At 41.0% G+C, this 62,468-nt stretch overlaps 3 protein-coding genes and 1 pseudogene across 6 annotated transcripts in view; 3 read left to right on the top strand and 1 right to left on the bottom strand.

Moving 5' to 3' along the window:
* The first annotated feature begins 20,686 nt into the window (after window positions 1–20,686).
* On the top strand, window positions 20,687–21,490 carry LOC308620032 (RNA polymerase II subunit A C-terminal domain phosphatase SSU72 like protein 3-like). The gene has a single exon (XM_081239383.1). It carries the CDS (start codon window positions 20,771–20,773, stop codon window positions 21,353–21,355), a length of 585 nt encoding a protein of 194 aa, XP_081095509.1. The 5' UTR covers window positions 20,687–20,770; the 3' UTR covers window positions 21,356–21,490.
* Window positions 21,491–22,508: 1,018 nt separating this feature from the next.
* LOC308620790 (olfactory receptor 52B4-like) lies at window positions 22,509–27,484 on the top strand (the record flags this gene model as incomplete). Its single annotated transcript, XM_081240691.1, is given in 6 exon segments — window positions 22,509–22,594; window positions 24,716–24,738; window positions 26,518–27,012; window positions 27,015–27,049; window positions 27,053–27,121; window positions 27,125–27,484. Coding segments are annotated over 6 exon segments (1,068 nt in total).
* Window positions 27,485–53,481: 25,997 nt separating this feature from the next.
* On the top strand, window positions 53,482–54,642 carry LOC308620280 (olfactory receptor 52B4-like; annotated as a pseudogene). The gene is made up of 2 exons: window positions 53,482–53,572; window positions 53,803–54,642. The product of its transcript is annotated as an olfactory receptor 52B4-like (transcript).
* Window positions 54,643–57,998: 3,356 nt separating this feature from the next.
* TRIM21 (tripartite motif containing 21) overlaps window positions 57,999–62,468 on the bottom strand; it is a 9,393-nt gene continuing 4,923 nt past the window's right edge. For all 3 annotated transcript variants that reach the window (XM_081239240.1, XM_081239242.1, XM_081239241.1), the window contains exons 5-7: window positions 60,705–60,727; window positions 59,927–60,027; window positions 57,999–59,630 (exon numbers count right to left, since the gene is read on the bottom strand). In XM_081239240.1, the coding sequence (XP_081095366.1) occupies window positions 59,080–59,630; window positions 59,927–60,027; window positions 60,705–60,727 (675 nt within the window). In that variant the 3' untranslated portion in view covers window positions 57,999–59,079. The remainder of the gene's footprint in view (window positions 59,631–59,926; window positions 60,028–60,704; window positions 60,728–62,468) is intronic.

The raw sequence follows: 62,468 nt of genomic DNA, 5'->3' as shown, positions 1-62,468 counted from the left end.
GTTCCTCCTTTGCCGGGGCTTAGTTTTCCCATCCCTCACTTCTTGTCTGGCACCAAACTTGGCTGTTTGTCACAAGGCTCACATTAAATTGTGACCGTGAAAAGTGTAAAGTGGGGTAGAAATACAAGGACGGGGCCCTGCTCTGTCACGAGCAAGGCTAGGATGTCTTTAATATTTGGGATCTGGGCAAGCGGGTTGCAGGGGTGGGTGGATGGCTCGTGCTCCAGTCCTCTGCCCTGGGAGCTCCCCACATGGGAGATGGATAATAGGGTGTCAGGAAGAGCTCAAAATGGGGAAGGGCAGGCTGGATAGTCAGCCTCTATGCCAAGTATGGCAGTACCAGTTACTACAATTTTGAAACACTAGATACTATCTTTTTTTTTCTTTTCAATCTCAGTATTATATATATATATATATATATATATATATATATATTTTATTTTTTTTATTTTTTTATTTTTTTTATTTTGCGGTACGCGGGTCTCTCACTGTTGTGGCCTCTCCTGTTGGGGAGCACAGGCTCCCGACGTGCAGGCCCAGTGACCATGGCTCACGGGCCCAGCCGCTCCGTGGCATGTGGGATCTTCCTGGACCGGGACACGAACCCTTGTCCCCTGCATCGGCAGGCGGACTCTCAACCACTGCGCCACCAGGGAAGCCCTATGTATTTATTTTTTAACATCTTTTTTGGAGTATAATTGCTTTACAATGGTATGTTAGTTTCTGCTTTATAACAAAGTGAATCAGTTATACATATACATATGTCCCCATATCTCTTCCCTCTTGCATCTCCCTCCCTCCCACCATCCCTATCCTACCCCTCTAGGTGGTCACAAAACACCAAGCTGATCTCCCTGTGCTATGCAGCTGCTTTCCACTAGCTATCTATTTTACATTTGGTAGTGCATATATGTCCATGTCACTGTCTCACTTTATCACAGTTTACCCTTCCCCCTCCCCATATCCTCAAGTCCATTCTCTAGTAGGTCTGTGTCTTTATTCCTCTCTTGCCCCTAGGTTCTTCTGACCATTTTTTTTCTTGTTTTCTTTTTTTAGATTCCATGTATATGTGTTAGCATACGGTATTTGTTTTTCTCTTTCTGACTTACTTCACTCTGTATGACAGTCTCTAGGTCCATCCAGCTCACAACAAATAACTCAGTTTCATTCCTTTTTACGGCTGAGTAATATTCCATCGTATATATGTGCCACATCTTCTTTATGCATTCATCTGTTGATGGACACTTAGGTTGCTTCCCTGTCCTGGCTATTGTAAATAGAGCTGCAATGAACATTTTGGTACATGACTCTTTCTGAATTATGGTTTTCTCAGGGTATATGCTCAGTAGTGGGATTGCTGGGTCATATGGTACCTCTATTTTTAGTTTTTTAAGGAACCTCCATACTGAAACACTAGATACTATTTGGAAATGGCTGGGGCCCCAAGCTCCCTGAGAACCCCCAGCCACCTTGGCCCCCCGAAACCCTGTGTGGACCCCATCAGGGGTTGACCTGGTGCTCATTGGCTCACACACCATCAGTGCTGCTGTCCTCGGTCTGACCCCTGTGTCTGTGTGTCCACCGACCAGGGTGCGCACCTGGCCCCTGTTGGGAAGACCACTTCCCCAGAGATGGTGCTGGAGTTCCCAGATGCACACGTGGGCCCCTGAGGCTGTGGCTGTGGGATGGTGCCTGAGTCACTCTTGCTTGGTAGCTTGTGGGACTCCTGCCTCCACTGTGAGGTGTACCTGTTGTTAAATTTGTGTGTGTGTGTGTGTGTGTGTTTGTAAAAGCTGCTACTCTGCACACATCTTACCCTTGGAGAATTCCTACTCATTCTTTCTTTTTTCTTTTTAATTTTTATTGGAGCATAGTTAACTTACAATGCTGTGTTAGTGTCAGGTGTACAGCAAAGTGAATCAGTCATACATATACACTTAGCCAGTCTTTTTTTTTTTTGCGGTACACGGGCCTCTCACTGTTGTGGCCTCTCCCGTTGCGGAGCACAGGCTCCGGACGCACAGGCTCAGTGGCCACGGCTCACGGGCCTAGCCGCTCCGCGGCATGTGGGATCTTCCCGGACCAGGGCATGAACCCTTGTACCCTGCATCAGCAGACAGACTCTCAACCACTGCGCCACCAGGGAAGCCCTGCAGCCACTCTTTTTTAGGTTCTTTTCCCATATAGGCCATTACAGAGTACTGAGTAGAGTTCCCTGTGCTATACAGCAGGTCCTTATTTGTTATCTATTTTATATATAGGAGTGTGTGTATGCCAGTCCCAATCTCCCAATTTATCCCTCCCCCCTTTAACCCCTGGTAACCATAAGTTTGTTTTCTACATCTGTGACTCTATTTTTGTTTTGTAGATACGTTCATTTGTACTCTTTTTTTAGATTCTACATATAAGTGATAACATATGATATTTGTCTTTCTCTGTCTGACTTACTTCACTTAGTATGATAATCTCCAGGTCCATCCATGTTGCTGCAAATGGCATTATTTTGTTCGTTTAATTTTTTCCCGATTTTTTGGCTGAACTGCACAGCATGCGGGATCTTAGTTCCCTGATCAGGGATCAACCCGTGCCCCCTGCTGTGGAAGCGTGGCATCCCAACCACTGGGCTGCCAGGGAAGTCCCTATTTCATTCCTTTTTATGACTGAGTAATATTCCATTGTATATATGTACCACATCTTCTTCATCCATTGCTCTGTTCATGGACATTTAGGTTGCTTCCATGTCCTGGCTATTGTAAATAGTGCTGCAATGAAAAATGGTGTGCATGCATCCTTTTGCATTATGGTATTCTCTGGATATATGCCCAGTAGTGGGATTTCTGAGTCATATGGTAGTTTATTTTTAGTTTTTTAAGGAACCTCCATACTGTCCTCCATAGTAGCTGTACCAATTTACATTCCCAACGACAGTGCAAGAGGTTCCCTTTTCTCCACACCCTCTGCATTTATTGTTTGTAGATTTTTTGATGATGGCCATTCTGACCAGTGTGAGGTGCTATTTCACTGTAGTTTTGATTTTCATTTCTCTAATGATTAGAGATGTTGAGCATCTTTTCATGCACTGTTAAGTATTTTGACAATCACTGCTGGATAGGGGTGGGGACCGCAGGGTGAGGAATTCTATTCTGGTACCTGATCTCTCCACTGTGGGGACAGTAGCAAGACCTGGCGGGTTTGTGGTCTTCCTCAGCTGTGGTGAAGAGGGTTGAGGGTGCCCAATGCAGCCCATCGGGGTTCCCACAGACCCTGGCCTCTCCCCTCAACAGTCAGGGCCATCCGTTTGGTGCAGCCCACCCCCAGTTACTTGCCCTTCCTGCTAGCCATCCTTGGCACGAGCCCCTGCTGTGCTCCCGGGAGCTGAGTCCTGCTGAGAGCTGGTGCCTGCCGAAGGCTGGGGGCCATTTCTTCCTCTACTCTCTGCGGGTAGAGCAGTTGAAGGGCCGAGTCCCTGCTTCCCTTGGCCAGTCCCTTCCACAGCTAATCTCCTCCGTGTGGCCCGTTCCTGGCAATGAGCCCTCTCTGGCAGAGCAGGCTGCACGTGGGGTGTCTTTCCCAGGCAAGCCTGTCTCCGTTGCTGGCACTGGCCCCGTTTTCCTGGAATCTTTCCTGGGTCGCACCATTCCCTGTAGAATTCTCCTGGGAGCCTCCAGAGTGCCTCTCTTGCTAGTCCAGCACACAATCACTTTCCTGGATATTCCCCCTTAAAGTCTCCTGGTGTTTGCAGGGTGTTTTAATGGTGCACAAAGCACATTCGTATTTAATCTCATCAAATGCTCAGAAGCCCCTCCAAGAGGAAGTGGTGCCCTGAGGCTGAGGGCCCAGGACGAGGCAGATTTCCTGACCGATTTGCTCCAACTCTGCCTTTGGGCCCTCGGCCAGGGCTTCATGGGAGACTGTGTCCTGAGGGTCTGGATGGGGCATGTGTGTGGCTATCTCGTGGGGGCGGCCATGTGGCCTCTTCTTCTGGGGGAGGCATCAGAGGGGCCAGGAGAGTCTGGAGCTGCTGTGGTGACCAGATCTGAAACCAAGAGGGGAGCTGTCTTACAAGAGCAACTGCTTTGGGATTGATCTGTAGGGGCAGTGAGAAAGGGTGTGTGGGCTGGTCTCCTGCGTTCTCAGGCCTCATGGAGACTTTCTGCGCTTGGAATGGGCTCAGGAAGCTACCTGATGAGGGGCACTCACGAGGGACAGATGTGGGTATGGGGGTGGAGCTGGGAAGGACTAACTGGTCCATCATTTGGGTCTGCACAATATCTTGAGTGCCAAAATTTGGGAAAACAGCGTTTCCCCAAACTGGACGAGGCAACCTGAAGTTTGCAAGAGCTGGTGAACTTGCTAATCCTTCTTGGTGGTTTGTAGCAGGCTGCCGCCAAGGCCCTTTCCACCAGACGATTCAGGGATGGCTCCCTGACCTTGCCCTGCCCGTCCTTCCGTGGGTCTGCCTGGCCCCAGGGCTGAGGAGGGCTTTGCGGGGTGGGAGTCCTTCCCCTGCAGCCTGGTGTGCCCTGTGGCTTCAGACCCTCCCCTTCCACCGGGCCTCCCCCTACGATGGGACTGGGTTCCGGTGGAGTAATCTGTGGACTCCGGGGCTCCATTTGTTTGTCTTCCAACAGTGGGAAAGTGAGATGGGGAAAGACAATTGTTTTTTCAAAATGTCACAGTTGATTAGTCATGGTCTGTGGCCCCTTCTAAGGGGTTCCTGGGGGCCACCTCCCTCTCCATCTGCCCACTTCTTACCCCTGAGTCTGAGGGCCCCTCCAGGCTGACTCCTGTGTCCTTTTGTCATGTCCCCATCCTTCTCTAAGCACTTCCTTATTTTGTGGCACAGCAAGATATTCCAGGCTCATCTTGTATTTTCTCTGCCCAAGCTCTGTAATGAGGTTTTTCTAAGAAACACTGTTTCTTTTTAGTAGAAAATGGTGTTTACAAACAAACCAAGACCTGGAATAGGTGTGTTCATTGCTGGGGTGTCGTTGTTGCCAGGCTCTGTCAGGGGACTGAGCTAGGATACATATGTATGCTTTATTATTATTATTATTATTATTTTATTTTATTTTTATTTATTTATTTATTTTTGGGTACGCAGGCCTCTCACCGTTGTGGCCTCTCCCGCTGTGGAGCACAGGCTCCGGACGCGCAGGCTTAGCGGCCATGGCTCACGGGCCCAGCCGCTCCGCGGCATGTGGGATCTTCCTGGACTGGGGCACGAACCTGTGTCCCCTGAATCGGCAGGTGGACTCTCAACCGCTGCGCCACCAGGGAAGCCCTGTGTATGCTTTAAACACACACATATGTGTGTATACATACATGTGTGTATATGTGATCTATCAATATCAATATCTATATCTATCCACAAATATATAGTTAAATATACACACACAAACACAATCACCCACATTGATCTATCATCTTCTTATCTCTTTCCCTATGTATCTCCTATCTATCCATCTTAACAACCAGGAGTTCGTACTGATATGGGTTGGCCAGAAGGTTCATTTGGTTTTTCCGTAAGATGGCTCTAGTAGTGCTTAGTTGTCTTTAACTTCCTTTGAAACAATTCTGTTAGATTGGATTGGGACAGCTGTCATATCAGCATGCATTAAAAAAAAGACATCAAAATTGGTGAATTTTTGTGTAGCCATTTTAATATTGAAGATGGAAGAAAAAAGCGACGTTTTCAGCATATTATGCTTTATTATTTCAAGAAAGGTAAAAATGCAACGGAAATGCCAAAAAATATTTGTGCAGTGTATGGAGAAGGTGCTGTGACTGATCAAAAGTGGTTTGCGAAGTTTAGTGCTGGAGATTTCTCGCTGGATGATGCTCCACCGTCAGGTAGACCAGTTGAAGTTGATAACAATCAAAATGAGTCATTAATTGAGAACAATCAGTGTTATACCACGCGGGAGATAGCCAACATACTCAAAATATCCAAATCAAGAGTTGAAAATCTTTGCTTGGTTATGTTAATCGCTTTGATGTTTGGGTTCCACATTAAGTTAATCAAAAAAACCTTCTTGACTCTATTTCTGCACGTGATTCTCTACTGAAACGTAATGAAAACGTTCCGTTTTTAAAACAAATTGTGACGGGTGATGAAAAGTGGATACTGTACAACAATGTGGAACGGAAGAGATCGTGGGGGAAGTGAAATAAACCACCAGCAGCCACACCAAAGGCCGGTCTTCATCCAGTGAAGGGGATGTTGTGTATGTGGTGGGATTGGAAGGGAGTCCTCTATTATGAGCACCTCCTGGAAAACAAAACGATTAATTCCAACAAGCACTGCTCCCAGTTAGACCAAATGAAAGCTGCACTCGGTGAAAAGCCTCCAAAATTAGTCAACAGAAAATGCATAATCTTCCATCAGGATAACGAAAGACCGCATGTTTCTTTGACGACCAGGCAAAAACTGTTACAGATTGGCTGGGAAGTTCTGATTCATCCACCGTACTCATCAGACATTGCACCTTCCAATGTCCATTTATTTCAGTCTTTACAAAATTCTTCTAATGGAAAAAATTTCAATTCCCTGGAAGACTATAAAAGACACCTGGAACAGTTCTTTGTTCAAAAAGATAAAAAGTTTTGGGAAGATGGAATAATGAAGTTGCCTGAAAAATGGAAGAAGGTAGTGGAACAAAACAGTGAATACGTTGCTCAATAAAGTTCTTGGTGAAAATGAAAAATGTGTCTTTTATTTGTACTTACAAACCGAAGGCACTTTTTGGCCCACCCAATACCTCCAGGTCCAATCAAACAGCTAAGATTCATTTGAACTTCCTCTCTTTCCATATATGTCAGTCCTCTAACGGTGAAGTACCAGGCTTCCATTATCTACAATATATTTACATGTTTGCTTAATCCTAGAATACATAGAATGTAGTTTCAAAATTGCTAACTCATTCTGTGGTGGAAACCCATCAAATCTAGTACATGGAGTCCAGTATTTGTTAGAACCTGAAGGTTTAGAGCCTAAATACTGGTTCAAAACTTACTTTTTCACCCCTTCAGTGTGTTATGTCATTCACTGGAAATACAGTTAGGTTCACTTGCTTTCATTTGTATTCTATGTTAGGGTTTCTCTCTTTTATCCTTGATTTTTATTCATTAAAAAATTGGATATGTGAAACATTAGCACAAACTCTAAAAACATAAAACCATAAACTCTACTAAGTGTCTCTCCCCCATCTTTCCTACTCCATTGCCACCATCTTATTCTTTTCACCCCATTTCCACCCACTCCCTGGATGTAATCAGTCTCATTAGTTTCTGGGTTACCTTCCTAAGTTTTTTTTTTTTTTCTACACTTGTGCAGATCACATATAAATTTTCTTATTTCTACCTTTCTTCCTTTCATAAAAGGTGGCATACTGTAAATATTCTTTCTCACATTTTGCTTTTTTAAAAATTAATTTTTATTGGAGTAGAGTTGCTTTACAATGTTGTGTTAGTTTCTACTGTACAGCAAAATGAATCAGCCATACATATACAAATATCCCTATCCCTTTAGGACTTCCTTCACACTTTGCTTTTTTAATTTAACAATATATTTTGGATTTTAATATATTTTTCTACTTCTGTATGATCTGATTTTTCAAAAAATAGCATACTTTCACATATTACTTTTATAGTGATCAGTCAGTATACAACATGAAATATAAAAGAACTAGGAAGCCTGCTACCTAGTAGTTATTCAAGAAATTTAACTTTATGAATGGGTAAATCAATACCCATGAGTATTGAATCAGAAATCTTTTTTTTAAAATGTAAACTTATTTATTTATTTATTTTTAGCTGCATTGGGTCTTTGTTGCTGTGCGCGGGCTTTTTCTAGTTGCAGCAAGCGGGAGCAACTCTGTTGTGGGGCACGGGCTTCTCATTGCAGTGGGTTCTCTTGTTGCGGAGCATGGGCTCTAGGCACGTGGGCTTCAGTAGTTGTGGCACACGGGCTTCAGTAGTTACGGCTTGCGGGCTCCCTGTAGAGCGCAGGCTCAGTAGTTGTGGCGTACGGGCTTAGTTGCTCTGAGGCATGTGGGATCTTCCCAGACCAGGGCTCGAACCCATGTCCCCTGCATTGGCGGGCAGATTCCTAACCGCTGTGCCACCAGGGAAGTCCCCTGAACCAGAAATCTTTTATACACCACTTCAGATCCTCTTGGCCTCGTCCATCTCTTTTCCAGTTGCTGCTGTGGCCAACATCTCTGTCCAGCTTCGTGCAGCCTGACAGCACCTCTTCTCCAGCCTGTGCTGTGAGCCTCTGGGCTCCCACCTTGGGGCCTCCCCACTGAGGCTGTTGTTGGACTGCCCTTGGTGTTTGTACATAAGCAACCTGTGGTGCAAGGGATTCATGCCCCATGGAGTAAACCTTTGACCAATGGGGGATGGAGCCAGTGGGTGCACTCTTCACTGTTTTACCCATGGATGGTCTGGAGATGCAATTTAGAAGGATTATGTAACACTCACCCTTGCTTACTCTCACAGCTATACCTACTTCCCTGCTGGTTTTTGAATGATACAGGGGTGATCCTTCCCCAAGATAGTTGCTATAACTGGTCTTTCTTTCTGAAGCTCTATTCCCCAGGACAAGCTTGGCTGGCTCCCTCCTTTCCCTGTAGTCTTATCTTACATCTTATATTCTCAGGATACTGATCCTGACCCTTATTTAATATCACAGCCTGTCACCCCCAATCCTCTTACCCTCTACATTTTCCTGTTTCCATAACTCTTATTGTCTTCTAGCACATGGCACAATTTAATTATTTATTGCATATGTGGTTTATTGTCTCTCTCCCCTCTCCACACTGTAAGCATCACAAAGGCAGAATCTTTGTTCAAAATGTCCCATTTTCACTGATGCCTCCCAAATGCCTAGAGCAGTGTTTGGATCATACTATGGGCTGAATTAATTTTTGTTGAATGAATTACCTTTAAAAGTGATTAGAAGAGTTGCTGGTAGAAATCAAATTGTTTCCTAAACAAATACAATGTATAATGTAAGAAAACTGTCCTTTTGGCCTCTAAGTTCAGGCTCTTGAGCCCTCTGCAGGTGTGCCTAGCTCCTCAAGATCAGATACACTAGGAGAGTAGCAGTGTACATTTTTTCTCCCTGTAACTTTACTTATAGACCCACATGGCAAATCTCTCTTAGAATGAATTATATGGTAAAGTTCTTTCTCCCGAGGAACAAAACTACTAGATTCATTTTATATTCCTACCGTTGTCATGGTAGCTCAGAGTTCCACGTTGTGCAAGCCAGGGCAGACAACTCTTCTAAGTTAACGAACAATCATTTCCTCTATTCCTGCCTTCCTATATGTGGTGCCAGACCTATATGTTACTTTTTTGTTCTATACCTTCCTTTTGGGGGCTGTCCCCACAAATACCTTTCAGAAGTAGGAGAAGTATGAATTATAACAAAAAATTTACATTTCTCACCCAAGAGGTGACCTACCCCTGGGCACACTGAACCTTTTCCTGCTGGAGGAGATGAAGTACTCAAGAGGTGGCAGTATGACCCAGATATCAGGTTTCAGCACAGACATTTTAAGTATGGAAACCTGGCTGGGTCCCATATGAGCCAGTTTAGGCAGTTTAGCTCACCATTTTAAGCCTCAGTCTCCTGTTCTGTAAAATGGGGATAATAGAACTAATATACCATTGCAATGTTGAGAAAATTACATGAGAACAATGTAAGCCACTGTTTTATTTTTATTTTTTTAAAGATTTTTTTGATGTGAATGTTACAATATTGCTTCTGTTTTTTGCTTTGGTTTTTTGGCTGTGAGGCATGTGGGATCTTAGCTCCCTGACCAGGGATCAAACTCACACCCCCTGCATTGGAAGGCAAAGTCTTAACCACTGGACCACCAGGGAAGTCCCTGTAAGCCACTGTTTCAAAGGCCCAATAAATATCACTTAGAAACTGTATCCATCTTATGTGGTGAAAGGACCTCTTATTCATTCTTTGAAAGATCATCTAGGTGGCACAAATTTCAGTTCAGGGCTGTTTCTACATTGCAATGTTTCCTCTGAACTGACTGCGAAGATCAGTTCAGATTTAGAGATGAATGGACTTTGGGCTGTGAAGAGAGCATGTACAGCAAGAGACTAATGCAGGCCATCGCCACCTAAGGGCTCTTTTCATCTTTCCCTTAGTGCCCTCTCTTTGATCACTTTTGCAGCCCCTGTGATGCCCCCCATGGAAAGACCTATCTCCAAGAAGTCCTCTAGCCCCAGAAGGGAGGTGGTTGTGGGGTGTGATCTTCAAAGGAACGTTTATGAGAACACCCTGAAGCAGGGGAAGAATTGGAAAGAATAGGCCGTCCATGGAGAACCCCATTGCTGGGCACTGGATCCCAGTGCCGTGGCTGTGACAGTCAATGCCTCACCAAAGCATAGGCCCTGCTGCATGTAGAGCCTTTCCCATTGTCTGGAAGGCTCACATTCACTTCAGGGGCTGCAGAGGGAGATCAACACACACCAGTTCCCATTTTCATTCCTTTTAAGCTTCTCCCTTTCAAGGCACCAGCTGGATGCTGGAAAACTTATAAGCCCCAAGCACTTTAATACATCCTTGGTCAAAAATTCAATTGAAGATGGAGAATACAAAATAAAATAACATTTCATGAGAAGCCTAAAAAGGAGAGGTAGTAGACATAAGCAGTTCTGAAATGTAATCCTCTGGGCAAAGATTATCCTTTGATGTGACAATTAGAGAGTTACAGATTATTTAAAAAGTCGTAAGAACAACTACAACATTATTGAGGTGGGACAAAGGTCCTATTTATATTAGATACATGCATATTCTCTATTTTGTTATCATAAAATTGACTCCCAGATTAATTATTTTGCAAGAAATTTTCCTGTAATTTTTTTTTTTTTTGCGGTACACGGGCCTCTCACCATTGTGGCCTCTCCCGCTGCGGAGCACAGGCTCCGGATGCGCAGGCTCAGCAGCCATGGCTCACGGGCCCAGCCGCTCCGTGGCATGTGGGATCTTCCTGGACCGGGGCACGAACCCGCGTCCCCTGCATCAGCAGGCAGACTCTCAACCACTGCGCCACCAGGGAAGCCCTCCTGTAATATTTTTATTAAACTAAAAAAACTCATCTGTTGTGAAATGTAACACTTCATATCAGGATTCAAAGCTCATATGGATATTTGTAGTAGGAAACTACATTTATGAAAAAAACATGTTAGAGAAAATAAACTAGAGAAAGGAACTTGTTCAGTTATACATTTTTTTGCACTGAGTATGATGACCCTAAGCTTGTTAAAATCAATCTGGCTAGCTATAAGTCGTGCATGTTGTATTTTTTGTGAAAAAAATTTTCTTTTTTAAATTTAGATTTTTTTCCTTGCAAGGGTTTTGCAAATAAAACATCAACTTGATCATAGAGAAGAATCTAATACTGCATCCCAGCCAGGACTCTCTCTGGTGGATGAGAATTATTGGTGCATCAGGCCAGGAACCTCAGCTTCCTGGAATAATAAAACGGTTTCCTTTGTGGGTGTTTCATCTTCTCCATTTAAAAATATCCCTGGGAAGATTTAAAGCTCAGTGGAGAGATAATTAAGTAAATCAAACTCACTGTATTTATATTTTTGGGTTAGCATGGGAATAATCCTGTATGTTTGTTACTTAATGTCTTGTAATATGTAAGAGATTTGGCATACTAGAGTACTGACCGACATAGTACTTAATAGATTCCAACTTTTAAGTGTCTATATGAATAACTGCTATAGCATAATTTTAAATTTAAATGTATAATAAAATTCCAGTAAACTTACTTAAAAAAATAAACTTATTTATTTATGGCTGTGTTGGGTCTTCGTTGCTGCATGTAGGCTTTTCTCTAGTTGAGGCTAGAGGGGGCTACCCTTCGTTGCGGTGCACAGGCTTCTCAATGTGTTGGTTTCTCTTGCTGCAGAACACGGGCTCTACGTGCATGGGCTTCAGTAGTTGTGGCTCTCGGACTCTAGAGTGCAGGCTTGGTAGTTGTGGAGCACTGGCTTAGTTGCTCTGCGGCATGTGGGATCTTCCTGGACCAGGGCTCGAACTGTGTCCCCTGCACTGACAGGCAGATTCTTAACCACTGTGCCACCAGGGAAGTCCAGTAAACTTATTTTTAAGAGAACCTCACATCTACCGTAGTTCTAAATTTACTTTATTAGATTGTAATTGTTTATTAGGAACTCGGTAAGACACTCAGATTGAAAAGCAATTTATGTACTTAAAAGGGGAAATCAAAACTTGGAAGTTTATAAACATAGTTTAAAATTTTTAGAGAAATTTAATTAAATAAGTTGTATTGGTCCCTTAAAAATGATTACTAACATTATCTAGACTTGTAAATAGAAGGAAAAATTCTGTAAATTGAACTTAAAAATATCAGAAATAATGAGGTTTCTTAGTATGTAAAGAATTACACACTGAAAACTTACCAAAAAAATGAAAGAAAGGGTTAAGTAACACACATAAGTGGAAAAACACCTTGTGTTCATGGACTGGAAGAATTAATATTGTTAAAATGTCCATACTACTCAAAGAAACCTGCAGATTCAATGCAACCCCTATTAAAATCCCAAAGCCATTAAATTTTTAAAAATTGAAATATAATTGATTTACAATGTTGTGTTAGTTTCAGGTATACAGTAAAGTGATTCAGTTATACATATATATACATATAAATATATATATCCTTTTTTTTACATTCTCTTCCATTATAGGTTATTACAAGATATTGAGTATAATTCCCTGTGCTATACTGTAAGTCCTTGTTGTTTATCTATTTTATATATAGTAGTGTGTATACTTTAATCCCAAACTCCTAATTTATCCCTCTCCCCCCTTTAGTAATCATAAGTTTGTTTTCTATGTCTGTGAGTCTATTTCTGTTTTGTAAATAAGTTCATTTGCCTCCTTTTTTTAGATTCCACATATAAGCAATATCATATGATATTTGTCTTTGTCTGACTTACTTAGTATGATAATTTCTAGGTCCATCCATTTGCTCCAAATGGCATTATTTTGTTCTTTTTTATGGCTGGGTAATATTCCATTGTACATATGTACCACATCTTCTTTATCTATCCCTCTGTCGATGGACACTTAGGTTGCTTCCATGTCTTGGCTATTGTAAGTAGTGCTGCTATGAACATTGGGGTGCATGTATCTTTTTGAATTATATTTTTCTCCAGATATGTGCCCAGGTAGCTCTATTTTTGGTTGGTTTCTTAAGGAACCTCTATACTGTTCTCCATAGTGGCTGTATCAATTTACATAACCACACAACAGTGTAGGAGGGTTCCCTTTTCTCCACACCCTCTCCAGCATTTATTGTTTGTAAACTTTTTGATGACGGCCATTCTGACCAATGTAAGGTGATACCTCATTGTAGTTCTGATTTGCATTTCTCTAATAATTAACGATGTTGAGCATCTTTTCACGTGCTTTTGGCCATCTGTATGTCTTCTTTGGAGAAATGTCTATTTAGATCTTCTGCCCACTTTTTGATTGGGTTGTTTTCTTTTCTTGATATTGAGCTGCATGAGCTGCTTGTATATTTTGGAGATTAATCCCTTGTGGGGCGCATCGTTTGCAAATATATTCTCCCATTCTGTGGGTTGTCTTTTCATTTTGTTTATGGTTTCCTTTGCTGTGCAGAAGATTTTAAGCTTAATTAGGTCCCAATTGTTTATTTTTGTTTTCATTTTGATTATTCTAGGAGGTGGATCCAAAAACATATTGCTGCGATTCATGTCAAAGAGTGTTCTGCTTATGTTTTTTCCTGGGATAAATCCCACTTGACCATGGTATATGATCCTTTTAATATATTGTTGGATTTGATTTACTAGTATTTTGTTGAGGATTTTTGCATCTATGTTCATCAGTGATATTGACCTGTAATTTTCTTTTTTTTTGTGGTATCTTTGTCTGGTTTTGGTATCAGGGTGATGGTGGCCTCATAGAATGAGTTTGGAAGTGTTCCTTCCTCTGCAATTTTTTGGAACAGTTTCAGAAGGACAGGTGTTAACTCTTCTTTAAGTGTTTGATAGAATTTGCCTGTGAAGCCATCTGGTCCTTGACTTTTGTTTGTTGGGAGTTTTTAAACTACAGATTCAACTTCAGTACTTGTAATTGGTCTGTTCATATTTTCTATTTCTTCCTGGTTCAGTCTTGGGAGATTGTACCTTTCTAAGAATTTGTCCATTTCTTCTAGGTTGTCCATTTTATTGGCATATCGTTGCTTATAGTAGTCTCTTATGCTTCTTTGTATTTCTGTGGTGTCGGTTGTAACTTCTCCTTTTTCGTTTCTAATTTTATTGATTTGGGCCCTCTCCCTTTTTCTCTTGATGGGTCTGGCTAAAGGTTTCTCAGTTTTGTTTATCTTCTCAAAGAACCAACTTTTAGTTTCATCGATCTTTTCTATTGTTTATTTTTAATCTCTTTCATTTATTTCTTCTCCTAAACTTTATGATTTCTTTCCTTCTACTAACTTTGGGTTTTGTTTGTTCTTCTTTCTCTAGTTGCTTTAGGTGTATTGTTAGGTTGTTTGAGTTCTTTCCAAGCCATTTTTAATAGAAATAGAAAAAAATAATCCTAAAGTTCATATGAAACCTGAAAAGACCCTGAATAGCCAAAGCAATTTTGAATGAAAAGAACAAAGTTAGAGACATAGCACTTCCTGATTTCAAAATATATTACAAAGCTACAGTATGGAACTGGCAGGTACCGTTAACTCATCTTTAACAAGTGTGCCAAGAACACACAATGGGGAAAGGATAGTCTCTCTTCAATAACTAGTTTTGGAAAAACTGGATATCAACATCCAAAAAAATAAAATTAGACCCTTATCTTGAGTTTACTATTGATTTTAAAAAGTCAGACAATTGCACTGCAAAGCTTTCTGTAAGAAGCTCAAAGAATTCACATGAACAAATGTAGTTTTAAAAATTTTCAGTTCACTGATATCCTAAAGTACATGAAACATAAATTGTTGCCTGGATTCTTGAAGTAATTTGGAAATAAACAAACTGTGTTCAGCCACAGAAATACAACTGAGTGTCCACTGATTTCACATAAAAAAGTGTCTGGAGAATATGGACTTTCTCATAGAGGTAATTACAAAAAGACATAAGAACTTTGAGGGCAAGGTATTTTTTTCCAGAATAGACTTTAAAAAATGGAAATAAAGTAGTAATAATAAAAAAGACATTTAAAACATTCAAAAAATACTGACGATAGGAAAAAATATCTCTTAAAAAATTGAAGTATGGTTGATTTACAATATTGTGTTAGTTTTTAGGTGTACAGCAAAGTAATGCAATTATATATATGTATATATATATATTATATATATTTCCAGATTATTTTCCATTATGGGTTATTATAAGATATTGAATATAGTTCCCTGTGCTATACCATAAATCCTTGTTGCTTATCTATTTTATGTACAGTAGTTGTATACGTTAATCTCAGACTCCTAATTTATCCCTCCCTCCCTTTCTCCTTTGAGGAATGTAGCTTCAGGCAGGGGAAACCCAAGCCTCTTCATGCCCAAGGATGTTATTTTCTCAGTTAGGTGGTCACTTATCATTCAGGTCTGAGGGACCATGAACAGTAACATACAGTGGCTACTGTTCCTCATTCTTCTACTCCAAGACTGTCTTCCAGCCAGGTCCGGACTTATTTCTGAGGTTGAAATATGAACCATGGACTAGAACCCACTTGAGTGTCTCATGGGCCTTCCCAGGGATAAGAGCAGCTGGAGCTCAGGAAGCTGGGGAGGAAGCAGAGAGAAAAAAATAATTCTGAATAGTCACTGTAAATTTAGATTTATTCCTTGTACAAAATGAGAGTACTTAATATAGAAGGCAAAACTGTAAATTTAATTTAGAAAAAAAATAATATATAGGTACGCTGGTGCATCCATTGGTACATCCATAGCTTGTTTCACAAATTTTTCATTTTGAGCCTCAAACAAGTAGGGAAATATTTTTATTGCGTAAAAACATTGATTTTCTTGTACTTCTACTCACTGCAGTATTCCAACTATATACTGGTGACATCTTAACATGAGAGCTTCTCCTTCAACTCTCTGGCTGTCCTTCAACTTAGGAGGTTGAACAAGAAATTATTGTTGAGTTTGAAAACTTGGATGGTGCCTTTCAAAGCTTTCAAGCAGATTTTTCAGACCTCCAAAGGAAGAGATATATCATCTATTCCTGTATATTCTCTCAAGGAGTAAAAATTGGCTGCAAAACAACCTGACATTGAAGTGGATGAAACTACAGCAATTTTCATAGTCACCATCTTTCTGAAACACATTTGTATTTATATCCAAGAAATGAGATAAAACAGACACATCTAGTCCATACATCTGAAAGTCAACTTTATCAAATAGGATTTTCTGTACTTAGACTCCCTTAGTAGCCGGATAGCACAAGTACTCAAATATTAGATCTCTGTTCACCTAAGCTGAGTAAATTGGAGAGATAATGCACAAAGGAGGTGATTGTGATTTGAGCAGTGGCTGTGCATTCCTGCTGTAAACAAGCAGGACACTATGGGCCTTCTGGGGACTGACCCAGCCTCTCTCCACCTGTCCTTTGCCTATCTCTTGTTTGTAGAAAAACTTTATCCTCCTAGGCCTTCTCTGAGTTCCAAAGAATAAATTTAATCAGAGAAGTGAGAAAACTCAGAAACAAAAGGAAGCAGTTAATAAGACAAAATAATAGTTTTGTCATTAAACAAAGTCAAGGACCTTAAGTTCCTTCTCAAGGGCTGTAAGGTGATATGCTGAGCCATATCCTTTGAGTGATTTTGCAGATGCTACAACCCCCACCAGGTGGAAGAAGTTAACTGCATGCTAATCACAAGCACATAGACTCCAGACCAGTTGGAACTTGAAGGTTGATGATGCTGACTCTCCATTACCTCACCACCAACCAATCAGAAGAAAGTCTATGAGGTGATAACTCACCCTGCAACCCTCTACTGCACACTGTCTTTAATAACCTTTCACTAGAAGCCATGGGGGGTTTGGGTCTTTTGAGCATTTGCCACCTGGACTCCTTGTTTGGCACCTGCAATAAACACTGCACTTTCCTTTCCCAAAACCCGGTGTCAGTAGATTGGCTTTACTGAGCTTGGGCAAGTGGACCAAAGTTTGGTTCGGTAAGACTACCCTCTCTTTCATCTGCTGTTTGAGGCACATCTTGTTGTCTTTTGTCAATTGCAAAGCTCTCAGGCCTTAGTCCTTGTCTTTGAAATATTTATAGAAGTACTTCTCCCTGCCCTCCTTAGAGAAGCCCAAGATTTCTAGACAGTGGGAATTCTCCCAAAGGCCAAAGCTTTGTGAGGTCATTGAGTCAAGTGGTGATGTGATGGGAGGTTTTGCAAAGCAGAGTGCTCTGCAGTAAACTGCTCAGCAGGTGAGGTATTATTCGCTGTTCCACTCAGTCTAATGGATCATATGTGTGTTCCTCACAGGGTTATCTCGGTTCCTTGAACTAATATAGGAAGAACAGGAGTCTCTTAGGCTGGGCCAGAATCTCTGAATAGGGTCACAGAGGTCTGTTTAATACAGGCATCACATCTGAGATACAGATGAGTCCTCATAGCTCACATCTGTAGCTCAGTTCATAACATTAATTAAGGTTGGACCAACACTCAGTAGAAATGTTTCTGTGCATCTTCTTGCTGAGGCTGTGATGGCAATAGGCAACTACTTATGGTCCTGGAGATCCTGGATGGGGACTTCTCTTTTGGTGATGATTTAACTTTGAAGACACAGTCGGTATTTTCTAAAAGGATCCAGATAAACGTTTTATTAAAAAATATCTGTCTGATAATTCCAATATTTAATTCATTTGTAGTTCTGTGCCTGTTACATTTTTCTCATTGATTTTTGTTATTGATAATATTTCTTGAAATGCTTGGTAATATTTGATTTGGTGTGATTGCATAATAGACATTGTATGTGAAAAACTGCAGAGGTTGTAGCTACTGTTCTTTCTCCAAAAATGCAGATCTTGCAGTGATTTACCATTTCTCAAAGATATATAAGCAGATGTACACAACCTTAATGGGAAAGGTAAAGAATACTAGAGCAGGAATGGAACCTTACACACCTTGGGAAGAAATGAGAGAATCAAGCCCCATTCAGAAGATTCAAGACTGCAAGTATCCCTTTGATGTCAATTCCACCTGTGAGGAGAGCATCTTCAACAGAATTGTGGAAGATCTGTGTGCCAGAGAGCAGGAGACCTATCAGACTGTGCACGTGATCAATGTGGACATGGATGACACCCTGGAGGACACCACCCTTGGAGCTTTGATCATCTGTGCTATACAGTAAGTCTCATTTTTAAAAAATGTTTTATGTCTGGGTCACTGACTCTAAGAAAAAATGTTCACAACTTATGTAAGATCTGACAACATTTTCATTTATGCCTGGCCTTTTCTCTAACAGGACTTTTAAGATCTTCCTGCTTCTCTTCTATTCTTGAAACAGTGCTTTTTACAACTTCCCAGGGACTTCCAAGGTCCAGTCAAGTTGCAGAAACTTCAAGGCAGGTGCTCTTAAGCCTTGGTGTAATACACAATCATATGAGTGTTTCTAAAAAACACAAATCTATGGGCTCCACTCCCAGAGATACTGATTGGGTGATCTGGGGTCAAAATTTGCAAAACTTGCATTAACACATTCCCAGTTGATGCTGATGCTTCTGGTTTGGGGATTCCACTATGAGACTGAGTGTAAAAGAAATCAGAAAGCCGGTGGAGGCCACTGGAGTCTTTCGAGAATTGTCATGAATTTAAGAAAATCAGAAGGAGGATGTGTGGTGTTCTTGTAACCCCTGAAACACTATCAGCAGGGATGTTTTCCAGAAGTCACTTTTTACACTGGTGAATCATTTTATGATTTTATGGACAAAACTATGTGTGCCTTCCTCTGATTTAACACAGTTACATTTGTAGAGTATCAATTGTATAAAAGAAATATGCAAAAACACTTTTAGGGCTTCCCTGGTGGTGCAGTGGTTGAGGGTCTGCCTGCCGATGCAGGGGACACGGGTTCGTGTCCCGGTCTGGGAAGATACCACATGCCACGGAGCGGCTGGGCCCATGAGCCATGGCCGCTGAGCCTGCGCATCCGGAGCCTGTGCTCTGCAAACGGAGAGGCCACGGCAGTGAGAGGCCCACGTACCACAAAAAAAACCCAACAAAAAACCAAACACTTTTAATTTTACGTGTAACTGAATTAAGTATAAGCATGGAAATTTCAAACACATTTTCCACATGCGTGTTCCCAGGTCACTGGAGGGGTCGGTGACAAGCTTGGGAATAATCTAGGTATTTTGTCTAATATCAATAGTAGCCTCATACAGAGGTGAACAAACAGGGCTAACTAGAGATTTCAAAACGCTCCCAGTGGGTAACCATACCCTTGCAAATAATTAGATTTTCAGTTCATTTAATCACCTGATTGTTCTGATGACTGGATTGAGTTCTCTGGTCAGAGCCCACTATCCAAACCCAATCAGTCAAAGGTTAACCCAATCAATCAATCAATCAATCAATCAATCAATCAATCAAGAGTTCTCCAGGCACCAAGGGTGGGTGGTGACTTAATATAAGCCTGGTCTCTGTTCTTTGACAGTACACTAGTTGGAAGAGCTGGACAGAGGCAGTTTTCTCCCTGGCTTCAGAGTCCCCTCAATCTCCAGCCGTCTGGCTGGAGTCCCAAGTGGCAACCACCATGCCCTCCTCGCTCTGGGTGGCTGTGGTCTGTATGAGTAACATGGACAGGAACGTGGAAGGCCTCATGAAGAAGGGATTCAGTGTCAAAACTTTTGGAGCCGGATCCCCTGTGCTCCCAGGACCCACAGGCAATCTCTATGTCCTTTGCTCAGTCAACTGTGCAAACTAACAAAAGGAATGGAGCTAAAAATGACTATTTCAGTATAGAATGGTCTGACAGAGCCGTACTTGAAGACATGGGAGAGCCGGTGGAGGCCACTCCAGTCCCTGGAGAATCATCATGAATTCAAGAAATTCGGAGGATGTGTAGTGTTCTTGTAACTCCTGAAACACTGTCATCAGGGATGTTTTCCAGGAGTCGCTTTTTACACTGGTGAGTCATTTTATTACTTTATGGGCAAAACTATAGGAATGCTCCTGAAATTTGACACAATTACACTTCTAGAATACCAGCTGATGAAAGGAATATGAAACAACCCTTGTAATTTTATGTAAAATTGACTTAAGTGTGAGCTTGGAAGTTTCAAACACATTTTTCACGGGCATGTTCTCAAGCCACTGGAGAGGCTGGTGACAAGCTTTGGAGGAGTCTAGGTAATTTGCCTAATATCAATCGTAGCCCCATCCATAGGTGCACCAATAGGGCTAAGTGGAGATTTCAAGACACACCCACGGTGTAGCCAATACCCTTGTGGAGATTTAGACGTTCAGGTGATTTAACGACCGGATGGTTCTGATGACTGGATTGGGTTCTCTGGTCAGAGCCCACTATCCAAACCCAATCACTCAAGAGTTAAGCCAACCATCAATCAAGAATTCTCCTCCCACCATGGGGAGGTGACTCCATATAAACCCGGTTTCCGTTTTTTGACACTCACACAGGTTGGGAGAGCTGGACCCAGCCAGTCATCCTTCTGGCTTCAGAGTTCCCTCGGACCCTGAAGTCCACTCGTCTGGCTGGGAGTCCCAAGGAGCTGCATCATGCCCTCTTCTCCGCTCAGGGTGGCTGTGGTCTGTATGAGTAACATGAACAGGAGCATGGAAGCCCACAGCATCCTCATGAAGAAAGGGTTCAGTGTCAAGTCTTTTGGAGCCGGATCCTGTGTGAGGCTCCCAGGATGTGCAGGTAGCCTCCCCATGGTTTATGATTTTTCCACCACGTATGAGCAAATGCGCAAGGACCTTCTCCACAAAGATGGAGAACGCTATAGAAGCAATGGCGTCTTACACATCTTGGGAAGAAATGAGAGAATCAAGCCTCACCCAGAAAGATTTCAAGAGTGCAGGGATCCCTTTGATGTCATCTTCACGTGTCAGGAGAGCGTCTATGACAGGGTGGTGGCAGATCTGTGTACCCGAGAGCAGGAGACCTGTCAGCCTGTGCACGTGATCAACGTGGACATAGACGACACCCTGGAGGACACCACTCTTGGATCTCTGATCATCTGTGAGCTCTGCCAAGGTCTCCAGCAGGCAGATGACATGGAAAGCAGTCTGGCTGAGCTTCTCCTGGCAGCAGAGGGGAAAACAGGAAGGAGCTTTCTGCACACGGTCTGCTTCTACTGAAGATCTTGGCTGGTTTGAACTCCTTTGTCGGTAAGAACTTGTGCCTGGACTTTTGGGCTATTTGGTATTTTCTGTGAGAAGTGTATTCAAAACTCTTTCCGCTAAAATACATGTGTATGAATTTTTTTTCAGAGACACCCCAGCCAGGGAAGGAAGTGGAGGAGAAAAGCATTTTATGGGAAATGGAACACGGACTACCACTAGGCATAAAACCCTTCCAACACTGGAGACAACATTCCAGGTACTTTCCTTGGAAGAGACAATTCAGTGCTCACATTGTTCCGTGAGGAAGTGAACAGCCAGGAGCTCCACTTCCAGATGAGCAAACCATGGCTGATCCTCCGAGTCTCCTCCCTTCACCTTCTTCACATTATATGGCACCAGTTTGTGTACTAGTCTTCAAGGGTTGGCTTAAAGAAGTATTTCTCAATTCTTCTGAAACATGGTCCTCCCCTCTGGTCTTGATTATAGTTTGAGCCCAGGATCTTGCTCTTCGACGTGTGTTAGAATGTTTCAGGTCTGGGTCACTGACGCTAATAAAAAAAATTTCACACTATATGTAAGTTCTGAGTACATTTTCATTTATGCCTAGTTTTTCCTACCATGACTTTTCTCTTACGAACATCCTGCTTCCCTTGTGCTCTTGAAGCCCTGCTTAGAACGAATTCCCAGGGACTTCCAAGGTCCAGCCAAGGCTCAGGACCCTCTGCTTTGAGACAGCTGCTCTCATGCTTTGGTGCACATCACAATCACCTGAAGGGCTTCGTACATCCCAGATCTCCAGGCTCGACTCCGAGAGTTTCTGATTTGGTGGTCTGGGGTCCACATTTGCCTTTGTCTCACATTCCAGGTTGATGTTAAGGCCCTGGGTCTTGGATTCACGCTTTGAGAAGACCGAGTGCATTTACTGAGGTAGGACTCTTTGCAATGTGACAATCACTATAATTGACAGAGGCACAGGGACATAAAATTTGTGGCTTTCTAAATGAATTTTCCTCCTGTGCCATTTTGAAGTGACAGGACTGTCTCTCCTTCCTGTTTGGTGTCCCGTTCATGAGTTTTACCTCTATGACCTATGCTCAGTCAACTGTGCAAACTAACAAAAGGAATGGAGCTAAAAATGACTATTTCAGTATAGAATGGTCCGACAGAGATGTACTTGAAGACATGGGAGAGCTGGTGGAGGCCGCTCCAGTCCCTGGAGAATCATCATGAATTCAAGAAAATCAATCGGAGGATGTATAGTGTTCTTATAACTCCTGAAACACTGTCAGCAGGGATGTTTTCCAGGAGTTGCTTTTTACACTGGTGAGTCATTTTATTACTTTATGGGCAAAACTATAGGAATCCTCCTGAGGTTTGACACACTTACACTTCTAGAATATCAGCTGATGAAAGGAATATGAAACAACCCTTATAATTTTATGTAAAATTGACTTAAGTGTGAGCTTGGAAGTTTCAAACACGTTTTTCACAGGCATGTTCTCAAGTCACTGGAGGGGCTGGTGACAAGCTTTGAAGGAGTCTAGGTAATTTGCCTAACATCAATCGTAGCCCCATCCACAGGTGCACAAATAGGGCTAAGTGGAGATTTCAAGACACACCCATGGGGTAGCCATACCCCTGTGGAGATTTAGACGTTCAGGTGATTTAACGACCGGATGGTTCTGATGACTGGATTGGGTTCTCTGGTCAGAGCCCACTATGCAAACCCAATCACTCAAGAGTTAAGCCAATCATCAATCAAGAGTTCTGCTCCGGGCTTCCCTGGTGGCGCAGTGGTTGAGAGTCCGCCTGCCGATGCAGGGGACACGGGTTCGTGCCCCGGTCCGGGAAGATCCCACATGCCGCGGAGCGGCTGGGCCCGTGAGCCATGGCCACTGAGCCTGCGCGTCCGGAGCCTGTGCTCCGCAATGGGAGAGGCCACAACAGTGAGAGGCCCGCATACAGCAAAAAAAAAAAAAAAAAAAAAAAAGAATTCTCCTCCTACTGTGGGGAGGTTTTGGGTGTTCTGAAGATAGAAATGTTTTGTCTAGTTTATATTATTTTTGCTGGAAAATCCATTTTGAGGAAAATTTAATATGTTGCTTCTAAATTCCTGGGCAGAGGATATAATAATTCCACCTCACTCCATTGGCCAAAGCAAGTCATGAGGCCATCACAGATGCAAGGGAGTGGATAACAGACTGTAGCTCATGATGGAGGAGTTGTCTTGTGTGGACAGCAGAGGGAAGAATTATTGCCATCCATTTGTGCAGATAGTCCCACTCGACACACTATCAGATTGACAAATTTTCAATGACTTGACAATGTAGTCTACAGGCAAGTTTGTGAGGAAAAAGTTTGTGAGGAAAAAGTTACTTTCATACATTGCTGTTAGTAATGAAAGATAGTGTAGCCTCTCAAAGGGAATCTATCCATATAGGACAAAACTACAAATGCATTTACCCCTTGACCAAGGTAACCCTACTTGTGGAAATAGACCATCAGATCTTCAATAGAATTATCCAACTGGAGAAGAGACAGAAAATACAGAAAAATCAAGAGACTTTCAAATACTGATGCAACAATGTCAAAAGGTCTAACATATGTGTTGTTGTTGGGATGTTGAAATGAGAGAAAGGGACAGAAAAATATTTTGTAAGAAATAATTGCTGAATATATCCAATTGTGGTAAAAACAATAAATTTACAGATTCGAAAATCTCTGAGAACTTGAGGGACTTTAAAAACAAAGAAAGCTATGTGTAGGCCTCTGCAGATCAAACTGAAAATTAAGATAAAGTGAACAATCTTGAATGCAGTTAAAGGAGTTAGGCAAATGGAATAGAGACATGTCTAAGGCATCAAGACTCACACGTCTCCTACTAACTGCTAAGCTCGTACAATTCTATACCCTTAGACAACAGAGGTAAACATCAGTGTTCATGACTCTGGAATTTGAAACTCATGTGAATTTCATTAATTGTTTTCATGAAGAATAAAACTTTAAAAACCATGGGTCCATATTAATTGTAAGTATTTATATTCCTGTTGCATTACAATAGGCCTGAAGCAAGGCTGGTTTACATGGTAGATGATTTATGTGTCAGATTATCTGGAGATGAAAAAGAGAGAAAAGGAGTGGGAGGAGGTGAGGAAGATGTGAAGTGGTCTTAGAGACCCAGCCCATTTAGGAAGAAGGTGAGGCTCTTGGAGACAGTTCTGTCCCTGGAGCCCTGGTGTAAGTACTTTCCCTCAAGGGCTCTCGTGACAGAGGATAAAGAGCCCAAATCCTGCAACAAGGTAAATTTCATCTCCAATTGAACGTCTGTTCCAGAAGACTCAGTCTAAGGCTGATAAATGAATTATACACCTGCAGATGGGGTTGGTTCAAGGATGAAGGTAAGTGCTGGGCAGGTGTTATGTCCCAGACAGGCCAGAGGGTACAGGACACTTGGAGGCCGTTAATATGTGTGGAATGATAGTGACCAGAGACACAAATCTGGTTGGTTCTAGCAGAAGTGGAGGGTGAGGTCTGGGGAGGGAGGTGAGAATACATGGTCTATCTGATGTTCCTGAAAGTTAGTAAATAAAGAGTCATCATCCAAAAAATAACTGGTGCCCAATAAGTGGACCGGGCATTAGAAGATGGAGATACTGACTTAGACTGCAGATATGTCTTGGCAAATGTGAGAGGAGCCCTGAGAATGTCTGGGATCTGTGCTGGGGTTCCTAAAGCAGGGTGTGGAAAGAGAAGACCTCCAGGGCCTCTTAGGCAGATGTGAGAAGAAAACACGAGACAGGAGACATTTGAAAGGGGATTTCTAGGATGAACATGTATTACACCAAAGTCGTTCTATCAGGAAACCAAACGGGCAAGTACCCCTGAGTTCCCTGGCTTCCATTTTTCAGTGAAAAAAAACCCAAAAAAACAAACAGCACTTCCCTTTTACTCCTTTTCTCCAAACACACACCCATCCTCAGCTTCTATCATCTCCTCCCTTCTCAAGCCCCTCTCTGTGTTGAATTGTGTCTTTCTGGCTTTTTCCTTCTCACAGAGCAGCCCTATACTCTCCAGAGATAGTTCCCTGTATCAAGGCCAGTGACTAGACTCTCTTGACCAGTAACTGTAATTGTAGAACAGTTTTTTCCATCACTGGGAGGATGGTTATAGGAGCTGATTTTCCTCCCATCAAAGAAAAAACAGAGGCACCAAGAGAGGCAACCTGGGATGGAACATAAACTGTTAATGAGCCTAAGACATAACTTATACTGAGATAGATATTCTGAGATACCCATCAACAGAAAGAATCAACATTTGTCTCCAATTTTCTAAAACCACCTACTTAAAGTTTGCTTCACTCTCAAACTTAAGCCCCTAGGGTCCTGGAAGTTTCCCATTTTTTTCTGCATCTGGATTAATGAATGAATGAATGAACACTAAGAACCAAATGACAATATTTCCGCCTGCAGAAAAATCTTCCAAATGTCATCCCCATCCCCTCCCAGCACTAATACCTTATTTTCCAATTTCAGTCATTTCTAAACATAGTTCCTAAGATGCGAGCATGAGCAGTGTGTCACCTCAGGCACACAGGCCCTGTCACTGTTATTCCTTAACCTTTGTCTACTGAATCCCTTCACAAATGTGCAAATTGTATGTGGTGAATTCAGAGAGATTTTAAATCTCATTTCCATCAGTTAGGCCAAATCTGCCTGTATGACCCCACACGCTGCTTTCTTCAGTATTCCCTGTGCATAGCCGCCTGGATCTGAACGAACACTGTTCATAAATGGTATACTTCAATTTGAATACCTACGTTTTCCATATTATTTCATTCTCTTTTCATTCTCTTTATGATAAATCATCCACCACAGGTGAAGTTCAAGTTTATATTCAAGAAACCTCTTGTTACAGCCTTCACAGGTATATATAATGATTTCCTTTGAATATTCATAAGCCTCTGTTGGTAGGAGAAATATATACAATGATATGTTTTGTTTGATTATCTGGAGATATGCATATCTTTTAATTAGACTGTCACTCATTGAAGCAGAGAACATACCCTATTGACTTTTTATGTTTCTTATTACTTGCATGTTCAAAGAAGATGGAGAGTGTGAGATATGCCAAAAGAATATTCCAGGAAAATCTGGATTTTTCATCTCTGTGAGTATGAGGTGATGTCTCTGGTGGTCTCCATGGGTATGTTTCCTTAAACCACACTGGTGTCAGTCACACAGTCTTTTACTTGCTGGGCATCCCTGGCCTAGAGGACCAGCACATTTCCATCCCTTTCTTCTTTTCGTACATCATTGCCCTATCTGGGAACAGCCTTCTCATCTTCATTATTGTGACAAAGCACAGCCTCCATGAACCCATGTACCTCTCCCTCTGCATGCTGGCTGGGGCAGACTTTGTCCTCTTCACATGCATAGTACCTCAGGCCTTGGTCATCTTCTGGTTCTGTGCTGGGGAGTTCTCCTTGAATCGTTGCATCAAACAGTTCTTCATTACACACAGCACTTTCATGTCTGAGTCAGGTACCTTGCTGGTGGTGGCATTTGACTGCTACATTGCCATATGCTTCTACCCACTGAGATACACCACTATTTCTACACACACACTGATTGGGAAAATTGGTGTTACCATCTTTCTGAGAAGTTATTGTATGATTTCCCCATGATATTTCTTCTGAAAAGATTGACTTTCTGACAAAGTAATATAATTCCAGACACCTGTTGTGAGCACACTGGCTTGGCCAAATATGCTTGTAATGACATATGAGTAAACATATGGTATGGACTCTTTGTTATAATGTCAACAGTGGTCTTAGATGTCCTATTAATTTTTGTTTCCTACACGCTTATTCTCCATGCTGTCTTCCACCTGCCTGCCCAAGATGCTTGTCACAAGGCTCTCAACACATGTGGCTCTCATGTCTGCATCATCATCCTCTTTTATGGGCCTGCGATCATCACAACGCTTACTCAGCATTTTGGAAGCCAGGTTCCACCTCATATCCACATCTTGTTGGATAATGTGTGCATTCTGGCTCCACCTATGCTGAATCCCATCACTTATGGGATCAAGACTGAGCAAATTCGAGAGCAGGTAGCTCACATATTTTTTCCAGTGCAGAAATAACTTTGGAGGAGGAACAGTGTTTTCAGCATCTCTAGCTATCCGTGATGTGAACGATGGAACTGGTGGATATAAATGCTAGTGGTAAACTGACACACTAGGTAATAGTTTAGTGAATTGTTTCTGTAGAATGTTCACCAGGTAGGTACTGAACTTCCAGTTTCTACTGTCAAAGCAGTACAGTGAGCAGTGTTGTGTTTGACTGAGTAAGCTCCATCCCGCACAGAGTATGTGGCTAGAAATAGGACTTCCCAAAGTCTTACATCTTACATATCACTAACCTGATCTTTGGTAATAGAAGAAATGAGAACAATGCTCTGGTTTCACATTTTTTTCAATTATTCGTCACTGAGTTTCTCATCCTTTGAGACATCTTGTGACATCCCTGAACTACCACATATAAACCTGCATTCCTTTACATCTTTCTATGTAGCTAAGCGACTTTCTTAGAATCAGTGATTCTTAGGGTTTCAGGTATTTTTATTATACTATAATTTATATACTATCACATATATGTCAGAGTACAGGAATGTAAATGAATTGCTTGAATCACATTTTCAAAACCCTTTGGGAGACTGAGGCTGATCTCTTGTGTAATGGGAAAATGCTAATGTGGTATTTGATGGGTGTTATGTACCAGGAGAATGTTGAAGAACAGGAAGTCCCTCAATCTTCACATCAGACCATGATCTTCAGTGATCTCATCAGCTGGGCATTCAAGGACTGTTTTTTGGCCTCCTTTAATGCAGTACTTCCTAGATCAATTTCCAAGGAATTTGCACTTCCATTGACCCGCCAGCTCATTAACGCTTTCCTTTCCCAATTCATGCTATACTCCAAATATATCCATGGTTTGTCTTGGGATAACATCTCTTGACTTGTAGAAAATACTTTCTCCCAGGTTTATTGAGATATAATTGCCATAAAACATTGTGTAATTTAAGGTGTATATCTTCTTGCTCCTACACACTTAGTTTTTTACAGCATGATTACCACAGTAGCATTAGTTAATGCCTCCATCATCGAACAAAATTATCATTTCCTTTTTTTGTGGTGAGAACATCTAAGATGTACAGTGTTATTGACTTTCAAGTATATGACACAGTGTTGTTCACTCTAATCACCATGCTGTTATTATCCTGAGAACTTAGTCCTCTTCTAACTGGTAGTTTGTACTCTTTGACCAACATCTCCTCCTTTCCCCCAACCCCAGACTCTGGCAACCACCTTTCTATTACCAATCTCTCTGAGCTCAACTTTTTTAGATTTCACATGCAAGTGATATCACACAGTATTTATTTTTTCTCTGTCTAACCTATTTCACTTGACATAATGCCGTCAAGTTCCATCTGTGTTATCACAAATGGCAGGATTTCTTTCTTTTTTAATCTGGAATAATATTTCATGATACATATGCTGTATTTTCTTTATCTATCTATGTGTCCATGTACACTTAGGTTGTTGCCATGCCTTAGCTATTGTAAATAATGCTGCAATAATAAACCTGGGGGTGCAGATGATTTTTGAGTCAGTATTTTCATTTCCTTCAGATAAATACCCAGAAGTGCAATTTGAGGATCACATGGTAGCTATATTTTTAATTTTTTGAGGAACCTCCATACTCTTTTCTGTAGTGGTTGCAACAATTTACATTCCCACCAACAGTGCACGGTGGTTCCCTTTTCTTCACATCCTCACTGACACTTGTTATTTCTTGTCTTTTTGATAATATCCATTGCAAAGGTGTGAGATGACATCTCCTTGTGGTTTTGATTTGTATTTCTCTGATGATTAATGATGCTGAGCTCCTTTTCATGTACCTGTTGGCCATCTGTATGTCTTCTTTGGAAAAATGTTTATTCAGAGCCTCTGCTCATTTTAAAATCAGATTGTTTCAGTTTTTCCTATTGAGCTGTATGAGTTCTTCATATATTTTGGATATTAAGCCCTTACCATTGTTGAAAAATTCAATTAACAATCAAATTGAGAAGAAAAAGAGAATGTTTTTTGAGCCAAATTGAGGATTATAACCCAGGAGACAGACCCTCGGAATCTCTGAGAACTGTTCTGTCTCTTAGAAGTCGAAGGCAGAGTACATTTTTGAGACAAAGGATCATACATCAAATGACATACTGACATTTTACATAAAGTTCACCAAAGATACATAGTCCAGATAAGCAGGTACAAAGTGAACAGCAAGTCACCATGACCCCCTACAGAGTTGGAAAGAAGGCTGATACTTTAAGAAGTTACAGTGTTAGCTTCAGAAGGAAGGAAGAAACACATTGCTCTTTGTGATTGAGAAACATTTCTCCCTTTGAGGAGATCTGTTTAATGTGTAAGGCAGATGCACATTGCACATTAGGGAGGGAAGGAGGAAGCCCAGACAGACAGAGAGAAGAATCTTATGTTTAAATGTTCTTGTCCTGCCTTAAAATATACATTTTATTTCATTACCAGATATACGATTTGCAAATATTTTTTTCCCAGTTGGTAGGTTGCCTTTCCATTTTGTTGATGGTTTCCTTTGCTGTTCAGAGGCTTTTTAGTTTGATGTAATCTCACTTGTTTATTTTACTTTTGCCTTTGGTGTCAGTTTCAAGAAATTATCACCAAGACCAATGTCACATGGCTTACTGCCTATGTTTCCTTCTAGGTGTTTTACAGTTTCAGGTCTTCTGTTCAAGTCTTTAATCCATTTTGAATTGATTTTTATGAATGGTATAAGACAGGGGTCCAGTTTCACTCTTTTGCATGTGGCTGTTGAGTTTTCCCAAGACCATTTGTTGAAGAGACTGTCCTTTCCCTATTGCATATGCTTGTCTTCTTTGTTGTAAATCAATTAGCTTTATATGGATAGGTTGATTACTTGGCTCTTTTCTGTTCCATTGATCTTTGTGTCTGTGTTTCTGCCAATACCATACTGTTTGATTACCATGGCTTTGTGATATAGTGTGAACTCAAGAAGTATGATGCCTCTAGCTTGTTCTTTCTCAAGATTGGTTTGGTTATTTGGGGTTTTTGTGGCTCCATACAAATCTTAGTATTGTTTTTCTATATCTCTGAAAAATGCCATTGGAATTTTTATAGGGGTTGCATTGTATTTGTAGTTGCATTGTATTTGCAGATTGCTTTGGGTAATATGGTTCTTTCAACAGTATGAGTTCTTCCAATCCATGACCACAAAATAATTTTCCATTTGTTTGTGTCTTCTTCAATTTCTTCCACCAATGTCTTATAGTTTTTAGGGTACAGGTCTTTCATCTCTTTGGTTAAATTTATTCCTAGGTAGTTTATTCATTTTATGTAATTGTAAATGGAATTGTGTGTTAATTTCTCTTTTGGATTGTTTGTTATTAGTGTATAGATACAGAAGTGATTTTTGTGTATTGATTTGTATCCTGCAAGTTAGCTGAATTTGTTTTTTTTTGCTAACAGTTTTTTAATTACTACTGAGTTTGAATATTTGTTGGATAGTCTTATTTCTTCTTGTGAGTTAAAGATAGCTATCATTTGTTAAGTGATTAGCAAATTGCAGCTCCATGCAATAAGCATGATACCAAGGAAACTGAAACTCTGCCAAGATCAATGGAAGAAGTAGGGACAAACCAATTTCTGTTTTATTTTTAAAGACTGTTCTCTTGGGTCCTTTAACTTGTAAATGATCTGGCTCTTCCTGTCTTTGCTCATTTAACTCTTGAAAGCTCTATGTTGTTCTTTTCTGTTTTCATTTTTTTAAAAAAACAATAATTATATTTTCTCTATTATATTTAGTTTAACTATTTGTGCAGTATTTTTTAAACCTTTTTATTTTATATTGGAGTATAGCTGATTAACAAAGTTCTGATAATTTCAGGTGCACAGCAAAGCGACTCAGTCATACATATACATGTATCCATTCTCCCAGAAACTCCCCTCCCATTCAGGCTTCCACATAACATGGAGCAGAGTTCCCTGTGCTATACAGTAGATCCTTGTTGGTTATCCATTTTAAATATAGCAGTGTGTACATATCAATCACGAACTCCCTAACTATCCCTTCCCCCACCCTTCCCCCCAGTAACCATAAGTTGTCCTCTAAATCTGTGAGTCTGTTTCTGTTTTGTAAATAAATTCATCTGTATCATTTCTTTTTAGAGTCCACATATAAGCTATATCATACAACATTTCTCTTTCTCTGTCTGACTTGCTTCACTTAGTATGATAATCTCTAGGTCCATCCATGTTGCTGCAAATGGCATTATTTCATTCTCTTTAATGGCAAAGTAATACTCCACTAGTTAAAAAAAGACAAACATTAATAGCTATATTTGTGAAATATACTTTGTCTTTTTCATTGTTTAATGTTTGAAAATTCTTAAGCTATGATTTGACTGTTGGTTACATCAATTTCTATATTTTAGTTTTTAAAACTCAAAAATGAAAGATTATTTAATCAACAGAGAATTTGAGTGAGGATTACATGGGATATTATACATAAAGTACTTGGAAAGGCATCTATAGACTTAGAGGTTTTATATATATATTTGCTGTCATTATGATTATGTTCATTCTTTTTTGTTTCATTGAAGTTTTATTTATTTATTTATTTTATTGATTTACAATGTGCTAGTTTCCAGTGCATAGCAAAGTGACTCAGTTATAAGTGTATATGTATATATATATTATTTTTCATATTCATTTCCATTATGGTTTATTATAGGATATTGAATATAGTTCCCTGTGGTATAAAGTAGGACTTTGTTGTTTATCTATTTTATTTTTTATTTTTAAATTATTATTTTAAAAAACTGATGTATAGTGGAATTACAATATTGTGTTAGTTTCTGGTGTACAGCATAGTGATTCAGATATATATATATATATATATATATATATATATATATACACACACACATATATAATCTTTTCATTTTCTTTCTCATCAAAAGTATTAGAAGATATTGAATGTAGTTCCCTGTGCTATACAGTAGTCCCTTGTTGTTTCTCTATTTTCTATATAGTAGTTTGTATCTGCTAATCCTAAACTCCTAATTTATCCCTCCTCCACCCCCTTTCCCCTTTGGTAACCATAAGCTTGTTTTCTATGGCTGTGAGACTGTTTCTGTTTTGTAAATGAGTTAATTTTTGTTATATTTTAGATTCCACATATAAGTGGTATCATATGCTATTTGTCTCTCTTTTTGACTTACTTCACTTAGTATGATAATCTCTGGGTCCATCCATGTTGCTGCAAATGTCATTATTTTTTTCTTTCTATGGTTGAGTCATATTCCATTGCATATAAGTACCACATCCTCCTAATCCATTCTCTGTCAATGGACATTTAGGTTGCTTCCATGTCTGGCTATTGTAAATAGAGTTACAATGAACATTGGGGGTGCATGTATCTTTTCAAATTAGAGTTTCCTCCAAATATAGGCCCAGGAATGGAATTGCTGGATCATGTGGCAACTCTATTTTTAGTTTTTTGAGGAACCTCCATACAGTTTTCCATAGTTGCTGCACCAATTTACATTCTCACCCATATTGTAGGAGGGTTCCCTTTTCTTCCCACCCTCTCCAGCATTAGTTATTTTTAAACATTTTAATGATGGCCATTCTGACTGGTGTGAAGGGATACCTCATTGTAGTCTTGATTTGTATTTCTCTAATTAGTGATGTTCAGCATCTTCGTATGTGCTTATTGGCCATCTGTATGTCTTCTTTGGAGAAATGTCTGTTTAGGTCTTCTGCCCATCTTTTGCTGGGTTGTTTGTTTTTTTGTTATTGAGTTGTATGAGCTGTTTGTATACTTTGTAAAGTAAGCTTCTGTTGGTTGTACTGTTTGCAGATCTTTTCTCCCATTTTGTAGGTTGTCTTTTCATTTCATTAATGGTTTTATTTGCTGTGCATGTTTAATATTTTTGATACTTGTTTTGTGACCCTGGATGTGGTTTATTTTGTTGCATGATCTCCAGAATCTTGAAAAAATATATTCTGCTGTTGATGGATGAACTGATTTATACATGTCCATTAGAATTTGTTGGTGGTGTTATTTAGGTCTCCTCTATCTTTGCAGATTTACTGTCTAGTAGTTGTATCAATTAGTGAGAATGGGCTATTAAATCCCCAATTATAAATGTAGATTTGTCTGGTTTTCCTTATAGTTCTATCAGTTTGGGGAGAAGCTTCAAGATGGCGTAAGAGTAAGACGCGGAGATCACTTTCCTCCCCACAAATACATCAGAAATACATCTACATGTGGAACAACTCCTACAGAACACCTACTGAACGCTGGCAGAAGACCTCAGACTTCCCAAAAGGCAAGAAACTCCCCACGTACCTGGGTAGGGCAAAATAAAAAAGAAAAAGCAGAGACAAAAGAATAGGGACGGGACCTGCACCAGTGGGAGGGAACTGTGAAGGAGGAAAGGTTTCCACACTAGGAAGGCCCTTCGAGGGCGGAGACTACAGGTGGCGGAGGGGGGGAGCTTCGGAGTCGCAGAGGAGAGCGCAGCAACAGGGGTGGGGAGGGCAAAGCGGAGAGATTTCCAGACAGAGGATCAGTGCCATCCAGCACTCACCAGCCCGAGAGGCTTGTCTGCTCACCCGCAGGGGCGGGGGTGGGGTGCTGGGAGCTGAGGCTCGGGCTTCGGTCGGAGCGCAGGGAGACGACTGGGGTTGGCGGCGTGAAAACAGCCTGAAGGGGGCTAGTACGCCACAGCTAGCCGGGAGGGAGTCCGGGAAAAAGTCTGGATCTGCCGAAGAGGCAAGAGACTTTTTCTTGCCTCTGTTTCCTGGTGCATGAGGAGAGGGGATTAAGAGCGCCGCTTAAAGGAGCTCCAGAGACGGGCGCGAGCCGTGGCTAACAGCGCGGACCCCAGAGACAGGCATGAGACGCTAAGGCCGCTGCTGCCGCCACCAAGAAGCCTGTGTGCGAGCACAGGTCACTATCCACACCGCCCCTCCCGGGAGCCTGTGCAGCCCGCCACGGCCAGGGTCCCGTGATACAGGGACAATTTCCCTGGGAGAACGCATGGCGCCCCTCAGGCTGGTGCAACGTCATGCTGGCCTCTGCCGCCGCAGGCTCGCCCCGCACTCCGTACCCCTCCCTCTCCCTGGCCTGAGTGAGCCAGAGCCCCCGCATCAGCTGCTCCTTTAACCCCGTCCTGTCTGAGCAGGAACAGATGCCCTCAGGCAACCTACACGCACAGGCGGGGCCAAATCCAAACTGAACCCCAGGAGCTGTGCGAACAAAGAAGAGAAAGGGAAATTTCTCCCAGCAGCCTCAGGAGCAGCGGATTAAATCTCCACCCTCAACTTGATGTGCCCTGCATCTGTGGAATACCTGAATAGACAACGAATCATCCCAAAAATTGAGGCGGTGGACTTTGGGAGCAAAGATATATTATTTTTCCCCCCTTTTTCTCTTTTTGTGGGTGTGTATGTGTATGCTTCTGTGTGTGATTTTGTCTGTATAGCTTTGCTTTCACCATTTGTCCTAGGGTTCTGTCCTTTTTTAAAATTTTTATTACTTAAAAAATTTTTTTCTTAATAATTAATTTTAATAACTTTATTTTATCTTATTTTACGTTATTTTATTTTATTTTCTTCTTTCTTCCTTCCTTCCTTTTCTTTCTCCCTTTTATTCTGAGCCATGTGGATGACAGGCTCTAGATGCTCCAGCCAGGCATCAGGGCTGTGCCTCTGAGATGGGAGAGCCAAGTTCAGGACACAGGTCCACAAGAGACCTCCCAGCTCCACGTAATACAAATGGCAGAAATCTCCCAGAGATCTTCATCTCATCGCCAAGTCCCAGCTCCACTCAATGACCAGCAAGCTACAGGGCTGGACACCCTATGCCAAACAACTAGCAAGACAGGAACACAACTCTATCCATTAGCACAGAGGCTGCCTAAAATCATAATAAGGCCACAGACACCCCAAAACACACCACAAGACGTGGACTTGCCCACCAGAAAGACAAGATCCAGACTCATCCACCAGAACACAGGCACTAGTCCCCTCCACCAGGAAGCCTACACAACCAACTGAACCAACCTTAGCCACTGGGGACAGACACCAAAAACAACGGGAACTATGAACCTGCAGCCTGTGAAAAGGAGATCCCAAACACAGTAAATTAAGCAAAATGAGAAGACAGAGAAACACATAGCAGATGAAGGAGCAAGGCAAAAACCCACCAGACCTAACAAATGAAGAGGAAATAGGCAGTCTACCTGAAAAAGAATTCAGAGTAATGATAGTAAAGATGATCCAAAATCTTGGAAATAGAATGGAGAAAAATACAAGAAACGTTTAACAAGGACCTAGAAGAACTAAAGAGCAAACAAACAATGATGAACAACACAATAAATGAAATTAAAAGTTCTCTGCAAGGAATCAATAGCAGAATAACTGAGGCAGAAGAACGGATAAGTGACCTGGAAGATAAAATAGTGGAAATAACTACTGCAGAGCAGAATAAAGAAAAAAGAATGAAAAGAATTGAAGATAGTCTCAGAGACCTCTGGGAGAACATTAAATGCACAACATTTGAATTATAGGGGTCCCAGAAGAAGAAGAGAAAAAGAAAGGGACTGAGAAAATATTTGAAGAGATTATAGTTGAAAACTTCCCTTATATGGGAAAGGTATTCTTTTTAAATGTTCTATTGTCTGTCTTTATCCTACAAGTAATTTAACCTCTCTTTATTATTTTGTAACTCTTTATTTCTTTGTGTCACATTGGGACACATTTTTCTAATCTATCTTTAAGTTTCTAACGATCTCCTTAGCTCTATCTAATAAGCTGTTTAACCAATCCATTGTTTTAATTTTTTTAATTTCAAGGATTACATTAAAAATTAATAGATATTATTTTTTAAGAGTAGTTTTAGGTTTATAGAAAAATCGAGTAGAAAGTAGAGAGAGTTCCCATATACACCCTACCCCCTTCCTCCTCCTTTGATCAGAAAGTTTCCCCTATTATTAGCGTCTTGCATTAGTGTGGCACATTTGTTACAGTTAATGAACCAATACTGATACATTATTATTAATGAAAGACTGTAGCTTATATTAGGGTACACTCTTTGTGTTGTATAGTTTATGGGTTTTGAAAAATGTATAATGACATGTATCCACCATTATAGTTCTATTCAGAATATTTTCAATGCCCTAAAAATCCCTGTATGCCCCTATTTATCCCTCTCCTGCTCTCTCAAAATTCCTGAAAGCCATGGATTTTTTTTTTTTTACTGTCTCCATAGTTTTGCCTTTTTCCAGAATGTCATAAGATTGGTATCATACAGCACATAATCTTTACAGAGCACCTTATTTTGCTGAGTATAATGCTTTTAAAATTCCTCCATGTCTTTTTGTCTTATCTCACTTCTTTATATTGCTGAATAATATTCCATTGTTCGGATGTACCTGAGTTTGTTCATCCATTCACCTGTTCAAAGGCATTTTGGTTGCTTCCAAAATTTGGCAATTATGCATAAAGATTCTGTAAATGTCTGTGTGCAGGTTTTTGTGTAGACATAAATTTTCAGCTTCTTTGGGTAAATACTAAGAAGTGTGATTGCTGGATCATGTGGTAAGAGTATGTTTAGCTTTGTAGGAAACTGCAGAACAGTTTTCGAAAGTGTCTTTACCATTTTGCATTTCTACAAGCAATGAATAAGAGTCCTATTGATCCACATTCTTACCAGCATTTGGTATTGTTAGTGTATTGGGTTTTAGCCATTCTAATAGGTGTGTAGTGGTAACTTATTGTTGTTTTAATTTGCATTTCCTTAACGAAGTATGATGATATTGGGTATTTTTTCATATGCTCATTTGACATCTCATTGGACCCTCCTTACCAGGACAGCTATTGGTTAATTTATCAACATTTTCCTCCCCAGATTATACAATCACTGCAAGTTTTAGCCCAAATAATGCTTTGCAGGTTCATGACTATGAATGCTCAGGCTAACCTTTCTTATTGGTGTCCAGAGAAAAAATGGAGGGATTATTACTTGACAGGAGAGACAGTTCCTCAGCAAGAAGGAATGAAGAGAGGGTAGGAGCAGATGTAGTTGTGTTTTAAGATTTAGTGTCTTGAATTTGTGTGGGTTTCTCACTGATCAGTTCTGATTTAGTAGGCTACCTTTTCTGCCAAAGGTAGAGAGGTGGGTTCTTGAATCAAGGTTGGAGGTTTGAATAGGGTGTATACACAAAGCATTAATTAGGTGGAGTGGGAGAATGAGCTGACTTGAGCAAATGTGTAAACTTGCTGGGCTCTGTTGGTCGTCTAGGTTGGTAATCATTTAATGGCACCATTCTGTTCTCTGGGTGACTACCCAAATCTAGTTATTGATTTGGTGTATAATAGTTTTGGGATGGGCCAGAAAGAATGGAGAAGAAGATTTAAAGGATTTGAGAATACTTAGAAGAGATTTATTATAATGAAGAGCATGGAATCTAAATTTAAGAATCACAGAGTGGGTTGGTGGTTTGGAAAGAAAATTGTAGTGTTAATAGATTAGCAGTTTTTATGAGGCTTAAAAAACAGGCATAGTTAAGACATACTTGGGCTTAAGTACTTGTGGTTGGACAGTGGGATGTTAGAATTAGTGAATTTGGAAGAGGAGAAAGGAGGTGGTTATGGGAGTGAATAACTACAGTAGAGTGAAGGGAAAGACAACTCAGATTAGGAGGAAATGGAATCAAGAGCACAGGATGAAGAATTAGCTTTCCATATTGACATCAAAGTCCCTCTAATACTAATGTAATGACTTGCATGCATTTGTTTATGAGGGAATTGAAAAGAACTTAAGACAGCATTGAAGAGTAGAAGGGAGATAGCATGAGTCTCAAAGCAGCAGTAGTCTATAAGAAAGTGAATGAGCATTATTTTGGAACAAAACCTGAGAATATACACACCATTATATATAAAATAGGTATAATACTCCCACAGGTTCTAAATATATGGGAGCAAAGTACTAATGAACAAAAATACTTAAATGGGGCTTCCCTGGTGGCGTAGTGGTTCGGAGTCCGCCTGCCGATGCAGGGGACACGGGTTTGTGCCCCGGTCCGGGAAGATCCCACATGCCGCGGAGCGGCTAGGCCCGTGAGCCATGGCCGCTGAGCCTGCGCGTCCGGAGCCTGTGCTCCGCAATGGGAGAGGCCACAACAGTGAGAGGCCCGCGTACTGCAAAACAAAACAAAACAAAACTTAACTGGAGGATTTTGCTTTTTGTCTCTGTACCATAAATTCCACAAAGGCACCTGTGTTGTTCACTCTTGTATTGCAGTGCCTGGCACAGAGTAGGTTGCCAGTGAAAAAATTTAACTTCATTACAAAAAAAGAACTATAAATAATTATGAAAGTATGAGAAAATTACATCAATAAAAACTACATAGAAATAGAAACATTGCCATAATTATTTCCTTCTTTTGAATATTGAATATTTAAATAAAATAATCTGGAAAACATACAGAAGTTTATTAATATACTCATCACAGAATTTTTTTAGTGAAGTATAGTTGGTTTATAATATTCTATTAGTTTCAGATGTACATCAAAGTGATTCAGTTATATATATATATAATTTTTTCAGATAATTTTTCATTATAAGTTTTTACAAGATATTGAATATTTTCCCCTGTGTTTCACAGTAAATGCTGTTGCTTACCTATTTTATATATAATGGTGTGTATATACTCCTAATTTATCCCCCCTCTTTCCCCTTTGGTATACATAAGTTTGTTTTCTATGTTTCGTCACAGAATATATTTTTTAAATGTCTTTATTGGAGTATAATTGCTTTACAATATTGTGTTAGTTTCTGCTGTACAACAAAGTGAATCAGCTATATGTATATATGTATCGCTATATCCCCTCCCTCTTGAGCCTCCCTCCCACCCTCTCTATCCCACTCCTCTAGGTCTTCACAAAGCATTGAGCTGATCTCCCTGTGCTATGCAGCAGCTTCCCACTAGCCATACATTTTACATCTGGTAGTATATATATATCAGTGCTACTCTCTCACTTCATTCCAGCTTCCCCTTCCCCACCGTGTCCTCAAGTCCGTTCTCTACATCTGCGTCTTTATTCCTGCACTGCCACTAGGTTCATCAGTACCGTTTTTTTTTTTAAATTCCATATATGTGCGTTAGCATACGGTATTTGTTTTTCTCTTTCTGACTTAACTTCACTCTGCATGACAGACTCTAGGTCCATCCACCTCATTACAAATAACTCAATTTCATTTCTTTTTATGGCTGAGTAATATTCCATTATGTATATTTGCCACATCTTCTTATCCATTTATCTATCGATTTAGGTTGGTTCCATGTCCTGGTTACTGTAAATAGTTCTACAGTGAACATTGTGGTACGTGTCTCTCTTTTTTTTTTTCTGTGGTACATGAGCCTCTCACTGTTGTGGCCTCTTCCATTGCGGAGCACGGGCTCCGGATGTGCAGGCTCAGCGACCATGGCTCACGGGCCCAGCCTCTCCACGGCATGTGGGATCTTCCTGGACCGGGGCACGAACCAGTGTCCCCCGCATTGGCAGGCGGACTCTCAACCGCTGTGCCACCAGGGAAGCCCACGTGTCTCTTTTTTTTTTTTTTTTTTTTTTTTGCGGTATGCGGGCCTCTCACTGTTGTGGCCCCTCCCGTTGCGGAGCACAGGCTCCGGACGCGCAGGCTCAGCGGCCATGGCTCACGGGCCCAGCCGCTCCGCGGCATATGGGATCCTCCCAGACCGGGGCACGAACCCGTATCCCCTGCATTGGCAGGCGGACTCTCAACCACTGCGCCACCAGGGAGGCCCAACGTGTCTCTTTTTGAATTAGGGTTTTCTCAGGGTATATGCCCAGTCGTGGGATTGCTGGGTCATATGGTAGTTCTACTTTTAGGTTTTAAGGAAACTCCATACTGTTCTCTATAGTGACTGTATCAATTTACATTCCCACCAACAGTGCAAGAGGGTTCCCTTTTTCCCACAGCTTCTCCAGCATTTATTGTTTGTAGAGTTTTTGATGATGGCCATTCTGACCGGTGGGAGGTGATACCTCATTGTGGTTTTGATTTGCATTTCTCCAATGAATAATGATGTTGAGCATCTTTTCATGTGTTTGTTGGCAATCTGTATGTCTTCTTTGGAGAAATGTCTATTTCGGTCTTCTGCCAATTTTGGGATTGGGTTTTTTTTTTACATCTTTATTGTAGTATAATTGCTTAACAATGGTGTGTTAGTTTCTGCTTTATAACAAAGTGAATCAGTTATACATATACATATGTTCCCATATCCCCTCCCTCCCTCCCACCCTCCCTATCCCACCCCTCCAGGCAGTCACAAAGTACCGAGCTGATCTCCCTGTGCTATGCGGCTGCTTCCCACTAACTATCTACCTTACGTTTGGTAGTGTATATATGTCCATGCCTCTATTTAGCTTTGTCACAGCTTACACTTCCCCCTCCCCCATATCCTCAAGTCCATTCTCTAGTAGGTCTGTGTCTTTATTCCTGTCTTACCCCTAGGTTCTTCTTGACAATTTTTTTTCTTCTTAAAATTCATATATATGTGTTAGCATATGGTATCTGTCTTTCTCTTTCTGACTTACTTCACTCTGTATGACAGATTCTAGGTCTATCCACCTCATTACAAATAGATCAGTTTCGTTTCTTTTTATGGCTGAGTAATATTCCATTGTATATATGTGCCACATCTTCTTTATCCATTCATCCAATGATGGACACTTAGGTTGTTTCTATCTCCGGGCTATTGTAAATAGGGCTGCAATGAACATTTTGGTACATGACTCTTTTTGAATTATGGTTTTCTCAGGGTATATGCCCCGTAGTGGGATTGATGGGTCATATGGTAGTTCTATTTGTAGTTTTTTAAGGAACCTCCATACTGTTCTCCATAGTGGCTGTACCAATTCACATTCCCACCAGTAGTGCAAGAGTGTTCCTTTTTTTCCACACCCTCTCCAGCATTTATTGTTTCTAGATTTTTTGATGATGGCCATTCTGACTGGTGTGAGATGATATCTCATTGTAGTTTTGATTTGCATTTCTCTAATGATTAAAGATGTTGAGCATTCTTTCATGTGTTTGTTGGCAGTCTGTATATCTTCTGTGGAGAAATGTCTATTTAGGTCTTCTGCCCATTTTTGGATTGGGTTGTTTGTTTTTTTAATATTGAGCTGCATGTGCTGCTTATAAATTTTGGAGATTAATCCTTTGTCAGTTGCTTCATTTGCAAATATTTTCTCCAATTCTGAGGGTTGTCTTTTGGTCTTGTTTATGGTTTCCTTTGCTGTGCAAAAGCTTTTAAGTTTCATTAGGTCCCATGAGTTTATTTTTGTCTTTATTTCCATTTCTCTAGGAGGTGGGTCAAAAAGGATCTTGCTGTGATTGATGTCATAGAGTGTTCTGCCTATGTTTTCCTCTAAGAGTTTGAGAGTTTCTGGCCTTACATTTAGGTCTTTAATCCATTTTGAGCTTATTTTTGTGTATGGTGTTAGGGAGTGATCTAATCTCATACTTTTACATGTCCCTGTCCTGTTTTCCCAGCACCACTTATTGAAGAGGCTGTCCTTTCTCCACTGTACATTCCTGCCTCCTTTATCAAAGATAAGGTGACCATATGTGCGTGGGTTTCTCTCTGGGCTTTCTATCCTGTTCCATTGATCTATCTTTCTGTTTTTGTGCCAGTACCATACTGTCTTGATTACTGTAGCTTTGTAGTATAGTCTGAAGTCAGGGAGCCTGATTCCTCCAGCTCCATTTTTCTTTCTCAAGATTGCTGTGGCTATTCGGGGTCTTTTGTGTTTCCATACAAATTGTGAAATTTTTTGTTCTAGTTCTGTGAAAAATGCCAGAGGTAGTTTGATAGGGATTGCATTGAATCTGTAGATTGCTTTGGGTAGTAGAGTCATTTTCACAATGTTGATTCTTCCAATCCAAGAACATGGTATATCTCTTCATCTATTTGTATCATCTTTAATTTCTTTCATCAGTGTCTTATAATTTTCTGCATACAGGTCTTTTGTCTCCTTAGGTAGGTTTATTCCTAGATATTTTATTCTTTTTGTTGCAGTGGTAAATGGGAGTGTTTTCTTGATTTCACTTTCAGATTTTTCATCATTAGTATATAGGATTGCCAGAGATTTCTGTGCATTAATTTTGTATCCTACTACTTTACCAAATTCATTGATTAGCTCTAGTAGTTTTCTGGTAGCATCTTTAGGATTCTCTATGTATAGTATCATGTCATCTGCAAACAGTGACAGCTTTACTTCTTCTTTTCCAATTTGGATTCCTTTTATTTCCTTTTCTTCTCTGATTGCTGTGGCTAAAACTTCCAAAACTATGTTGAATAAGAGTGGTGAGAGTGGGCAACCTTGTCTTGTTCCTGATCTTAGTGGAAATGGTTTCAGTTTTTCGCCATTGAGGACGATGTTGGCTGTGGGTTTGTCATATATGGCCTTTATTATGTTGAGGAAATTTCCCTCTGTGCCTACTTTCTGCAGGGTTTTTATCATAAACGGGTGTTGAATTTTGTCGAAAGCTTTCTCTGCATCTATTGAGATGATCATATGGTTTTTCTCCTTCAATTTGTTAATATGGTGTATCACGTTGATTAATTTGCGTATATTGAAGAATCCTTGCATTCCTGGGATAAACCCCACTTGATCATGGTGTATGATCCTTTTAATGTGCTGTTGGATTCTGTTTGCTAGTATTTTGTTGAGGATTTTTGCATGTATGTTCATCAGTGATATTGGCCTGTAGTTTTCTTTCTTTGTGGCATCCTTTTCTGGTTTTGGTATCAAGGTGATGGTGGCCTCGCAGAAAGAGTTTGGGAATGTTCCTCCCTCTGCTATATTTTGGAAGAGTTTGAGAAGGATAGGTGTTAGCTCTTCTCTAAATGTTTGATAGAATTCGCTTGTGAAGCCATCTGGTCCTGGGCTTTTGTTTGTTGGAGGATTTTTTTTTATCACAGTTTCAATTTTAGTGCTTGTGATTGGTCTGTTCATATTTTCTATTTCTTCCTGATTCAGTCTTGGCAGGTAGTGCATTTCTAAGAATTTGTCCATTTCTTCCAGGTTGTCCATTTTATTGGCATAGAGTTGCTTGTAGTAATCTCTCATGATCTTTTGTATTTCTGCAGTGTCAGTTGTTACTTCTCCTTTTTCATTTCTAATTCTACTGATTTGAGTCCTCTCCCTCTTTCTTGATGAGTCTGGCTAATGGTTTATCAATTTTGTTTATCTTCTCAAAGAACCAGCTTTTAGTTTTATTGATGTTTGCTATCGTTTCCTTCATTTCTTTTTCATTTATTTCTGATCTGATTTTTATGATTTCTTTCCTTCTGCTAAGTTTGGGGTGTTTTTGTTCTCCTTTCTCTAATTGCTTTAGGTGCAAGGTTATGTTGTTTATTCGAGTTGTCTCCTGTTTCTTAAGGTGGGATTGTATTGCTATAAACTTCCCTCTTACAACTGCTTTTGCTGCATCCCATAGGTTTTGGGTCATCGTGGCTCCATTTCATTTCTCTGCTGATTAGTGATGTTGAGCATCTTTTCATGTGTTTGTTGGCAATCTGTATGTCTTCTTTGGATAAATGTCTATTTTGGTCTTCTGCCCATTTTTGGATTGCGTTGTTTGTTTTTTTAATATTGAGCTGCATGAGCTGCTTGTAAATTTTGGAGATTAATCCTTTGTCAGTTGCTTTGTTTGTGAATATTTTCACCCATTCTGAGGGTTGTCTTTTCCTCTTCTTTATGGTTTCCTTTGCTGTGCAAAAGCTTTGATGTTTCATTAGGTCCCATTTGTTTATTTTTGTTTTTATTTCCATTTTTCTAGGAGGTAGAAGAAAAAGGATCTTGCTGTGATTTATGTCACAGAGTGTTCTGCCTATGTTTTCCTCTAGGGGTTTGATAGTGTCTGGCCTTACATTTAGGTCTTTAATCCATTTTGAGTTTATTTTTGTGTATGGTGTTAGGGGTGTTCTAATTTCATTCTTTTACATGTAGGTGTCCAGTTTTCCTAGCACCAGTTATTGAAGAGGCTGTCTTTTCTCCGTTGTATATTCTCGCCTCCTTTGTCAAACATAAGGTGACCATATGTGTGTGGGTTTATCTCTGGGCTTTCTATCCTGTTCCATTGATCTATATTTCTGTTTTTGTACCAGTACCATACTGTCTTCATTACTGTTGCTTTGTAGTATAGTATGAAGTCAGGGAACCTGATTCCTCCAGCTCCATTTTTCTTTCACAAGATTGCTTTGGCTATTCTGGGTCTTCTGTGTTTCCATACAAATTGTAAATTTTTTTTGTTCTAGTTCTGTGAAAAATGCCATTGGTAATTTGATAGGGATTGCACTGAATCTGTAGATTGCTTTGGGTAGTATAGTCATTTTCACAATGTTGATTCTTCCAATTCAAGAACATGGTATATCTTTCCATCTGTTTGTATCATCTTTGATTTCTTTCATCAGTCATCATAGAATATATTTAACAGAGGAAAATGGTAGCTATATAAATATTCAATATTAGTGGATAGGTTAAACATATTTTAGTACATCACGAAGGTGGAATATTTAGTTACATATTTTTTCAAGAAATACTTACAGAGTACCAGCATACATCATTTTACTGTGCTTTGCTTTATTGCACTTTGGAGGTATTGCATTTTTATTTGTTTACAAATAGAAGGTTTGTGGCAACTCTGCATCGAGCAAGTCTGTCAGCTCATTTTTTCCAGCAGCATTTGTTCGCTTTGTGCCTCTTTGTCACATTTTGATATTTTGCTCAGTATTTCAAACCTTTTCATTATTATTATATTTATTATAGTGAACTGTGATCAATGATCTTTGATCTTACTCTTATAATTGTTTCGGGGTAGCAAGAACTGTTTGCATGTAAGACAGAGAAAACTTGATGATAAATGTGTGTGTTTTGACTGCTCATCTCTCTCCCTCTCCTTAAGCCTGTCTATTGCCTGAGATGCAATGATATTGAAATTAGGTCAATTAATAACCCTACAATGGCCTTCTTGTGTTCAAATGAGGGAAGAGTCACACATTTCTCACTTTAAATCAAAAGCTAAAAATGATTAAACTTAATGGGGAAGACACGTTGAAAACCAAGATAGGCCGAAAGCTAGGATTCTTGTGCTAAACAGTTAGCCAAGTTGGAAATGCAAAGGAAGTTCCTGAAGGAAATTAAAAGTGCCACTCCAGGGCTTCCCTGGTGGCGCAGTGGTTGAGGCTCTGCCTGCCGATGCAGGGGACACGGGTTCATGCCCCGGTCTGGGAAGATCCCACATGCCGCGGAGCGGCTAGGCCCGTGAACCATGGCCGCTCAGCCTGAATGTCTGGAGCCTGTGCTCTGCAACAGGAGAGGCCACAACAGTGAGAGGCCCGTGTACCACAAAAAAAAGAAAAAAAAAAAGAAAGTGCCACTCCAGTGAATGATGAGAAAGTCAAACAGCCTTATTACTGATATGGAGAAAGTTAGTGGTCTGGATAGAAGATCCAACAAGCCACAACATTCCCTTAAGCCAAAGTCTAATCCAGAGCAAGCCCCAAACTCTCTTAAATTCTATGAAGACTGAGAGAACTGAGGAAGTTGCAGAAGAAAAGTTTGAATGTGTAGCAGAGGTTGGTTCATGAGGTTTAAGAAAAGCCATCATACAACATAAAAGTGCAAGATGAAGCAGCAAGTGCTGATGTAGAAGCTGCAGCAAGTTATCCAGAAGATACAGCTAAGATAGTTAATGAAGGTGGCTACACTAAACAACAGAGTTTCAGTGTAGATGAAACAGCCTTGTATTGGAAGAAGATGCCATCGAGCACTTTCAGAGCTAGAGAGGAGATCAATGCCTGGCTTCAAAGCTTCAAAGAACAGGCTGACTTTCATGTTAGGGAATAATGCAGCTGGTAAATTTAAGTTGAAGCCAATGGTCACTTACCATTCCAAAATCCCAGGGCTCTGAAGAATCATGCTAAATCTACTCTGCCTGTGCTATAAAATGGAAAAACAAAGCCTGGATGACAGCACATCTATTTATAACATGGTTTACTGAATAGTTTAAGCCACTGTTGAGACCTACTGCTCAGAAAAAGAGACTCCTTTCAAACTGTTACTGCTCATTGACAATGACCTTGTCACCCAAGAGCTCTGATGGAAGATGTACAATGAAATTAATATTGCTTTCATGACTGCTAACACAATATCCCTTCTACAGTGCATGGATCAAGGAGTAATATATAAGTCTTGTTATTTAAGAAACACATTTCATACGGCTATAGCTGCCATTGATAGTGATTCCCCTGGTGGACATGGACAAAGTAAATTGAAATCCTTCTGGAAAAGATTCACCATTCCAGATACTATTAAGAACATTCATGATTTATGGTAAGAAGTCAAAATATCAATATTAACAGGAGTTTGGAAGAAGCTAACTCCAACACTCATGGATAACTTTGAAAGGTTCAAGACTTCAGTGGAGGAAGTAACTGCAGAAGTGGTGGAAATAGCAAGAGAACTGGAATTAGAAGATGAACCTGAAGATGTGACAAAATTGCTGCAATCTCATGATAAAACTTTAGTGGATTAAGGGTTGCTTCTTTCGGATGAGCAAAGAAAGTGGTTTCTTAAGATGGATTCTACTCCTGGTGAAGATACTGTGAAACCGTTGAAATGACAACAAAGGATTTAGAACATTACAGAAGCTTAGTTGATAAAGCAGCAGCAGGGTTTGAGATGACTGACTTAAATTTTGAAGGAAGTTCTACTGTGGGTAAAATGCTGTCAAACAGCATTGCATGTTACAGAGAAATCGTTTGTGAATGGAAGAGTCAATCAATGTGGTAAACTTCATTGTTGTTTTATTTTAAGAAATTGCCACAGCTACCTAACTTTCAGCCACCACCCTCCTGACTAGTCAGCAACCATCAACACAGAAGCAAGATCCTTCACTAACAAAAAGATTAGGACTCACTGAAGCCTCAGATGATGGGTAACATTTTTTAGCAATAAAGTATTTTTAAATTAAGGTATGTACATTGTTTTTTAAAGACAATGCTATTGCACACATAATAGCCTAGTATAGTGTAAATATATTTTGGATACACGGGGAAATAAAAAATTTGTGTCATTGCTTTATTGTGATATTCACTTTATTGTGGTGGTCTGGATCTGAACCAGAAATATCTCTGAGGTATACCTGTACTAACAATGTGTGTGGCATTGTGTCATACTGAAGACAAATGCAGCTGTAATAAAGGAGCAGAACAAAAATGTTGAAAGAACGTTTGTTACCATTGAAAATTTCTATATTATGAAATTAAAGAGCATGACACATGTACAATATGATCCATCATCACAATGTAAAAATCCATAAATAGAGCAGAGAAAAACTTGGAGGGTTATCAATGAAAATGTTCCAGTGAAAATCCCCTGAAAAAGGGAACTGTGGTACACTGTTGATGGGAATGTAATTTGGGGCAGCCACTGTGTAAAACAGTATGGAGGGTCTTCAAAATACTAAAAATAAAACTACCGACTTCCCTGATGGTGCAGTGGTTAAGAATCCGCCTACCAATGCAGGGGACATGGGTGTGAGCCCTGGTCCGGGATGATCCCACATGCTGCGAAGCAACTAAGCCTGTGCACCACAACTACTGAGCCTGAGCTCTAGAGCCCGTGTGCCACAACTACTGAAGCCCATGCGCCTAGAGCCCGTGCTCCATAACAAAGAGAAGCCACCGCAATGAGAAGCCCATGCACCGCAACCAAGAGTAGCCCCTACTCATCACAACTAGAGAAAGCCCCCACGCAGCAACAAAGACCCAACACAGCCAAAAAACAAAAACAAAAGAAAACTACCATATGACCCAGAAATTCCACTGTTGGGTATATATCCCCCCCAAAAATGCTAATTCAAAAAGATACACCCCAATGTTCATAGCAGCACTATTTACAGTTGCCAAGATATGGAAGTGTCAACAGATGAATGGATAAAGAAGATACACACACACACACACACACACACACACAGTGGAATGCTACTCAGCCATAACAAAGAATGAAGATTTGCCATTTGCAACAACATGTATGGACCTGGAGGGTATTATGCTAAGTGAAATAAGTCAGAGAGAGAAAGACAAATATTGTATGATGTCACTTATATGAGGAATCTAAAAAATACAACAAACTAGTGGATATAACAGAAAAGAAACAGACTCACAGATATAGAGAACAAACTAGTGGTTACCAGTGGGGGGAGGAAAGGGAGGAGGAGCTATATAGGGGGAGGGGATTAAGAGGTACAAACTATTATGTATAAAATAAGCTACAGGGATATATTGTACAACACAAGGAACATAACCAATATTTTATAATAACTGTAAATGGAATATAACCTTTAAAAATTGTGAATTACTATATTGTACACTTGTAACATATAATATTGTACATCAACTCTACTTCAATGAAAATAAATAAATAATTAAAAAAGAAAATCCTTCAATGAAAGAATCAAAGCATTAGTCTAAATACAAAACAATATAATTAAATTTTAAGTGGATTTGATTTTGTTCAACATCTCATTATGGTGCCATTAACATAGTTAGCACTTAATACACATTGGCTTGAATGAGTGATGAATGTGAATACATGAATGTTTGAGAGACTCTATAGCAGGGATCCCCAGCCCACGGGCCACGGACTGGTACCAGTCCGTGGCCTGTTAGGAACTGGGCTGCACAGCAGGAGATAAGTGGCGGGCAATCGAGCTGTATTTACAGCTGCTTCCTATTGCTCGCATTACTGCCTGAGCTCCTCCTCCTCTCAGATCAGCTGCGGCATTAGATTCTCATAGGAGCGGGAAACTTAGTGTTAACTGCGCATGTGAAGGATCTGGGTTGCAAGCTCCTTATGAGAATCTAATGCCAGATGATCTGAGGTGGAGCTGAGGCGGTGATGCTGGCACTGGGGAGCGGCTGCAAATACCGATTATCATTAGCAGAGAGGTTTGACTGCACAAAGACCATAATAAATCAATTGCTTGTCGACTCATATCAAAACCCTATCAGTGAGTGGCAAGTGAAAACAAGCTCAGGACTCCCAGTGATTCTGCATCATGGTGAGTTGTATCATTATTTAATTATATATTACAATGTAATAATAATAGAAATAAAGTGCACAATAAATGTAATGCCCTTGAATCATCCTGAAACCTGCCTTCCCCCTCGCCCCCCCGCCCCCACTCTCTGTGGAAAAATTGTCTTCCACGAAACCGGTCCCTGGTTCCAAAAATGTTGGGGACCGCTGCTCTATAATACTCCAGCTCCTGAAGTGTTTCTATGCCTTCTGGAAGTCAGGGTTGATGAAGATGCACTGGAATAAGTTCCGGGGACTTGACCAAGTTCCGGGGACTTAACAATTCCCATCCTTTGCCCTGACCTCTCACTCCAAAACTTCTCTCCCACCTCCTTTTCTCTCTTAAGCTCATATAACCTCTCCGGCCTTCTTTTCACATGAGGCTTCTGGCACTCAGACAAGAAGGGTTAAGGGCTTTACAGTTACATCACTAAGGAGATCCTCAGTAGAGGAGATCCTAGGGGAGAAGAGAGTCACATGAGTAAGCCCATGGTCCCCAAAGATGCTCAGAGAAAAAATAATTTGCCCTGCAGTTCCTCCTCCGGCTTGGTCCCCTGGCCATTGAACACAGTCTGCTGGTTATCGGAATACCCTGCCATCTAGGCAGGGGCATGGCTTCAGTCTTCGATTCCTGATGGCTGTGATAGACAGTTTGGGGTGAGGAGAGATGTAGGTTGGTACTGACCAGGATGGGCTGGTGCCTCTTTGGGTCCTTCTGCCTATGGGCAGGAATGGTGGGGATAAAGGAGGTGGGAAATGCTGAGTTTATTGATGAGAGAGATGGGAAACAATAATGAATTGTCTTCATCCTTTGGTCACCCAATAGAGGCTGTATTAGGAATTTTCCATCCCCTGAGAGCAGAGTCAGAGAGGACAGACCAGAATGTGTCTGCAGAATCTTTGTGGCATGGTGGAAACAGTGGCATGATAGGCAAGAAATCTTACTTCCTCTGTAGCCTTGGGAAAATTGCCTTTCCTTCTGTGGCTTTTGTAAGTAATAAATCATGCAAAATTATTCTAAAGCAGGGATTGCCAAAAATTTTTTGTAAAGGGCAACAGCAAATATTTTAAGTTTCGAATGTGGTCTCTGCTGCAACTCTTCAATCTGTTCCACGAAAGCAGTCACAGACAAACATAAATAACTGGGCATGGTTGTGTTCCAATAAGATTTTATTTATAAAAGAAGGTGGTGGGCAGGATTTGGCCCACAGGCAGCAGTTAGACGACCGCTGGTATAAAGTGTCAACCAGCATTGATATTTTACATCTCTGATTCATGTTTGGGCAATTCCAGGGTGGAACTGGTGAAGCAGGGTGGGGGGTTGTCTTGTGAATTGCATTCCCAGAGAGAGTTCTTTGTTCTGGCATATGTTAGAGGACTGTCAGGCTGGAAGCAGAGGTAAGAGTTGAATAACATTTGGAATCTCCACCTCCCTGAGGAAACTGATTTAATGGGAGGAAAGCCAGCATGCTGAATGGAGATAGGCAAAGTTATGACTTAGATAAGTGAGAGTGAGTTTGACTGGGTAATGACTGTGCGAATTTCGGTGGGTATCTACATGAAAGAAAGTTTAAAAGTGTGTGTGTATGTGTGTGTCTGTGTGTGTGCATGCGCGTTCATGGGGAAGGGCTGTTTGTGTGAATAGGGAAAATGTGTGTTAGTGTGTAAATCATCAAAATTTGTGTGAGCAAGTGTGTGTTGTGACTGTATAAATGAATGTGTATGATAATATGGTAATATGAATGAAAGTTTGTGTGTTTGTGGATTTGAAGCAGACAGAGCTGGAATTGAACTCAGGTAGGTCTAAAGCCCATATGATTTTTCCTCTATTACATTGTCTTACATGTCTCAGACATTCTGGCAAAATAAAAGAATGAGAAGGGAGTGGAGAGGAAGCCAAAGAAAGGTGGTTAGGTAATCAACAAACAAAAGTGGACGTTTCAAAAGCTAATGGAAGCTTTGGCTTTAATAATCTTGGATTCAAATATCAGCTTAGCCTCTAACAGGTTGTTTGACTTTGGGCAGTTGCCTATATGAGATTAGTTTCTTCACGCATGAACTAGTGATACTTTCAATTTCATACATTTGGTGCAATAATTAGAAATAATAAATATATCTAACAGTAGATATTTAATGGTTGCTGTCATCAAATAAAGAAGTATTAATGATAGAAGTTGGAGATTACTAGTAATAAGAAATGAAAAGTAATATTAGATTTGGCAACTATGATATGATAGATTATTTTGGAAAAGGAAGCTTTAATGGCATATTGGTGTTATAAGTAAAATGGCATTGGGTAAAGATTATGAGGGTGGTAAGAGGATAGATGAAGGGTGCACATCCCTCCTTTTGTAAAACTGAGGTGAACAGGGGAAGAGACACACTAAGGAGAAGGGGCCAGAAGAAAGGAAGAGTTTGAAATTACCAGAGTGACAGATTAATGCAGAGAAGGTTGGGGTCCAGTGCACCAATGGAGGGCTGAGCCTTGAATGGGAGCGGGAGGGAAAAGACAATTCAAATATAAATTTGTAGGTGACAGAATGAGGGTGGTTAAGGGAATTAACAACAGGTGACTTTTGTTTTCTCCCTTTGATCAGGAGTCAGGAAATCACAAGCACCTGACGAAGGGGACCAAGGTGGAGTAAGGTAGATGTGATGTGCTTCAAAGCATGGTGTGGGTAGCCAAATTCTAGCTCCACCATTTACCAGCCAGGTGACCTTGGGTGGGGGGATGACGAACTCTCTAAGCTCTCTTTGCTCTCCATGGGTAAAATGGGAAAATGAGTACAGTTATCTCACATGGTGGTGATTGAGATAATGCACGTGCAGCCCTTAGTGCAGAGCTGCTCCTAAATGATCTCTGTCTCAGTCCTCCAACCTGCCTCTTCCCTTCCCCGCCCTTCTTACACAGTACTGCCAGAGAGAGAGCGACCCCAAATGCAAACTGCACCATGCCGTTCTCTCACTACAAACCCTTCAGTGGCTCCAACTGCTTCAACATAAATTCTAAACTCCTTACACTTGTACCCAGAGCCCTCAGAGATGTGGCTCCTACTTCACTGCCTGACATTATTTCCTATCATTTCGTGCCATGTCCTCCAGGCTATCATAACCCGAATCATGATAATTTTCCTTCAAACTCCATGTCCTTTCAGATCTCTGTGACTTTGTGTTCTCCTCTCCCCTCATGACTTTACTTGGCAAACTCTTACTTATTTTTCAAGGTTCAACTCAGGGTGGCACCTTTAGAAAAACTTTTCTGAACTCCTAGAAAACTTTCCATGTTTCCACAGCCCCTGTGTTTAACATTCTTCTACACTATCTGTATTGTATAGCTATTTTGTTTAATTGTCTGCCTCCCCTCAAGTAGGTCCTCCAGGAGCCATGGTACATGCTCAGTGTGTTCAGTAAGGTTTGTTAAATTGATAACTCAGTTACCATTTGCCTTTTGAGATGCATATCCCATTCTGATGGTCAAAGTGGAAACTGCAGTGATATTCACAGCTCTCAACTGTTTGTAATAATCTGATGCTAAGATCCTATGGCATTCTAGAGCTGGAACAACTCTCTTACAGATATCTAGTTCAACTTTAGTCTTAAAGTGATAAAAGAGAAACCCAGAGCAGGGAAGTAGTTTTACTGAGATCACATAGCTGGTGAATAGAATGGCAAGGAGTTTTAACCCATGTTTCCTGATTTCCTGACCAGGTCCCTTTCTACTTCTCATTCAGTGAAAAATGATCTGTTTCCACTTCCCCCACTCCAGCCCCATTCACCTTTTTGGAAAGAGAGAAGAGATGACTGCCAAATCCCATATACCAACATCCAAATGACTCATCCCAGGCATGGCAACCCCCAACCACACTGGTACCAGCCATTCACTCTTCATTCTGCTGGGGATCCCTGGCCTGGAAGACCAGCACATACGGATCTCTTGCCCCTTCTTTATTTCTTTTCTTTCTTTTTTTTTTTTTTTTGCTGTACGCGGGCCTCCCACTGTTGTGGCCTCTCCCGTTGCGGAGCACAGGCTCCGGACGCGCAGGCTCAGCGGCCATGGCTCACAGGCCCAGCCGCTCCGCGGCATGTGGGATCTTCCCGAACCGGGGCATGAACCCGTGTCCCCTGCATCGGCAGGCGGACTCTCAACCACTGCGCCACCAGGGAAGCCCCCTTCTTTATTTCTTACCTTGTTGCTGTCCTTGGGAATAGCCTCCTTGTCTTCATCATCGTCACTGAGTGCAACCTCCATGAACCCAAGTACTTCTTCCTCTGCATGCTGGCTGTGGCTGACCTCATCTTGTCCACTACCACTGTGCCCAAAGCCCTGGCCATATTCTGATTCCATGCTGGAGAGATTTGCCTTGATGGCTGTGTCACCCAAATGTTCTTCATCCATGCCACCTTCATTGCTGAGTCAGGAATTCTGTGGGCCATGGCATTTGACAGCTGTGTGGCCATCTGTGACCCACTGCACTATGTCACAGTGCTCCATTGTGAAGTAATCATAATGGTTGGTCTGGCTGTGGTCCTGAGGATCTTCTCTGTGATACTCCCAGATGTGTTCCTTGTGAAGAGACTACCTTTCTGCCATAGCAATGTGAGTGCATGGCTGTTGCTAAATTTGCTTGTGCTGACATTCGTGTCAATGTCTGGTATGGCTTGTCTGCTCTGCTCTCTACTGTAGGGATAGATGCCTTGCACATCTTGGTTTCCTATACCTTCATCCTCAATGCAGTCTTCCTCCTCCCTTCCCGAGGAGTTTGGCAAAAGGCCCTAGGCACGTGTGGCTCCCATCTTGGGGTCATTTCCATGTTCAACTTACTGGCATTTTTACCATAATTGCCCAGCAGTTAGGGCATCATGTTCCTGCTTATGCCCACATTCTGCTGGCAAACATCTGCATGTTAGCCCCTCCTATGCTAAACCCCATCATTTATGGGGTCAAGACCAGGCAGAGTCAAGAGTGTGTGGTTAGTACTTTGTCTTCACAGTGGAAACACTGCTGAGTTTGTATGACAGGTGATATGTTTATCAACATAGGACCTCACATTTCCTTTGCCTACTTTGTAGAGGTTTATGAACAAAAGGTGGTACTGACTGTGAACAAAGTGATTTGTCATGGCTTTTAAAGATAGAATGCCATGTTATCTTGAGAAGGGTGGTGTTTAGGAAAGAGCACAAGTTGTCGGATCAGAATTAGCTTTGAGTCCTGGGTTCACCAAAAGTGATGTGTTTGACCTGGAGGAAGTTACTTATTCTCTTAGAGACTCTTCATAGCGCATGCCTAGGGTTCCAGAAAAATAGAAATATCAAAACCAAACTAAATCATATTAAACAATGAGAATTATTTTCTACAATGAACTTGTCTAGGACATTGAAATTAAAACCTATAGGCAGAATTATATTAATTTAATAATATATACATTTGAGATATCTATATTTATATCTATAAACTTTTATTCTGAATTAGAAAAGGGACCAATGGAACAGAATAAAGAACCCAGAAATAAACACTTGCATATAAGGTCAATTAATCTTTGATAAGGGTGTCAAGAATTCTCAACGAGGAAAGGACAGTCTCTTAATAAATGATGTTAGGAAAACTGGATATTCACATGCAAAAGATTAAAATTGGGCCCTTATCGTACGCCATACACAAAAGTTAACTTGAAGTGGATTAAAGACTGAAATGGAAGTCCTGAAACTATAAAAATCTTGGAAGAAAATATAGAGAAACACTTCTTGATATTGGTCTTGGCAATGATTTTCTTGATATCACACCAAAAGTACAGGCAACAAAAGCAAAATAAAGATGTGGGACTACATCAAACTAAAAAGCTTCTGCACAGCAAAGCAAACCATCAGTAAAATGAAAAGGCAACTATGGAATGGGAGAAAATATTTGCAAATCATATATCTGATAAGGGGTTAATATCCAAAAATATAAGGAAGCCATGAAACTCAGTAGCAAAACTCAATAGCAAAAACCCCACAAAAAACAAAAAACAAATAACCTGACTAAAAAAATGATCAAAAGACCTGATTAGAACTTTTTCAAAGAAGACATACAAATAACCAATAGGAACATGAAGAGATCCTCAACATCATTAATTACCAGGGAAATGTGAGTCAAAACCACAATGAGATATCACCTGAAACCTGTTAGAATGGCTATCATCAAAAAAAAAAAAAAAAGAGCTAACAAATGTCAACAAGGATATGGAGAAAGGGGAACATTTGTGCACTGTTGGTGGGAATGTAAATTTGTGGAGCCATTATGAAAAACAGTATGGATGTTCCTCAAAAAAGTAAACATAGTACTATCATATGATTCAGAAATTCCACTTCTGGGTATATATCTGAAAACAATGATATCAGTATCTCAAAGAGTTATACGCACCCCCATGTTCACTGCAGCATTATTTACAATAACCAAGACATGGAAACAACCTAAGTGTCCACTGACAAATGAATGGATAAATAAAATGTGATATACATATATATACACACAGACACATATATATACATTTATGTTATTCAGACAAAAAGGAAATCTTGCCATTTGTGACAACATGAATGAACCTTGAAAACATTACATTAAATGAAATAAGTTAAAGATAAATACTGTATGATATCATTTATAAGTGAAATCTAAAAACAAAATCTAAAAACAAAAATCTAAAAACAAAAACAATCTCATAGAAACAGGGAACAGATTGGTAGTTGCCAGAGGTGAGGGGTTGGGAGTAGGGGAAATGGGTAAAGGTGGTCAAAGGTACAAACTTCCAGTTGTAAGATGAATATGTTATAAGGATGTAATGCACAGAATGATGACTATAGCTAACAATACTGTATTGTGTATTTGAAAGTTACTAAGAGAGTAGATCTTAAAAGTTCTCACCACACACGTACACAAATGTAACTATGTGAGATGACAGATGTGTTAACTAACCTTATTGTTGTAATTATTTTGCATATATATGTATATTAAATCATTACATTGAGTACCTTAAACTTACAAAATGTTATATCTCAATAAAGCTGGGAGAAAAAGAAGAAAAATGTGGTACATATACACAATGGAATATTATTCAATCATAAAAAAGGAAATCCTGCTATTTGTGACAACATGAAAAAAACTGGAGTACCTTATACTAAATGAAATAAGCCAGACACAGAAAGACAAAAACAGTATGATTTCTCTTATATGTACAATCCAAAAAAATTGAACTTTGGTAAGCATAAATTCATTTTCTAGGTCTGTGGATCTGTTTCTGTTTTGTATATGAGTTCAGTTGTATCATTTTCTTTTAAGAGTCCACATATAAATGATATCATATGATATTTGTCTTTGGCTTACTATGACAATCTTGTGTGTGACATGCAGGTGTGTACTTGGATCACTTGTTAGTACTTATTGGTGGGGATAAAAGTTGAGATATTATGAAATCTCTATTTAATTCCTTTTGGTGGAGACCCAGGGGATGGCAGTATGTCATCTGTGTAATGTACATCTCCAAGTATCAGGGTAACCCAATATGTCAAGGTATTCAGATTTTGAGAAATGAGAATATTTAAGTTTATATCATTATGGCAGTCTCCTCCCACCAGTATATCAATTGAAGGGAAAAAACCCCCACCATCATTTACATTGGTCAAACCCAAGACAGAGACACAGAGAAGCAGAAAAGCTGATATCATACCCTACTCTTCTATTAAAAAATATTTCTCTATGACCCATGTTGGGTATACAGAATCCAACCCTCCCCCAGTACATCCCATTCATAGAGGACTGAGTTCTCCTCCATATTCTCTCCAATGTATCAACCAAGGCACTGGTCGACTTTGCCAACTTACACTGATTTAACTCTGTGATGTTGTCTCTTGCCTGAGGATTCTGTTCTTTTTATCTTTCCATCAAAGTATCTTCTTTCTGTCCAGTGTTAAGATAGACCATTACTCATTCCTAGAAACAACTCCTTTATTCAAAAAGCTCTTTTTAAGGTCACTGACATCTTTGTATAGTATCTAAGTTTTTCATGAAATATTTAGATGTGCTAAGGGCAATCTGAGATTCTATTTAGATAAGGAATCAGGGTTCCTAGAAGGATAGTGGCTCTCAGGCAGCCTACTGATGCTCAGGTGTAGAGCTTCATTGTGCCAACCTTAAAAGCTTAAATTCAAGAAAGAGTTTGCTGAAACCAAGTGATACCGTTACCTCTATCCTGGCCTTCACACCAGTAAGGGTTCAACTGGAGAAGGACAACTAGCAGGAGATAAATATTAAAAGATTTACTCATTTATTGCAAAACATTCACTTATACAACAGTGGGAGCTGGCAAAGCAAGTTGTAAATCTGCAGGGCAGGCTATCAGGAAGGGGAAGCTGGGACTCTTGGGCATGCATTGAAGCTTCTGTTCACAAGTGGAATAGCTTCTTCAGGAAAGCCTCAGATCTGCCCTTAGGGACTTTCATCTGATTGAACATTAGGTCCACCCAGCTTATCTAAGACAGTCTCCCTTATTTAAAGTCAAATGATTATGGACTTTGATGACATCTACAATACCTTCACAGCAACATCTGGATTAGTGTTTGATTGAAAAACTGGGGGCTTATAGCCTAGGCAAGTTGGCATATCAAAACCCATCACACCTGCCATTTATATTGATATGCCCTTTAACCAACCCCACTAACAACAAGATGTGGTTGGGAGATAATAGTGGGAATGGGGGAGCACATCCGGCTGGATATTTAACATGGCAATCTAAGGCATGCGTAATTCAGCCTTTATTTTACCTTTTTTTAAAAAATTTGGCTGCACCACGGGGCTTGCGGATCTTAGTTCCCTGACCAGGGATTGAACCCGCACCCTCAGCAGCGAAAGCGCGGAGTCCTAACCACTGGGCCACTAGGGAATTACCTCAGCCTTTATTTTAAAAGTGTGGCTGCTAATGGCTGTTTTTCTATAGGCAGTGGGGAGCCACTCGTGATCTGATGAGTGTATGTTGGAAAGATAATCCTAGATGTGTACGAGACAGGAATGATGGGATAGACTGAGGCCCAATTTATTTAGGAAGCCCTTTGCAAGATACATAGTAGGGATCTGACCAAAGGCCTAGAGATGGAGAGGAGAAAACAAAACTCGAATCACATAAGGAAGGCAGAAACGTGTTTTAGTTGATCCAGATGAGTTTGGGGGCCAAATACAAATAGCTTGTTTCATGGAGGGAAACATAAAGCAATGCAGGGCAGGAATATTGGTGTTGCAGGTCATTTGACATAGACCTCTGGTGACCTCCCTGCCAAAGTTTGCCTGCTGGCATCCTGACACCTCTGCAGAGACAAAGGTGGTTTGGAGTTCATGGGCAAAGGAGACAGGGCCAGTGGCTGAGAAGGGGAACCAACAGAGAGGTGCTGGTGTCCAGAGAGAGCCATCTGGATCCCTACCTGCCCATCGTCAGTGGACAGAGGATCAGAGGGGCTGCATTTCTTCCTCCGTCATTGAAACCAGGATTGAAGAAGGGCCGCAGAGGTCCAGTGAAGGCACATTCAGAGAAGGTGTAGATGAGGGAGCCATGGTCGGTGATGTTGTAGAAGGAAACAGTGCTGGCCTCATAGTCTAGGAAGATCCCAACTCGGCGTGGAGGCACCTGAAGGTGGAGGGGAGTCTGGGGGCAGGTGCCAGCCTCATAGTTTTGTTTGTTCCATAGCCAAATTGTCCAGAAGCCATTGTTGGGGCTGAGCGAAAACTGCCCCTTCCTCTGCACGGAGTCTCTACAAACCCCCAGGTCCCAGGCCTCCTTTCCCGTCACATCTACCTCCCAGTAAACTTTTCCAGAGTCAAAGTGCTGGGCACCCAGGACCATGGGGTAGGTATCAAATCTCTCCTCATTTTCAGGCACTTCTTGCTGGGTGTTTCCAAGCCTCACTTGTCTCCGATTCTGCGAAAGGATGAGCCACGGATTGGCTGTATGTGGGTCCAGGGTGATGTGTACTGCAGAGAGAAGACCACAGTCAGGCCAGGAGAGTGTGGGGAGTCAGTGACCCTGTGCCTGTGGTGGGGGGATGAGGATGAAAGGGTGACCCTGAGCCTCACTGGGTGAGGAAATGACCCCCTAGCCAACTCTGACCCTTGCCCTGACCTTTGAGGGAACCACCTTCCCTATTTCTGCCCCTGCCCCACCTACTCTGACCTGCCATCTCTCCCCCACCCTGGGATGCACTGTGCAACCTCCTTATCCCCTTTCACTCCCCGGCAGGCCAGTCCCACACCCCTGGTACTGGCCTCACCTCCACATGTCCTCAGCATCTTCTTAACCCCGGGCACATAGTACACATTCCTCAGGTCTGGGGAGGTGATGTCCAGCTCCTTCAGGTTGCAGGACTCACTTCTGGGGGAGAAAGAGTTAGAGACCCTGACTCCAACTCCTACCTCACCCAAATCCTGTTGCTATAATCGCCTTCGGGGAGGACTGATCATTTAATATAATGCAAATTTGCAAAAACACCTCCTGTGTTAGGATTCCTGAGGGTGAAGGGCAAAAGGAGGTAGGATTTAGTTTCTATCCAAGCCTTGCTGGCTACAATGGGCCTCTGCAGCACCTGGACAGTCTGTATCTCCACTCCAAGCCTGAGGTCACCACGCAAGCACATTCTGTTTTATTGTACATCAAGGTGTCTGATACAGGCTGAATCACTTCCATGAGGAACCTAAGGAGTCTCACCCCTATCGTGGGTCTCACCCATGGCTCTTTCTGGGAGGTTTGAAACTGGTTAGATTCTTTTTAAAGAAAGAGTCCCAGCAGGCTGTAGACTCAGAACTTCCCTGTTGGTCATAACTTCACTTTGTGAAGACGTTACAGTCCATTTACTTTGCGCAACTCACCAACTGAGATGTCCATTAATTAGCCTTCTGAGACCAGAAAATATTTGATGGAGGATTGGGTCTTTGAGAATAGGGAAGAGGATGGGGATAACTTCAGTGCACATTTTCTAACTCAAAACCATTTTTCATAGGTATATATGCCTCCTGCTGCCCCATCCTCTAACAAAGAAAACCTCTCCTTACCTTTCCAGGACACTTTTCACCTCCTGAGGAGAAAAGACACAGAGAGTAAGATCTGGAGTCATTGGTTTACGACTGAGACTTCAGTCCTGTGGGTGACGCGATGCCACCCTGAGGTTCACAGGGCACTGCTCTCTGCCCCATCCCTCTGGGCCAAGGCCCAAAAGATGCTTCTGACCAGCTTGGAACAAAAGGCATGTGTGGGTGCTTGTGGGGGAAGCAGAAACCCAGCATGGGTGTGACTTACAGTTAGGGGAAGCAAGAGCAGCTTACAAACTCTGACTCAGAAAACAAATTAAAAAGACCAGATTCTTGATGGGGGTGGGTGGGAGAGAAAAAAGGGGCAAATAGCCAGCCTGGCTGAGGCCCAGAGACAGTCACAGAGAAAGAATGGCCAAGTCAGCATGCACAGAATGCACAGAAACTGCTCTTATTTGTGGGCTTGCACGATTTGGGGAGGAAGGGCTGGCTAGTTAGAGCTCTGTCCTCTGCTGTAGTTAACGTAGCCCCCGTCATGTATGTGAAACCAGAACATCTGAGAATATTCTGTGGCAGGGGTTGGGGTCCTTACCTGGGAACTGGCAGGCTCCTAGGCCCAGGCAAAAGTGCCTTAGAAAGCTCTGCTCAGTGCTGGGCAGAAGCAAGATTTAGATAACGGGAAGAAGAGAGTCTGCCAAGTCAAATCAATCCTGTGGGCTTTTTTGCACAAACCAGAAATGGCTTCATGACCATATCTGACCCAGAGACAGTGAAAAGGTGTGGGGAAAATAGAAACCATAGAATGTTACAGCATAGAGGGACTTTTGAGACCATCTAGTCCAAAGGTTCCCAAAGTGAGGCAAGCATATCATTGGTGGATGTGAGATGACTTTGAGTAGAACACACATCAATGAATTTATGTTTTTTTAAAAACTATTTTTTATAAATTCATTGATGTGTGCTCTACTTTTTTATTTATTTATTTATTTTTTTTGCGGTACGCGGGCCTCTCACTGCTGTGGCCTCTCCCGTTGCGGAGCACAGGCTCCGGATGCGCAGGCTCAGCAGCCATGGCTCACGGGCCCAGCCGCTCTGCGGCATATGGGATCCTCCCAGACCGGGGCACGAACCCGTATCCCCTGCATCGGCAGGCGGACTCTCAACCACTGCGCCGCCAGGGAGGCCCTGTGTGCTCTACTTAATACCTCTTACTATTCAGGTGAACTTGGTTAAGCTATTTAGCTTTAGTCTCTCACTAAATCTCTTCACATCTCTGCACCTTAGTTTTCTCATCTATGAAACGGGGATAACAGTAGCATCCAACTCATTGCATTGTCATGAGGGACTAAACACCTGGTATGTTATATGTGCTATTTAAGAATTTGCAGTTATTAATATTATTGTTATGAAACACATTAGAAAAGGTATCAGTAACATAACACATGGCTACTATTGTTTAGGACAAATTTCTTTTTCTTTTTTTTTTTTTGTATAACTTGTCTTGTTTAATTATTACTAAACTCCTATTAGGTAAGTACTGTTATTTATATTCCATTTACAGATTAGGAAACAGGCACAGAACAAGCAAAGTCACAAGGATAGCCATATAACTCAATAAATCGTGCAATTAGCGTATACATCTAAGCTATATTACCAAATGAGAACACTGGCTTAGGCCAAATAAGGGAGAAACAAAGTCACATTTTAATATTTCTCTAAAATTCTCATTTCCTGGTCCTGATTTTCCTGGGAGGACAAAATTATGCTCACAAGGTTTAGTTTTATTTT

The sequence above is a fragment of the Mesoplodon bidens genome (assembly GCF_964165515.1).
Source record: "Mesoplodon bidens genome assembly, chromosome: 7".
Taxonomy (NCBI): domain Eukaryota; kingdom Metazoa; phylum Chordata; class Mammalia; order Artiodactyla; family Ziphiidae; genus Mesoplodon; species Mesoplodon bidens.
This window is presented reverse-complemented; position numbering and strand designations above follow the sequence as displayed.

Bases quoted from the DNA above. Each gene is read 5' to 3' on its own strand.
- LOC308620032 (XM_081239383.1), top strand. From the start codon at position 20,771: ATGCCCTCTTCTCCGCTCAGGGTGGCTGTGGTCTGTATGAGTAACATG.